The 72089-nt window shown below is 46.6% G+C and overlaps 2 long non-coding RNA genes across 2 annotated transcripts; one reads left to right on the top strand and one right to left on the bottom strand.

Moving 5' to 3' along the window:
- Positions 1 to 20060: 20060 nt before the first annotated feature.
- LOC118355084 (uncharacterized) lies at positions 20061 to 41074 on the bottom strand. Its single transcript, XR_004816793.2, has 5 exons — positions 40940 to 41074; positions 29287 to 29369; positions 23736 to 23893; positions 23207 to 23320; positions 20061 to 22603 (listed from the first exon to the last, which is right to left on the bottom strand). It is a non-coding gene; the product is annotated as an uncharacterized LOC118355084 (long non-coding RNA).
- A 23132-nt stretch (positions 41075 to 64206) lies between these two features.
- On the top strand, positions 64207 to 68427 carry LOC125755216 (uncharacterized). Its single transcript, XR_007411088.1, has 2 exons — positions 64207 to 64383; positions 66064 to 68427. It is a non-coding gene; the product is annotated as an uncharacterized LOC125755216 (long non-coding RNA).
- The last annotated feature ends 3662 nt before the right edge of the window (positions 68428 to 72089 follow it).

Here is a 72089-nt window from a genome sequence, read left to right on the forward strand (position 1 = left end):
GCATAAATGCCAAGTATTTAGTCATAGATTTAGTGGTAAATTGAAAATGAAGTCCATACGTTTCTCAGAGGTGGTATACATGAAATCCCCATGTGCTTGACGGTGGGTTCATCTCATGGTGGGGATTGTAGGCATGTGCATAGACACAGCCTCCATCTTCTTCCCTTTTTCCAGCCCTCTCTGTTCCCCTTCCACTTAGATGACAAGAGTTTTGGGGGCAAGAATACTCAGAACTATAAAAATTATCACCTAAGGCAGTTAGAGAAACTGATAACAGAGCCTCCAGGGAGGTTAATCTCTTTATTTATTTGTTTTTATTCTCCCTCAAGATTCTATATTTGATTTCCTCTGAACAGTTTAAATCTAGCAGTCCTTGGTTTATTGGCTTCTTTTTTCAAAATTTAAAGCCTACTCCTCAGAGTTGCTATAAATATCATCCTGGAGGTGAAAGGACCCTGGCTGGGACCTCTGTCATCCCACTGACCTCTAGGGATGAGGCTACTGATTGTTGCCCAGGGGAAGCAAGTCTCAGTTCTCAATCTTTTGAAGGCATCCCATCCAAAGCTGCCTCTTTGTGGAAAAGGATGGCCTTCCACACAAAGAAGAGTGTTCTCTAGGCCCAACAGTAGGAAGACAACTTCTCCCAACTCCAGATCCATAAGTAAGAGGATTTGGGTGACCAAGATGACAAGGGTGAAAGAACTGTTGAGGCTTGAAATCAGATCTTTCAAAAAAATAATAAGCCAAGGTGTTTAGAAGAGGGGGAAAAAAGACGGTGCAGGACCTCAGTAAGCAAAACCTTTGTAGTCACACTCCAGGAGAGGCAGATGGTTCTTTTACTTTTCTCTTGGCTGCCTGGAAAATGTAACTGATTATTGTCATATTATAGCTATGTCGTGTTAAACATCTGTTTGCTAGGAAAGGCACAGATAATTGAAAACAGGATTTGTTTAAATTCCACTACCCTGGAACAAAGTTTTGCTAGGGTGCTCTCCCCACCACCTAATCTTACCCTGAAGCGTAGGCCTTCCATCACAAAACCTTGCTGGGGCCACAGCTATGAGCAGGCTGCCCAGCGAGTGGGTTTTTCCCAAAGTTGCCAAAGACCAGATACTTGGCCTCATGGGCTCAGAATGTCTGAAAGTAGAGATATTCGTTTTTATCCAGATGTTTTGGCTGCCAAAGCAAAATTTAAAATAGCAACAAGAAATTTCTTACTTCCCCCAATCTTACATACGTACACTGATCTTAAGCTCTTTCTTATTAAGACAGACTTAATGGTTTTTAAACAAGAACAACTCCATTTTAGGTCACTTACATTATCAAGAACTCATTATCAGTTAGCTATAGGCAATGCAGAGTCAGGATTTTGCATGTATATATTAATAGCAATAATAGGTAACAACTACTGAGCATTTTTTATGACTCAGGACACAACGCTAAGTGCTTTAAATGCAATAATTCAATTAGTCTTTTGTAAGAGTTTTGTATAGTAACTGCCACTGTTCCATCTGTTTTGTGGACAAGAGTAAAGGAACACAGAGAAGCTAAACATCTTGCAGCAGATCTGAGGAACTGGGAGGATGGGGTCACCATTCTAAGATGAGGACTGGTAAGGGTAGAAGTATAGCCAGGGGAAATCATGACTTCTATTTTGGACATGTTAAAGTTGAAATGCCAGCTGGGCATCTCGCTGGAAATATCAAGAAAGCGTTTGGATCCAGGCACCAAGGGTTCAAGAACAAGAGACCAAGGTTGTATACTGGTAGACATTGGGGTATGGGTAGCATTTAAACCATAATACTGGGAAGGAAAGTCTAGGAAAGGAGTGTGGAGAAGTGTAGAGAAGAGGTTGGAGGTTGGAGTCAGGGTAGTCCACATAAGGCAGTCCAAAAGACAGATAAGGAGTGGCCAGTGGGTGGCCAGGAGAGATGGATACCGAGAGATTCTGGCTTTCAGCCGTCCCCAATGGATCTCTCCCTTTCACTCTGAATACATGCAATTTCTGAAATCTGAAACTCTAAGACTCTACACTATAACCTCATCTCCTTTCAGGGCTCCCCTCCCCCATCCCACTACACTCTTTAATTGGCTTTGTGGAGACTTCCAGTCTAAAATCTCTTGCCCCCACATCCTTTTTACCCCTGCCCCCCACCTCCAACAAAACGCACCCCTGGGTGAAGTCCACATTCTGGGTCCCAGATGACTGAGCACTACTAGAGAAACTTAGACCATCCCCAGATAGATGCCACTGCAAATGCATGATCTCCTATCCTGGTTGATCCTGCCACTCTTCCCACTACTGGCAGGCCATCCCCCTACTGGTTAGCAGTCAGATCTCACCTCAACTCTGCACAATAATTTTTCTTATGTCAAAGCTTTAACAATCTCCTCCTTAACTCACCTCTTTCCCCTTCCCAGCTGAAACATTTTTGCCAAGTTGGAAAATCATTTTAGAAAACAGATTCCAGAGCTTCTGGCCCAACTCAATGCTCTGGGGGTATACAATCAATTTAAAGGAGAAATGATTAATTCTGGATACCCAGGGATGGCCTGATTCATATTCCATGCCCGAGCCAGACAGAGAAAGCCCTGCCAGTGGGAAATGGATGGCCCAGGTAAAGGATGAATGCTGGCAGGGATGCAGACACTCTTCCAGACAGCTCGAGGGCTGCCTGTGCCCCACAACATCACACTGGGGGCCTCATTCTTACTTGGCAGCTCATGGCCTCCTCAGAGATGCCTGGGGCCGGGCAGGGCCATTCCACTCTTCAGCTACATAGGACTCTTAATATTTAGAGAAGAAAATAAATGCCCCTTGGGTATTTTAGTTCTGCCCTCTTTCTTGCCCTTGGACACACAAAATACAGTAGATTCTGGTAAGATACTTACAATGTAAAACTTTCCAGTAGTTCCCTAAAGAATTAAAGAAAAAAAAAAAAGAGGGACACTTGGGTGGCTCAGCAGTTGAGTGTCTCCTTTTGGCTTAGGGCATGATCCTGGGTCCAGGGATCAAGTCCCGCATTGGGCTCCCTGTGAGGAATCTGCTTCTCCCTCTGTCTATGTCTCTGCCTCTCTCTCAGAGTCTCTCATGAATAAGTAAATAAAATCTTTAAAAAAAAGAATCAAAAGGAATTATCATTTCTTGGCGTTTTTGACGTGCCAGGTATTAGCTAGTTGTTCCATTTGACATCATAGTTGTAACAGGGATTGTGCTAGGCTCTGGGTAGACAGTGGTGATAAAACTAACCCAGTTTTTGCCCTCAGGGACTAATAGGGGTGATATGCTTTAAACACACAAGCTCATAAAAAAAGTATAATTTTAAACAGTGAAAGTGCTATAAAAGAAAAAATACAGTGCTGTTATGGGTTGATCTGTGTCCCCCAAGAAGGTATGTTGAAGTGCTTGCTCCTAGTACTAGGGCTAGTACAAGACCTCAGAATGTACTTTGTTTGGAAATAAGGTCACTGTAAATGTAATTAGCCAAGTTACAATGAGGTCATACTGCTGCAGGATCAGCTCTTAATCCAGTATGACTGGTATCCTTATAAGAAAAGAAGAGAGATACAGACAGGAGAATGCCGTATGAAAATGGAGACACAGCGAGGGAAGATGGCCATGGGAGGATGGAGGCGGAGATAGGAATTGTCACCAGAAACCAAGGAACACCTGGAGTCAGGGGCCACCAAAAGCTAGAAAGAGGGAAGGAAGGATCCTCCAGTCAAGGCTCCAGAGGGAGCATGGCTCCAGCAACACCTTGCTTTTGGACTTCTGGCCTTCAGAACTGTGAGATAATAAGTTTCTGTTGTTTTAAGGCATCCAGGATGGGATACTTGGTTACAGCCACCCTATAAGATAAAATAGCAGGTGGGGGCTGAGTTTAGATTGGGAAGCATATCAATTCAGCTTCTTTGTGGATAAATGATAGAAAGAGGTGCTAACTTATGCAAAAATAGGGAATTTACCCAAAAGGAGAGAAGGTAGCCCAGAGAATCAAAGCAAACACTGAGCAAGTTCAGGGATCCGAGCGCAGGGACCAACTGGCAGACTTTTCCAGGTGTCACCCTTGAAGAAGTATGTTCCCACTATTTAACTCCCTTGGATCAACCTGAGCAAAACTCTACTTACTGGCTTAGCTGGGGTCATGTGACAACTCCTTGGAGGGCTGGTAAGAATGACCTGGGAAAATTGACTTCAGCTCAGGTCATGATCTCAGGGCTCCAAGCCAGGTGTGGTGCCTGGTTAAGATTCTCTCTCCCCATCTGCCCCACCCTATGCATGCTTTCTCTCTCTCTCTCTCTCAAACAATAATAATAATAATAATTTTTTAAAATAAAATAAATAAATTTTTAGAAAATTGAGTCAAATAAAAATGAGTATAAATGGGAAGACCACCGATTTGGATGTTAGGTAGAAGAACATGAGCCAGCCAAGGAATGGCCAGAGAGGCAGAGGAAAACTAAAATAGATCATCATGAAAACAATATTTAAGTGTTTCAATTAAAAAAAGATAATGATTACTATATCAAATATTAGTAAGTCATCTAGTAAAATGAGAAACAGAGAAGTCTTTTGGATTTGACAAAACAGTACACATTGGTACTCTGACAGAAGCAATTTCCATGGAGAGATGAGTTTAGAAGCCATACCAGAGGGCTGAAAAATAAACAGCCATGAAGTCATCTAACTGCATCAACCACCCTACAAGGTGGGAATTGTTACCATCATTTACAAATGAGGAGATGAGGCTAACACTGCAGGAGGAACAGTGAAAATTTAATACCAAACCCGCTCAGACTTACAATACCCAGATTCTTCCATTAAAGAAAGTGAATAGGTATAAAAATGTCATTAGGTAGAAGCAGGCCTAGGTTAAAATGGAAACAAGTGCTCATAAATAGTATGATGTTGGTTGCAGAGCTTTCTGGAAGAAAAGAAATCAGTCCTAAGCTGAGAGCAAAACACCACACCCTTAAGGGCCCCTAAGCAAAACTGCAGATTTACCCAGGCTCTAAAAGGGGATCTAAGTACTTTGAAGTTGTGTCTTAGGAGGGGATTGGGTTCTTAAGACAGCCCATAAGGAAAAATTGTGTGGAGCAAAATGGCCCTTGGAAAGTCAGCTCGGCTGAAGACTCAGTAAATCCAACTAGGGGGTTTTTCTTCCTGCTGGGACAGATCTTTGCTTTTCAAATGAGCACCAGATGAAGCAATTGACTTGAACCAAAGGAGCCATTTTGTAGGAAAAAATACGTCTTTTTAAACAACACCTGAACACCTAGCCCAGAGTAGCCTGAGGACCCTAAGACAAATCGAGGGAGCAGCAGATTCACACTGGGGCACTCGCTCATTCGCTCAAGAGTTCACAGAAAGATATAGCCCATGGTATTTAAATTTTCTCACTCTTATATAACAATGCTGGAGGAATAAGGGTTGGATTTCACCCCGTCATCGTCATAAACAAACAGAAAACTGGACACACTGTGTTCAGGCATTGGACTATGAGTCAGCTGTTCTTAGATTCCAGGGCCACTGGTAGCACAGGACCATGAACCCAGGGGAAGAGCAACAAATGAGGTAGCCCTACAATTGTTCAGCTTTATCTCAAGAGCACAGGAGTGGGGAAGGGTATCCATCAGGGCCACCTCTCTGAATTGAGGAGACAGAGCTTGAAACTTGGGGAGGCTGAGGCAGCTAGAAACTCAAGGCAGGGCTCTGGAAAGATGGAGCTATGCAAGAAAAGTGCATCGTAAATCTGCACAGGGGTCTCCTTGATTCTTTGCTGAGGGCTAGGCTATGTGCACATGAAGTAAACTCTAATACAACAAGCAAAAAATGACTCAGGTGTGGAAGCTGAACAATTCTCACACAGAATTGTGTTTTGGGTATTACAGGAATTAATAGTACATTTAAAGCCTATAACAATACTGAGAGCATGTTAATTGCTCATTGTTAGCCATCGTTATTGATATTATTATCTTATTTCATTATTATTATGTGCTCATCTGTCTAATGGGTGTATGGTAAGCTGCCTCTGATGCTTTACATAAGGACCAAGTAGAACATAAGCATAAAGCCTTTAGCAGATGGCCTAAAGTGTAAAAGGAACTAAAAAAAAAAATGTGTAACAGGTACATAATAAGTGATATTATTATTATTCAGGAAATAAGGAGGGATAGTAGGATAAATTTGAATATATAAAATGTTGAAATTACATATCAAAATCTCAGTAAGATTAAGAGATAAACAAAAATTTTGGCAATATGATTGTCCCACTACTAAAAAAAGAGTCCATACAAATGGATAGACAAGGTATAGAGAAAGAAGAAGTAAACAAGAGTTCACAGAAAGATACAGACATGGCTAATAAATATTTAAATTATCGCTCAAGCTCATTAATATTCAGAGAATGTAAATTAGGCAACAATGAGGCAGTAAAATACTATTTCTGGAGAGCTAGCTGGGAAAATGTATCCATGATCTTTAAAGGTGTCCATGTTCTTAGAGCCAATAATGCCTCTTCCAAGGATACATTCTTAGGAAATTACCAGAAAAGTGGACAAAGACTTAATACTGAAATATACTTGGCAGTATTATTAATGGCAATGGCGTTCAGATGAAGATATTATAAGCCAACTGTTTCCGTTTTCTGTAACCTTAATGTTCCTTGAGTATCACTTTAGTAATAAACACATACTGGGAAAAATAACGCTTTCACATGAAGCCATAATAAGACTTTCAAACTGCTTTTAACCAATAATTGCTGCTTCTCAGGCATTCAGCAAGATGCTCTAATGTTTCATGGTAGTTGCATGTTTAGGGAAAGGTTCATTTGTCTTCGGAGATGCCAGAAAGATGCCAGTGTTGGCGTGTGTATACAGGTGGCATCGCTGATGACTAGCTTGCCATGAGCTTTGTAAGTAATGTGACTCCATCCACAGCGGAGGCTGTCACCCTGTCTGCAAGCAGGAGCAGAGGCTTGAGAACTCTCTAGCATCATATTCTCAGCTGAACTGGGTCAACCAGCTAGGATGGAGTCCAGAGCCACCAGAAGTGGCTGGCAGTGTGTCCTTGAAAGAGAAACTTGTCGGCAACTTGCCACATCATCATTCCCTACCATTGGCAAGCTTGCATTCTTGAGAGACTGAAGAAATGTCAGAAAACTGAGAGCCTTTGCTTTTTTTGGTAAGGGATTTTTTTTTTTCCTAAAGAGCAATGGTGTTTAGAATAGTTACAGCCTGGAGACACTCTGCTATCCTAAAAGTTCCTGAAGCCATCACTTTTAACTACTTTGTTTTTGGAACCTCTTGCCAAGAAGTAAAGTCATATTTTGGAAAGAAGCCTCTAGTTGAGAGAGCAAATGGCACTTGCTACTTCCACTGCGCTTTCAAGTGCACAGAAAAAGAAAAACCCAATACGTTCTACTGAGTCTCAGACGCTCAGAATCACAGAGCAGGAGAAACTGGAAAGGTCTGATTTGGATGCCTCGGTGCGGATGTAAACCAGCCTTGCCTCCCCGTGATCCAGACTTGAGGTGGGGGAGAAGGAGATATTTTTCCATCCTTAATCCATCCTGGCCCCGCAGACTGCTCTGGTGCTGCGAAGTCATCTGGCCCCATTGAGCAGAGAAGCTGTGGATGCTTCTCCAGGGCCTGCTTTCTGTGTCTTTCCCAGGGGGAGTCTTTAGAGAGGGGAAAAAAAAAATCCCTGAATGCTCTCAGCCAGGGGCTTCTGCTCAGCCACAAGGAATTACTTTGTTCCTCTGACCCTGCGTCCTTTGTCACACTCAGTATTCTGTAGGTGAGCCTCATTGATCCAGTCCTGGGACTGCAGGGGATGTCACTGACACCCCCGGCCCCTGACAAACACTTCAGGCATTTGCAGCCTGCTGCAAGGACTATTGGCAGGCTTGGGGTGGGAGGGATAATCGATGGTGCAGGTGGGTGGGTGAGGCACTTTCGACTTCCTGTCAAGGCCTGGTGCTCAGGACCCTGCTCACCTTCCCCAGGCCACAAGACGGCCACGGTGCGTGGCGCCCAGAATCCCAACCAAGCCCTGAGTGTGGACCCCCTCAATAATCAGGAGTGGTCCGGAGCAGGCTTGGGAACAGGGAGTTTACCTGGCTTCCCAGCTGTGGCTGCGAGGTACGTCCTGATTCCCATCACCGTGATCTCAGAGGAATGCACAGGGGTGTTTCGCTTTCCAATGGGGTTAGCTAGTCACATTCTAGTTTAAAAGGAAAGAAAAAAGAACAGTGTACCCATCTAACATTTCACTAGGTACACTCCCAAAGCTGAGAGGATGGGAAGTGGGATGGGAGAAGGTGATATTAGTGGCTCCTGTGGCCCCTCGGGCTTGTCCCATGTCCCCTCTCCATCCCCAACTCTGTCTTCCATAGGGAGAAAAGCCTGGAAGCCTGGCCAGACATGTGCCTGGAGGACATGTGTGTGAATGGGGGAAGGAGGTACAGCAAAGAGAAATGGCTCCTCTACTGACCTCCTGCCTGGGTCTGCCGTGGGACTCCCGACATTACTCAGAATGCACTTTCTGGGACATTCTATAAGGCATCATGCCAAGTGGCAACTCCACTCCTCTTGTTTCCCTCACTGCCTTTTTTTTTTCCCCATCCCACCTAGAGTTCTAGTCATTCCTCCCAGCCTTCAGCCCTCCTCTGGCTTCATTGGCTTTCCTCCCCAGCCTAACCTTCCCAGGTAAACACTTCACAATGCAGCTGCCAGTACCTGGGTGGCTCCTCCGACCCCACCCCATCATCCTACCACCTCTGCCCAGAAATCCTCAGGTCGGAATCTATCCAACTGCCCATTTTTAAAAAGTATTTTACTTATTTATTCATGAGAGACACACACAGAGAGAGAGAGAGAGAGAGAGAGAGAGAGGCAGAGACACAAGCAGAGGGAGAAGCAGGCTCCATGCAGGGAGCTTGACATGGGGCTCGATCCCGGGTCTCCAGGATCACACCCTGGGCGGAAGGTGGCGTTAAACTGCTGAGCCACCCAGGCTGCCCTGCCCATTTTTTTAAATCTTCCTCCAAAATGGCCAAGTGTGAACTCTCCCCCATCTTCCTAGGGTAAACAGAAGGGACAACCCAGAAAGTCCTTTGACTTCACTTCTTTTCCTCCTTTCTGTCTCTGTGGAGACACCTACCTTTGAGAAGCATGTTCCTCACATCCTCCAAGGCACTGTCCTCTCTGTATGGTGGAGGTGTCAGTCCTGCCCCCCTGTTCCTCGTCTTGCTCTGCTTGCTAACCCATTTCAACTTTACCTCCATCTCCCAGCATCTCCATCCCCATCCCCTCAGCCCACCAATGCATTCGAGTCTTCCCACTTTATTCTTTCTCCAGTTATGACCACTTTGCTGAAACTTAGGACACTACTAACCAGTCAGTGGGCTATCCCTGGCCTCTTGCCCAATGGTCTATGAGGCATTTAACACTGTTAACCATGCTTAGGTCTCAAAGCCTTTCCTGGTATTCCCCTTACCTCTTTGACAATGTTCTTCCCAGTCTTCTTGTCCAGTTCCACCATCTTGATCTTCCCCCAGATTTTGTTCTTCCCCAGGGCTCCACCTTTTCTGTCTTTATCCTCTTGTTCTACGTGCCTACGTGCCTCCCTGGGTGACCTTATCAACTACTTTGGCTGGCTGTGACAACCCGCCCCCCCCCCCCCCCGTCTGTTGATGATGCCAAAGTGCATGCCTCCACCATCCTTATTATTCTTGATCTCTCCCTGGAAAGTACTGTAGGCCCCCAAATTCCACACTCCACAACTAGACCCATCTTCTTTTTCTGTGCATGATTTCAGTTAACATCACCAATCCACCAAACCTCCCAAGCTGGTAGCCTCAGAGTTATTCTTGACCATCCCTTCTGAAAACCCCCTGCTCCACAGTAGGGCACTTTCAGGACCTGGTCCCTGAGTCTTTCAGGCTTTACCACCTTCCTCCACCTTCCTACTCCTACCTCTAAACTCAGAGCAAATGTCAATGACCTCTTGCAAACTTCTGCCCTCTTCCCTGCAGAGTTAGTTGCATGTTCCTCTGTGCTCACATGTTTTGTGCTCTTCCTGCTGTGGCACTTAACATGTCACAGGCCAGTCTACCCAGTCTGTGTGTGCTGTCTTCCTCTTCTAGGCTCAGGGTTTCTGGAGGCAAGGACAATTTCTCTTCCATTTTTGTATAAATAGTATCTAGCACAGAGTTTCCCCCTATTAAATGCAGTTCATATCTGTTGTCAGAAGAGGGATTCCTAACCACCATCTTGGATCCCACTGATCTCCATACTGTGGGACATTGTGCGCCATGGAGTTGGAGAGTCAGGCTGTGGGGACTGGTAGCCTTGTGTTTCACTCTCAGCTCCCATACTTTCTAGCTACATGGCTTTGGACAAGTTATGTGAGCTCTCTAAGCTTTGGCAATATGTAGATATAATCACCCTAACCTCACAGTTACTGTGAGAATTCAGTGAAGTGAAGCCATGTAAAATACAGAGCAGAGTGCCTGGCCTTGAGTAAGAACTTTATAAATGTTAGCCATTGGTATCAATTATATGAGGCGTCCTCTGTAGGCATGTCGAGTAAAATCATAATCTTTCAAAAACTCTTGGGAATTAGAAGCTCTTAGGCAAGTTTGAATTAATAAGTTTCTGATGAATTTGGTTTTTCATATGAGATTGAAAAATCTATGATATTTTATGTTTGAGTATAATAGCAAGCTTCAATGTAAATTTTATATGTCCAGTGATATAAGAAATAAATCTTCATGCCTATTTAAAATAAGAAATCCAACAGGGAAAATATAAAGATATATATATTGGATATTCATGCTTCAAAAAATTTAGAAAGAACTCCAGCACTTTTCTTGATGGATGAGTCTTCCTTTGCCTTTTCAGAGGGCCTATGGGCAAAAGAACATGCCACATCACTTTCTTCTCTAAACCTCTTGAAACATTGACAGATCCACATTTGTACAGAAGTGCCCATAATGCATCACATTGAATTATTAGCTTTTTCTCCTAAAGACCATTAATATCTACCTCCTACTGGATCAAAAATGTAAAATCTAGCTAGGCTTCCAGGGAAAAAAAATCCAACAGTTTATCACTGTATATGACACTGCATGGATAATTAATTGGCAAAGTTTTGATAGATTTCATTCACAAATAATTCCTGTTTTGCTGAGAGCTATTAACTCAGGTTGTAATTTTAGGCAGAGCCTGGAAGGATACTGTGGGTCTGCCTTGGCCCTGAAAAAGTGATCAGAAGTCAAGAGAACAAACAATGGATGCTTTAGGGCTGGGTTATTTTCCTATTCAGTTATAATGGAATAATCAATTATGTTAAGGCCTGAGAATGAGCTGTATAAAGAGATCATGAGGAGATGTTGTGGACTACTCTGTGTTCCCCTCAAAATTCGTATGTTGAAGTTCTAACCCTGAGTACCTCAGAATGTGACTGCATTTGGAGATAAGATCTTCAAACAGGTATAATTAAGATGAAATGAGGTCATTAGGGTAGGGCCATCCAACATGACTGAGGTCCTTATGAGAAAAGATGAGACAACCATAGTGACTCAAAGGGGCACTTTCATCCCAATGTTTATAGCAGCAATGTCCACAATAGCAAACTACAGAAAGAGCCCACGTGTCCATTGACAGATGAATGGATAAAGAAGATGTGGTGTATATGTACAACAGAATATTACTCAGCCATCAAAAAGAATGGAATCTTGCCACTTGCAACAATATGGATGGAGCTAGAAAGTATTATGCTCAGCGAAATAAGTCAGAGGAAGATACCATATGATTTCACTGCTATGTGGAATTTAAGAAACAAAACAGATGAACAGAGGGGAAGGGAAGGAAAAATAAAATAAGATGAAAACAGAGAGGGAACTATACCATTAGAGACCCTTGACCACAGGAAACAGACTGAGGGTGGCTAGAGGGGATCTAGGGGGAGCTCAGTCCATTAAGCATCTGACTTTGGCTCGGATCATGATCTTGGCATCCTGGGATCGAGTCCCTCATTGGGCTCCCTGTCCAGCAGGGATTCTGCTTCTCTCTCTGCCTCTCTCTCTCAAATAAATAAATTAAATCTTTTTTTAAATAAATGAAAAATAAATTTTAAAAAAAGGAAGCGATGAGGACATAAAATCACACAGAGGGAAGGACACAGGGAGAAGACAAGCCAAGGAGAGAGGCCTCAGAAAGAAGCAACTGTGCCCACACCTTGATCTCAGACTTCTAGCCTCCAGAACTGTGAGAAAACTAATTTATCTTCTCTAAGCCTCCCCATCTGTGGTAATTTGTTATGGAAGCCTGAGTAAACTAGTCTGGGGGTTTATCAGAAATCCTATCTTTCTTATCACTGTCAGTTCACACATGCTTCTTGCCTTCCACAGTCTTGATCATTGCACCTTTTAGGGGGGGCGCGGGTACAAGGCTTCTTCCCACGGTCTCCTCTGGCCCCCTTGCCTGTCCCCACATGGTGGCTGGATTGAGGTCTCCTCTGGTCTGACACTTCCCACACCCATTATCAGGCATCTCTTCTTGTCTAGAGCACCTCCCGGGCTACAACCACACACTGCCCATCACATCTTCCTTCTCAACAGGATATATTGGCTGACCCCTGGAGAGTCCCCTGGCTGTCCCCAGCATGGCCCCTGAGGGGCTGGCATTTGACTCTGTGGTGTCCTTCTGTCTGAGGCTCATCACCCTTCCTGAAAAGCCCCTGTCTGAAGACATCTGTCACCTTCTCTCTTGGCCTCAAAACCCACAGACTGCTATTAATGCTAGTGCTGCTCTGGGCCAAAAAAACAAATACTGTGAGTCTTCTGTTGAATTACAAGCCTAACACACCTCTTATTCATTCTTTTAGCTAACTATTGTCTTCAAATATTTGTCTGGTAGAAGATAAACTTTCCAGGCTGCTCTGGAGGGCAGCATTAGAATCTGTGCATAGCAACTACACGAAGGCAGTTTGTGTCTTCCATAAAAGGGCAAGGTTGTTAGCAGTTATAGCCAACAGTGGAATGATGTCTTGCTGAGGAGTAACCTTCCCATTCTTAGGAGTCGATAGGGAGAGGTAGAATGGCTATCTCTCCTCCTCTTTTTCTCCTAACTCTTCATTTCCATTGTCCTCCAGGTGCCTTATGCTGGGAGCAGTACCACCACTGCCCCTCCTCTGTGGCTCACCCTTGCTTCCCACCTCCCTTTGTGCGCCACATCCCTGGGTGGTTAGGCCTCCAGGTTTCTTCATCTCGTCTCCACCTCCTCCTCCTGGCCTGACCCTGGGTGCCCACAGTATTCTCACCAGAGAAAGATGTCTTCCTCCTCACTGGATCCCCTATGCATTTAATTCCCTCCCCGCAATGTACCCAGAGTGTTGTGTTAATTCTTTAGCTCATAGCTCTCAGCTGCACACCCACATTCTATGCTCTATGTGGAATGCTCCAGTCTGAGTTCTGCAAACCATGTCACCTACTGGCCCCACTTAGGTTCTGGCCTGTCCCTTCCCCTGTGTCAGTTCCCCTGAAGCAGTGGCATTGCACCTGTGATTCTGTGATTTGTAATAAGAAATACATATTTGGTCTTTGTCCCTGTTGACACAGAGCTCCTAATATGTTTGGAATTTCCTATTATGAAAACGATAAAGGAGTCTCTTATTCTGCCAATGAGATTACTTTTGGATGGGTCTGGTCACCAGGATTGCCAGCCCTGTGATTAGAAGGTTGGAACTTTTGGTTCCAACTTCCAGGGAGGGAGAGAAGCTGGAGATTGAATCTGTCACCAATGGCCAGTGATCTAATCAATTGTGCCTATGCAATGAGGTCTCCATTAAAAAAAAGGGGGGTGGGTTTGGAGAGCTTCTGGTTGGTGATTTGATGAGCACATGGAAAGGGAGGAAGAGAGGCATTCTCAGAAAGAGCATGAAGATCTGTCCCCTTCCCCCATGCCTTGCCCTCTGCCTCTCTTCCATCTGCCTATTCCTTGGTTATATCCTTTCATAATCAACCAGTCATCCAGAAAGTAAAATATTTCTTCAAGCTTCTGTGATCCACTCTACCAAATGAAAGGAACTCAAGGAAGGGGTTTTTGGAATCTCCAATCTATGCTATAGCTGATCAGAAGCCCATGTGACAATCTGGATTGCAACTGGCACCTAAAGTAGGGGTGGGGGGCAATCTTGTGGCCTGGGCCCTTAACATATAGGATCAGATGCCATCTCTAGATAGTGTCAGAATGGAGCTGAATCATAGAACACCAGAGCACCGTGTTCTTGCTCTATGACCCCACCATATTCGTGTTCAATGCCCCATGGTGTTCTTACAGCTCAGCTTGAGCATCTCCTCTTCTAGGAAGCTTTGCTGACACTGGTCTCTTATTTATTGTGCAGTTGGATAAGGTGCCCCTTCTTTACACTCCCAGCATACTCTGTTTCTTCTCTTATAGCACTTATACACCACTTTGAAATTGTTGGCTAATATTTGTGTATCTCCCACTGGGGAGCCTGGAGTCTGTCTTCACTCCCCGTTTTCTTTGCCTGTAAGTTTTTTCTCCATCATATGTGCTTGAGAAGTATTTCCAGAAAGATGAGAGGAGTGGAGAGAAGGAGAGAGAGAGAGAGAGAGAAATTCTTTCTATGCACCCAGTACACCTTTCTGACTATAACATGTATTGTGGAATTTATTCTCTTCTGGAATAGAGGTATAGTTAGAAGTAAAGTCGTGTGTGTGTGTGTGTGTGTGTGTGTGTGTACTAATCTGGAGCTGAATAGCTTTTCACTTCTCTGGCTGTTCATTTCCTGGCTGAGATAGACTGGATGGGCTAGCTCTGTTGGCTTGGGCACTCAGCTCCTCACCAACGCACAGCTCTGAGAAATGAGGACAATGGAAGCAGCTTCTACAGGGCAGAAGATAACCTAGATGTGAGCTGGTGCTGGACACAGAAGACAGGGCAACCCAGGGAAAGATGTCACTGGGTCTGGCAATGTGCTACAGCAGCAGGATTCCTTTTTTTTTTTTTTTTTTAGGTTTTATTTATTTATTTGAGACGGGGGTAGAGAGAGAGAGAGAGAGAGAGAGAGGCAGAGGGAGAAGCAGGCCCTACGCAGGGAGCCTGACGTGGGACTCGATCCCGGGTCTCCAGGATCACGCCCTGGGCTGAAGGCGGCACTAAACCGCTGAGCCGCCAGGGCTGCCCAGCAGCAGGATTCCTGCTCAGAGTGAGAATAGTGCTCCTGATGAAAAGGAAAATGATTTTGGGGCTCAGGAAGCCAATCCAGCCTGATGCAAAAGGAGGGAAGTTTGAAGAGGTGCCGACAAAGACACGTCTAGCTCCTTTCATCATGTAAGAACCACCTCCCTTCCACACCATCACGAGGAAAGAGTTAACATTTTCAATGCAGGTGCTCTAGCAATTATAATTTCCACTTGGCCCTCCTGTCCATTTGCCTGCTGGCTTCTCTTGGATTGAAAGAATCACTTGAATTATTTTTCATCTGTTCAAAGTAACACTTGGGAGAAGGACTTTTCTCTCCACAGTATTTGCATGCGTGCGCGTGTGCATGCGTGCGTGTGCAATGCCTTTCAAACAATCTGCAGGTAGACTGACTTGTCAAAATGCTCAGTGTTTGTGAAGCAGATAACAAGAGGCCAGCGAAGGACAAGGAAAATACTTCCAAGATTTTGTAGCCTGAGCAGGCCACCACGCAGGGAAGACAGTGAGGCCCAGAGATGGGAAGGGGTTTGCCCAAAGCCACCCTGGGGGTTTGCAGCTCGGTAGCCAACCACAGGATAGGGACCCAGAAGTTCAGACTCTAGGTCCAGGGTCTTTGCTTTACAAGGTGACACTTCTCTTTGATTCACAAAAGCAGAATTTATTATGATCCCTGCTGGTCCTGCGGGCAGGCTCAATATCCCTTTACCTGGTAAATTATTTATATTGAAATGTATTCCCGGGAGGCCACAGTGAAGCCATATAAGCTGGAAGCATCATTTAATTTATTACTGCCTGGATGCCCAACTGCTGCTGGTTCTGCCATGGCAATTTTTAAATGCCACATTTCCAGTTCCAGTGAGACACTCCGCCTTGGCCGAGAGAGCAGCTCTTGCAGAACAATGTGTGGGGCCTCACAAGGCCCACAGGAGAGCACGATCACCTCAGTAGACCTGCAAGGCCCTGCCCCAACCTCCTGCCTGGTCCCCTCTGACCTGCTCGGTACATAACAATGTGTGTTTCACAGTTGGACTCCCTAATGCAGAGTGAACCCTACACTGTGCTGGGGGCTTTGCAGAGGTGACCTCGTTTCACCTCCACAGGCCGGCAGGGTGCGTGTTCCCCTGGTTGTCAGGTTCAAGGCTCTGATGGTGAAGCCGCCACCAGCCATCCTGCAGCAAACACACAGCAGCCCCAGATTCAGTCACTTGTCTGATTCGGAAGCTCCTGCCTTCTTGAGACACGGTGGAGCCTCCCGGTGAAGAGCAGAGGCATTCATTGGACCAGTCACCTAACCCCTGGGCTTCAAGTTTCTTGTTTGTAAACGTGGATGTTTGTGAGGATGAAGTGAATTAATAGAGGAAGGTGCTGAGAGCAGTTCATAGGACGTGGATTAAAATGCGACCCCATCAGTGAACCTTGGGGTCGGGTATGGATGTCACGGTGGAGATGTTGACCTCCTTCACTAAACGTACATTTAGGATTGCCCAAGAAAGAACCCACAAGCCCCTCATGTTCAGAGTTCAGAGCCCCAGGTTCCTAGCCCCCATTCTGTTGTTCCTCCACCAAGTCATTCAACCTCTCTGAGGCTCAGTTTCTGAATCTACCAAATGCGGACAATGATCCTTGTTCTGTGTCCTGCACAAGATTGAGAGATGGTGATATCATCGAAAGCTCAGCCGGTATGGTTCCTACCATGTGATAATGGTGATGATGAAGAGGGACCAAGAATCCCATGGGACTCGGATTGAACACTCCAGTTCCTGTGGGCGCTCCAGCTCCTAACTGGAAGGTCTGCCACTGCTTGCTCAGAGTCCCTGGGTGTCTTCAGTCACACCTGGACAAGGCTTCTGAGGAAGCACCAACCCCACCACACCCACCCACTGGCCTGAATCAGCCAATGTTCTGCACCCTTTACACTGAATCAAGAATATAGAAGTTTAGGAAGTGAAGTTTTTCTGTGCTTGGCCGAGAAGGCTCTCACCTCCTCCCATCCTGACCTCTATGATGTCCTATTCACCCTCCATGGCCCACCTCCAATGTTGCTTCCTCTGAAAACACTTCCTGAGCCTTCCTCAGGCCCTGCTTCTTCTCCGTGCTCCCTTGCTCGGAGCCAACACCTCAAGGAGCAGCCAAGAGTCAGGCCCAGAAAAGGCTGTCATTGCCAGTGGGCCCAGAAAGGGGGTCATCCCTCCTTGGAATAGATCAACAGTGCTGAGCTTGCCTCTTCAGCCTCCTGCATGCAAGGCCAACTCCTAAGACTTCATGCAGGACCAGGAAAAGGAATTTAGAGTCATTCTTTGTGGCTGCCATCAACCAAATCTCTCTTTGTTGTCCTGATGCAGATAAGATTTGTCCTTTCTTTTTTTTTTTTTAAGATTTTATTTATTTATTCATAGAGACACAGAGAGAGAGAGAGGCAGAGACACAGGCAGAGGGAGAAACAGGCTCCATGCAGGGAGCCCGATGTGGGACTCAATCCTGGGTCCCCAGGATCACACCCCGGGCTGCAGGTGGCACCAAACCGCTGCACCACCGGGGCTGCCCAAGATTTGTCCTTTCAAACTTTCCACAAACTAAGGCCCCATCTTGGCTATAGACTAATAACCAGTTCTCTTCAAATGACAGCAAACAGCATGCTGTCTGATTCCACCTGTGGGAAGCCAGGAACACAGCAGGATCCCTGCAGAGGAGAAGTTCAGGTATAAGCAGCCAGTGGCATTGCTGAGGAGAAATGGGGGTCCTAATGTCTACTGCCTGGCTCTCCAGGGATGCTTCCTTAACTGGTGACCACAGATAAAATGCATCAGAACTTAGCCCAGTGGTACTCAACTCTATCTGCATGGAACCACCTGGAGTGTCTAAAAGAAGCAACAATAACAGCCAATCAAAACCAGACCTCCGGGTGGGACCCGCACACATTGGTTTTTAAAGTCGTTTTAAGTTCTCTGGTGATTCTGATGCACAGTGAGGTGGACTCTCACTTGTGAGCATTGGAGTTCCTTTCTCGTCTCCCTGAGCTGGAGGCAGGAGGTACAACAAAGATTTTTCCCACCGCTGCAGAACATAGAAGGTCAGCGTGCATCCCACATGTCTGTAGCTGGTCAAAGAGTGGGTCAGGTTAGCTATTTCTGCGAGAGTACACACTGCAAAACCAGGCAGTTCAGTGGGAAAGCATTCTCCATGAAAATCAAACACCAAGAAATTGAAAGAGTGCCAGAGCAGAGGTGGAGTGTCCAGACCCTAGACCTCCTGACTACTTTCCCCAATCGGTAAGACAGGGATAACAACTGCGCATCCTGCCTGTCTCCTGGGGTGTTTACGAGCCCCAGATGAGGACGCAGATAGTAAAACACACCACCACTTATGAGGCTTTGTACGAAGATGAATTACTACGCTGGATTAAAGTTGTCACTGCTCTGCTGGTTGAGGGGGCATAAAATACTTTCGACATAAAAACAGTTGTGAGAGAAAACTCTTCTGATTAGCCTATTTTCACCTAGAAACCGGGTAGGTAAGCACCTATGAACCCAGCCTACAGGCACACTTAAATCCCTCCAGCTCAGCCCTTTACAAAGCAAACAACACCCATACTAGACCTCCAGCAGCCAGTGTTCAATGCAAGCGAGCCCTCTGCCCTAACAGAGCCCAGTCTGAACCAAGAAGGCAGGTGTGATACACGGGTGATGGGGCAAGTCTCTACCAACATCAGTTTGAGCAGCGAGTGAGTCTCCATTTTATCCATCTTATTTGGCTCCATCAAGAGCCAAGTGTGGAGGAAAAGCAGGTGCAGAGGCTGAGTCAGAGAAACACACAGCTCAGAACTCAGAGCAGGGTCAGCAGGGGATGAGCCATCACCCCCACAAGGCCCGCTCCCAACTGAGCAGTGAGAGGACTCTGTCTCGGGCAACATTCACAGCCACCCTCTGTCCCCTCTTCCCTAAACTCAAGGAAGCCACATAACAGTCACCCCATCTGGACCTCATACCCTGAGCCCAGCCCCACCCAGCTCTGACTCACCTGATTGGTGACCAGCAGCACTAGCACAAGAGCATCTTGTCCGCCCCTTAGAGCCGCTCAGGGTGGTTTAAACAACAGAAATTTATGTTCTCACCATTCTGGAGGCCAGAAGTCCAAGATCAAGGTGTCGGCAGGGTTGCTTCTCAGAAGCCTTCTCTCTTCTCTGGCCTGTTGACAGTTGTCTTTTCCATGATCTTCCATCTGTGTCTACATCCTAATCTCTTCTTATAAGGACACCAGTCATATAGGATTAGGGCCCACCCTAAGGACTTCATTTTAATTTAATGACATCTTTTAAAGCCCCACCTCTGAATACAATCACATTCTGAGGAAGAAGGGGTTACAACTATAGCATATGAGTTTTGAAGGGGTGCAATTCAGCTGGTTAAACCCCAATCTTTACTATTGCCCCCAGACACCCCTTTGCTTGAATTGCACTCCATTCCAATTGGCTATGCATTCTTGTGTCCTAGCCCATGGACTTGGCCTTTGGTATTGGTCACCAACCTTGCTGAGTGCCCTTCCCCATTTTCAGACTGGCTCTGTCTCTACAAATAACAGGATGGAATCCCACCTTCACTCTGACCTCTGGCCAGAGTCTCAGACTGAGTCCTCCTTGGTTCTTGTGAAAAGGAGTTTAGGCATTTTGCCAGGAACCAGTGGCTCCAAATGTGTGCTTCTTGCCACAGCTTCAGTGCCCCTCCAGTCTTTCTGCAAAAGTGCTACCTTTTGGGTGAGGGAGAACACCTGAGGGTCATTGGCAATGGGGTGATTTCCTACAGCTCCTTTTAAACTCTAGAAACCGTGGGGGATCCCTGGGTGGCGCAGCGGTTTGGCGCCTGCCTTTGGCCCAGGGCGCGATCCTGGAGACCCGGGATCGAGTCCCACGTCGGGCTCCCGGTGCATGGAGCCTGCTTCTCCCTCTGCCTGTGTCTCTGCCTCTCTCTCTCTCTCTCTCTGTGACTATCATAAATAAATAAAAATTTAAAAAAAAAGATTTATAAACTCTAGAAACCTAATCTCCATAAAATTGAAGAGCAATCCAAAGCAATGGCCAACATATGTATACACTTCACTACAAATGTTCCTGGATACACAAATAACCTATTTCTCAAGAGATGCCCATTATACTGACTAACAAGGGAAAGATGGTGTGCTTATGGAATCTGGAGGTTCCCTTGGGGTATTTGCAATGACCTCATGACATATCACACCAGACAGGTGTAGCAAAAGCCACTATTCCTAGGCAGGGTCAGCACCTGGGGCAGTGGGGTTGGGCAGGAAGATGAGTAATGAGAGAGCCAACATCCTGGCATTGATCCCAGCAGTGGTCTCAGCATAAAGTAGAAATCCTCCCGCTCAGGGAACCTGAGTGGCTCAGTGGTCAAGTGGCTGCCTTTGGCTCAGGTCGTGTTCCCCGGGGTCCTGGGGTTGAACTCCACATCGGGCTCCCTGGAAGGAGCCTGCTTTTTCCTCTGCCTATGTCTCTGTCTCTCTCTGTGGCTCATGAATAAATAAATAAAATCTTAAAGAAAAAAAAAAACAAAACAAAGAAATCTTCCGGCTTGTGATAAACTTGCTTCTTTGGCCATAGGACAGGACCAGGAATATTCATTCATTTATATAATAAATATGAATTATGTATCACCTTCTCAGCCTCGTGCTGGAGACTGGAGACAGAAGGAGAAAAAAAGCACTGTGTTCTCAAGAGGAAGCTGTAAGAGGCTCCCAAGAGAAGGGAGCAGTTGATGTGGAGAAGCCTGGAAAGCCCAGAAAGCTTACAAATACACTGCATGTATGTAGTGTGCAGGGTCAGCAGTGGTATTGAGCTTTGAGTGAGGTGGACCCTCCTGGCCAGCATGTCTAGAGGTCCAACATGGCTCAAGCTCCAGGACGCAAAGACGGGGACCTGAATCCCAAAGAGGCCTTTCCCAGGGGATACCTATGGCGGCATTGGTCCCACAGTCGCCCAGCAACTCTAGGATGTGGTGCCAAATCCTAGAGCCCCCTGAGGTCCTGGAGAGGCGGTGGACTCAGATGGCTTGAGGCTTCTCTTGGCTGAGTAAGCACACATAGGGCATTCAAAAGTCAAACCATTGTGCCTGGAGGGAATGCCATGTTCCATCTGCAAGATGGACTTCCCCAAGAGATGCTTCCATGCAGAGTCGCCCCAGCATAATCCAACCCATGAAATGTTTGGAGTGCCCTAAAGTGGAACGAGTTTCCACCCATCCACCCATGTAGAAGTCCATGTGCTTTGCCTCCAGAAGGGAGTATTAAACCAAATCCTTAGTCTATCAGAGGCGTATTAGGCAGGGTTCTCCAGACAAATGGAACCAATGGCATGGAGAGAGAGAAAAGGAGGGAGTGATTTATTTTTAAAAAATTGTCTCATACTATTTGTGGAGGTTGCAAGTCCAAAATCTGGAGGGTATGCTGGCAGCGGGAGACTCGGGGAAGAGTCTCTGTTCCCAAAGGCTGTCTGTTGGCAGAGCCCCTCTTGCCTGGGGAGGTCCATCTTTGATTTATTACAGCCTTTAACTAATTGGAGGACGCCACCCACATTAGGGAGAGTAATCTGCTTTACTCCAAGTCCACAGATTTTAATATGAATCTCATCCAACAAACAATTTCACAGAAATATCCCGAATAATGTTGGACCAAATATCTTGACCCATCCAAGTTGACACACAAAACTGACCATCATCAGAGTTCTATGCGCTGTACAAAGGTGGGGGGGTGGGTGACTTTCACTTCACAATAGATGCTATTTGAGTGAAGAAGGAATTGGTTCTTCGTATCAGTCAGAGACATAGCTCCTGGTCCCTGGTCAGAAACCAAGAAGACTCAGGACTGCCCGGCCCAGTGCGGTGGGGCCAAAGCCTCGTGTCTGCAGGGGGGTGCAACGGGGTGGAGCAGCCCCGTCGGGGTCGCAGGTCCCATGGGCCACGTTGCAGCATAAAAGAGTCTGTCAGTGAACCCAGGTACCAAGGGGAGCTTGAAGCAGAAGTTCTCAGGGCCTAGGAAGCAGGGTGCAGGGGAATGTCTCCCACACATGCAGGCAGCAGCGAGAGCTGGTGGACCTGGGGGTCTCGGAGGCAGAAGGGGTGTGGACTGATGGCAGAAGACCAGAGGGACTCAGGTCTGCGGCACACACAGCCGGACACAGCCAGGACCCACGTGCCCCCGTGGCATTTGGATGCCACCCCAGGCAGCGATAAAGTCAGACTTGAAAGAGGTGCTGATGCCTTCTGCCGTTGGTGGAATGGGAGTCTGACGTCGAAGTCACGCTCCGTTAGAAGAAAATAAGCTGCAGCTCCGAGCCGGGGGAATCTGCGGCTGGCCCTCATACCTGTCCGTGGGCAAAGCCGTGGAAACGTGTTGGGCTCTCCCGGGGCAGCCCCGGCTCTCGGCTCTCGGGCCGCAGCGGCTTTGCTGGCTGCCTCGCTCGTCAAGATGTCATGAGCTCAGGGCCTGGAAGCAGCTGCAGCGCGCAGGAGGGCGGCGGCGGAGCCGGAGCGGGTGCCTGCGCCCTCCCCGGGCCAGTGTGGCTTCCGGCCTGGCCTGGCGGCTTCCAACCCAGCCACCTGCTGCCAGGGGCGGAGTCTGACATTCTTCTGGAGCAAAGGGGCTGAGGGCCTCCCAGCTGCCAGTCCCCGGGCCTGGGGCTACTGCTGCACGCCAAACCGCTCTGCCTGGCAGCGTGGGAGCCGCAGGGTTGACTCTGGGAAGCACTTGGAGCCTCCGGTGCAGTTCCTCCCTGGTGATTCCCTGCTTCCTTCCTGCACCTTTTCCCTTCTTGGGCTCTCGAGCGGCCCCCTGCTGGCCCCAGGCTGCCCTCTGACACCACCCGCAGGCCCGCATCACTGATCTCTCTCCCCAGTGACCGCCCAGCTTAGGCCCACCGTCCCCACATGCAGACACGGCCTCCCAGACACACACAGTGCCCACTCACGGTCTCCCCCGGCTGGGGCACAAGCGAGCCTCAACTTCCCCTTCAGTCAGTACCCAGGCTGGCAGTGCAGGAGTCCGCTCTGACTCTTCGCCCATGTCCGACCTGCAACTCTGCCTGCAAAACATATCCCAGGCCATCCACTTCCCGCTCGCTCCTCGGCCACGGCCCAAATTCAAGGCACCGTCATCTCTCGCTGGAGCAAGAGGCTCCTGCCTGGTCTCACTGCTTCTGATCCTGCACCCACAGTCCCTTCTTGCAGAGTAGCCAGTGAGAATATTTCAAATGCACCAATGACCACTGGGCGATCCTGCTGGCAACCCTCTACGGGCTTCCCGTGGTGTCAGAACTAAACCCGCACTCCCAGCGCTGCCGGAGGGCCTCCAGAATCCCGCCTGTGCTCTCTTCGCAGACCACCTTCTGGCCATTCTGCTCTCCATCCCCTCTGCTCCAGACACCCTGACCCTCTGTCTCTTCCTCAGAACACCAAGCCCACTGCATCCTCTGGGCCTGGTAGCTGCTGGCCCCTTACCTGGAAGGCTCTCTCCCCATGTCTCTTGGCATCTCCTCCTCATTGGTCAGATCTTGAGGCAAACGACCCCTCCTCAGAGAAGTCTTCCTGGACATCCTGTCTGGGGCAAGCCCCTTACCTTTTCTTGTCTCCAGGGTCCTGAGAGCAGGACACACACTCTGGGGGGCCAGAGACGATACAGTGATACAAGAAGCAGCAGAATTTCCGTTCCTACTATTGTTTATTCCATTTTATGATATTTTTATTTTATGTACATTTTATAATGCATTGGTATAACGGTGCTTGCATGTTATTTGCAAACAATTTTATATGCATATGTCTGTGTGTGTGTGTATGTATGAAGTGCTTGGTATTTTTTGATAGATGTGCAATCAAAAAAGTTGAGAACGGCTGCTCTATGTGACCCCTTGTCAACTGAGCAAAATAGTTCTCTTTTTTTTGTTTGTTGGATCTTTCTCTCCCATAGACTGTACACTCCACACAAGCCCCATTTCCCCTGTTCACACTGTGAACACGCTGTGTTATCTGCATCCAGCCCTTATAATAAGTGTGCAATGAACATTCACTGTGGATTGAACATAGCAATAATCCCAGGACTTAGCGGAAGGACATCCAATGAATCCCAATACCTCTCGACACTCAGGACGATAGCAAATAATGTCCTAGTAGGATCCTGGCAAGGTAGGACTACTCAGAAAAATGGGCCAGGTCGGCCAGGTCCTGGGCCTTCAGCCTCCTTTCCAGACCATTCCCCTGTGCCCACCCACAGAGTCACACTGCTTTCAGGATCAGGAGAATAGCCCAGGAAGCAGTTCAACACCTTAGCCCAAGCCGGTTAGATGTACTACAACTTCCTGTGGGTATTTGCACATCAAAGCACATCCTGGAACTCAGCAGCCCGGGGCTCCACCTTAGGCTCAGCTGCAGACAGGTTTGGAGGCTTTGTGCAAGCTCCCCATCATCTCCACACTGCTGCTCCCAGAGCGTTTTCTTACAGCCGGCTTGTTTAACCTTGTTCTTTGGAAATCATTCCAAAATTTATAGGAGTTGCAACAGCACTAAGAACATGTATAGATACTCTCACTGAGATTTAGCTACTGTGCACATTTGCCCTATTGCTTTATCATCTGCTCTTTTCACGCACACACGTGCACACACACACAATTTTTTTCTGACTCATTGAAGAATAAGTTCCACACACCATATTAAATGCTTCTGGGTGCATTTCCTAAGAAGAAAGATTTTCTCCCACAACCAAAATGTGGTTATCAACGTGAGTGAATGCAATCTGGGGAACGATACTCATCCACCCTCCATCGCTGTGTTTTTAGACGGCCTTGGCAGTTCTCCTTCTCCGTGGAATAAAATCAAACTTGAAACCCCAACAGGCATCACAGATGCAGAGCGAAGGCTTGAAGGAAGAAGGCCGCCTCTGCAGCGAATCACACACATGGTGGCTCATGGCAACACAAATTAATTATTTTCCAGTTCTGAGGTCAGAAGTCCAAAATCAGGCTCAGTTGGTTAAAATCAAGGTGACACAGCATCAGTTCCTTTAGGAGACTTAAGGAGAATTCATTTCTTTGCCTCTGGTACTTCTGGGAGCCCCTGCATTCCCTCACACAGGACCCTTCCTTGAATGGCATTCCGGGGAGCACCTCCTGCTTCCTCCTTTGAACTCCCTGCCTCCCTCTCCTCACCGGGACCTTTGTGATGACATTTTGGGCCCACCCAGACAATCCAGAATAATCTCCCCATCTCAGGGTCCTTAACTTAATCACATCTGCAAGTTCTCTTTACAGGGAAGGTTAACATTTATCCCCATCTCCTTGATTGAGATGGGGATATATATATATTTTTTTTGGGGGGGGAGGGCCATTATTCAGCCTACCACAGGCTGTATATGAGGAGGTTGTAGACTGCACAAAGGCACCAAAAATACAGCCTGTGCTTTATTTGCCAAACCCCGTATCTTTGCACAAAGACCCTCTCTGATGCCAGACACGTGCCCTGAGGGATACATCTGCCCAAAGGGGGCTGCTTTTAATAATTTGCACAGAAACTCCATGCAGACCAGCTGGTGGCAAACCTGTTGCCCCTTCTTTCTCTCTTTCCTGGGTTCCCGGAGACTCCTTCTGAGAAAGCTTTTAAGTTCTAGGGCCTGTTTAAAGCTCCAGGACCCCACTATTAAGACGGCTTCTGGCTCTGATGTGCCACACGTTGATACAGCATTGAAATGGCCCCCAGGCACCTGAAGAACAGCTGTCTGTGAGCTGTGACCCCAGATGCAGACGGAGTCCCCGCGAGGCAACCTAGTCCTTCCCCAATGAGAAGCCCCAAAGATTCACAAGCTCAGAAGCTCCCTTTGGCTCCTGCCCTGTGCTTGCTCTCTCAGCTCCATGGTTTCCCCAGGCTAAGCTCTTAGCACACATCATCTGCTTACCCCATTGCGGACCCAAGACTCCATCGTGACTCCTTCTATGTAGCTAGTTGGAGACAAGCCAAGGTCCCCAGGGCCCTGAAATGGCTCTAGGAAAGGCCTCCTTTTGTCACATACACTTCACTCTGAAGTCCCCACACTGCAGCCTAAGTACACACACACCCCTGTGGTGCACTGGGGAAGCGTCAGGTCCCATGGGACATCTGGTAACCTCAGGTTTATTGACACAGGGGGACCCATGTGAGAAGGCAGGTGTAGTATCACACCTAGAAGATATCTGCTCTCTGCCAATCGACGCTCGCTCTGTGGCTGTGTCAGCAGAAGCTGTTGGTGATCTGTCCCCTCTCAAAGCCACCAAGTCATCTCTATCCTCCTAGAGGTGGCCCTAGGAAGGCCTCTGTTCTCCAGGTACCACAAGTGTGGGTAGATTGATGATAATTCTTCTTCTTCTTCTTCTTCTTCTTCTTCTTCTTCTTCTTCTTCTTCTTCTTCTCCTTCTCCTCCTCCTCACCCTCCTCCTCCCCTTCCTCCTCTTGCTCCTCTCCCTTCCCCCTCCTCCCTTCCTCCTCTGCCTCCTTCTTATTCCTTCTAAGAAATCATCAGATTTTGTAATCTCCTGGCCCAGAAAATTTCTATTGCTGATTTCTTGTCCATTTCTCATTTTGGTTGGGTCTACATTGACATTTTCTAATTCAGGATTCCTCATAGCTACAGTGTTATGACTCCTGTGAGCAGGACAGCTGGGCCACCTCGGCCCTTCCGTATCACTCTGCAGTCATGAGGCCCATGATTCAGTACAGAATGCTCTGTTCCATCATAGCTCCTGCACACGGCTCCTGGTACTTTCTCCCACAGATATCCACCGCTTGAGGTCCCATCAGAACGTGTTCTTTCTTCACGCCCCCAAGATCATTCAAGGTTCCCACCAATAGGCAGAGAACTCAAGGGTCCCCTTCTCCAAGCCATCACCATTCCACCTGGCCTCTAAGATAACACCCTTCCCAGATGCCACCACTGTCAAACCCAGAGCCTCCTATGTGCAGCCCCAACACCCATGGGCCACCCTGTGGTGTCTCCCCTTCCTTCTCCCTTGCTACCTCCTCCATGGCTAGGCAACCCCTGACCAGCACCAGGAAGACACAGCAGAGTCCCCAGGGCAGCAGGCAGGCTGTTCTCTGCTGCCATTGGGAACAAGGCTGGAGACTGCCTGGAAGTCTTTGGGGCTTAAAAAACAAATGTTTTGGGGATCCCTGGGTGGCACAGCGGTTTGGCGCCTGCCTTTGGCCCAGGGTGCGATCCTGGAGACCCGGGATTGAATCCCACATCGGGCTCCCGGTGCATGGAGCCTGCTTCTCCCTCTGACTATGTCTCTGCCTCTCTCTCTCTCTCTCTGTGACTATCATAAATAAATAAAAATTTAAAAAAAAAATTAAAAAAAAAATGTTTTGGGAACCAACTATATGTGGGCAACGTGCCTGATTTGGGGTCAAGGCCACATTTCCATCAACTTTTGATCATCCCAGCCATAGAATAAAGAAGTATGGGTCCTTGATGTGCCAACAATCTTTCCCCCTAGAGCCAGAATTCATATTTTGCCCATTTCATAGGCAAGGTAATTAACACCTTTCAAGTTTTACCTTTTCTTCCTTGAGGAATCAAAAGGTTCATTTCTTGAATAAGACTTACATAAAAGGCTTTAAAAATTACCCTGCAAATGAATTTCCTCTCCAGCAGAGCAACAGAGACCTATGGAACCTGTTAAATTGCTCCCTGGCCAGTGTTAAATTGATTCAAAGGCTGGGGTGCAAGGCCATGCCAGGGATGATGGCAGCAGGAGTGTCCAGAGAAAATACTGCACCTGCTTCTCCCATTGGGCAAGCTCTGGTGACTTAGGTCGCAAAGCTTGTGGCCTGGAGAGGAAAGCCCACCTTAGAGAAGCCACCCTGAGCGAGGCCCTATAAGCCCTGGGGGCAACCCCAGGCCAGAAGGAGGTTTGGCCAGCCTTTCCCCACAGTGACCACTGTCAGACCAGCCAGTCCTTGCTGTCTAGATCGCCAGTGCATGCAGCTGGCCTTGGGTCTCCCCTGTTTTCTGGCTTCCTATTTTCTTTTAAAAATGCATCATGAGCAGTATTCATAATAGCCAAAAATAGAAACAACCTACAAGTTCATCAACTGATGAATGGATAAACAAAATGTGGTCTATCCACAGTATGGAATATTATTCGGCCATAAAAGGGCACAGAGATCTGATATATTCTACACTATAAGTGAACCTTGAAAACATCATACAAAATGAAAACAGCCAGTCACCAAAGACCACATACTGTGTTATTCCACTTGTGTGAAATTTCCAGAATAGGCAAATCAATAGAGATAAGAAGTAGATTAGTGCTTGCCCCTGGGCCCAGGAGTACAGGGGTGGAGAGGTGACAGTTCAAGGCTGTGGGGTTTCCCTATGGGTAATGAAAATATTCTAAAATGTATTATGGAAATAATTGCACACTTCCATAAGTATATTAAAGACCATTGAATTGTGCACATTAGATGGGTGTATTGTATATATGAATTACATCTCAATATGGCTGGTTTTCTAAAAATGCATTATGAGCAGAGGTGGCAGGGAGGGATTATAGCACAGAGACGAGTGGCTATGGGCTTGCCATTGAACTCCTCTGGGCCCCCACAGCCTCATCTGTAGAGTTGGGCAAATTCTGCCAACCTCCAAAGGTGGGATTAAAGAAGATGCTCTGTCTAGACCCCCTGGCCCAGACTCTGACACAAAACGGGGACATAATCGTTACATTAGGTAGGCAACTGACTTTGAGTAGAAGAGCTAGGGCCTCATCCCAACCCTAACATCGCTTCGTTCACACTTGGCTTCTCCCAGTCTCCGGGTCACTGGGAGTAAAATGGGGTGAGAGGCATGACCTCACAAAATCAGAAAGGTCAGTAAGATAACGAGTCCTGCATGTTACCTGCACCACAGCAGGGGCCCAGTACAAGTGTGTTGAACAAGTGAATGTATGATTGGATGCTCATTCTACACACACACACACACACACACACACTCCTTCAGGGTACCAAAACTGAACAAACCCACGGCTCCTACCTTGCAGGTTGACATTCTCAGCACTAGATTTCCAACCCCCAGGAAGAGGCCAGCGCTCAGGGATCCCGGGAGAGGCCAGTTCTCTGCAGGGCAAAGGTATGAGGTGGTTTCTCCAGGTCAGATCTGGGGCAGAGGCACATCCTAATTTCTTCTCAGAAAGTACGGGTGCCACGTGTCTCTGGTGGCCTCCCTGAGCAGCGGGCTCTCAGATGGATGCACTTAGATCCACTAGGTGCCAGGCCCCAACTCTACCTGCCCCCATGCCCTCCCCAACCTGTCTTTGGGCCACCAGTCACCCACCCGTGAGGGACTCCTGGTTCTTCTGCCTCATCAACTCACTCAGATGGAAGAGGACCAACCCACCTCCCTCTGACCTAGAGATTCCAAAAAAAAGGAGAAACAAGAAAGGTCTGGGGCCACTCAAGAAGGCCAGAGGGACTTCTCCAGATATTCCTCTTGAACTTCAGCTCCAAGTCCAAGGGGAAGGGAGGCCTTGACATGGGCTTTGGTCTCCTTTGAGCAGGTCATGGATTAGGTTTCAGGAGAAAGGGAGCTGAGGCGAATTCTTGCCATCACCAAAGATTCTCAGATTAGGTACCATCCACGCTAGAGTGGAAAGGGCAGTTAGCAGAGCAGTGACTGTCCATCACCGTGTGGATGATCACACCAGCCTTGTCAGATGAGCAGGTGCAGGGTCCTGCTGCCCCATTTCACAGATGAAAACAGGGTCTCAGGCTCACTCACACTCCCGAAGGAGAAGAGCCACTTGTGCTCAAAGACCCAGGAATTCTTTGTGGCCTTCCTCCAAAGATCTGCAAAGTGTGCAAAACAAACTCATTTGGAAATGCAGAGAATGGCACTCTGGCGCCGGCAAATTGGAACCTCCGTGTGTTTGGCATTAATTATTTCTTCCCCAGTGGATGCTGCAGGAGGTCGCTAGTCACTCAGCTTGGCGAAAACAATCCCCTTGCCAAAAAGGGAAGAGAAGTGGAGAGGAGCAGCTCTGCTGGGCCGAGATCCAGTCCCAAGGCCCCTCTGGGAGGGAGAACTGGAAAGGGCTGCAGGATACTTGGGGGGCGGGCAGCTCAGCCCTTCCTGGTAATCTCTCCAGCCTGCGGACCCCGCTGGGACTGTCAGGCCTCCACGCACCCAGGGCCCCAGGGAACAAGGAGAGTGGAATGAGGAGAAAACACCAAAGATAAGGAATGGGTCCTGGGGACGACACCCTGATTTCTGAAGAGGCTGGGAGTGCTAGACCTCCAGAGGAGCTCGGCAGAGAGACCAGGCATTCACCTACTCCCCGGCTTGTTCTTTTTACTGTTGGTTTGTTTCTTTTGCCCCTCTCTGCTCTCCTTCTGCAGATGGTCAGGTGTTTCCTGCCACCTGCCTTCCTCCAGACAACTTCTAGTACAAGGCGTGCTGTGGACGAGAGGGGTACCTACTTGCAGCATGGGACACATCTACACAGCCTTGATCTCCTGGACTTGACATTCTTCTGGGGAACTCATGATGGGCAAGCAAACTAATCATGACTGTGTTCCAGCAGGAATGAGGGCTATGGAGGAAGGAGAGCTGGGCAGTGGGACAGGGTGGCCAGAAGGTAGGGAGAGGAGGCCTTTCAGCGGAGACCTTTGAGCACAGACGTGAATGTGACAAGGAGGCAATCATGAGACAGAGGATGCCTTGATGCTTGCCAGTGCAAGTTCCTGGAGGTGGGAACAAGGCTGCTGAACTCAAGAAGCAGGGTGAAGGTGAAGGTGAAGGTGAATGTGGCTGGAACCTGGAAGAGTGTGGGAGGTGATGGTAGGGTTGGAGAGGTGACCAGGAGGCACAGCATGCAGCACCCTCCAGGCCAGACAGGCGGTTTGGATTTCACTCCCAGGATTACGTGTGGGCCTTGGACAGGTGCACACACAGGAGAATGTGACCAGACACATCCTTCAGAAAGGTCACTAGGCTGCTGTGCAGGTGGCCAGAATGGGAGGAGGCAAACATGGAAAAAGAGAGAACAATCAGGAGCCTCTGTGGTTGTCTAGATGAGATGAGGGTGGCTCAGCCCAGCGTGTCAGTGGCAGAGGATGAGAAGAGGTCAGATTCAGGGTTTATTCCAAAGATAAAGCCACTGGGACCTACAGATGGGTGGTGGGGGAGGGGAGGACAGAACAGAAGAAAAGACTTAGGGAGCAGTCAGGGCTTTTCTGCCTGAGCAGAGGAGGCATTCACTGACACAGGAAGGAGGTGAGGCGGATGTGTTAAATTTGAAATCCTAGACATGCAGTCCCGGCTGTACTAGAGGTTGAGTGAGTGTAGCTGTAACTGAGAACACTTTCCCCAGGACTGCTACACACCAGAGCCAGCCAGGAGCTCTGCACCGCCTCTTCTGTCTAGGGACAGGATCTCCAGCACTGGCTTGGGCACACAGAGATGAATCCCCTCGGTGGAAGGTCCTTGACTTAAATTCAGAGCAAGCCTGATGGACTGGAAGCTGCCATCCCTCTCCCCCGATGGAATCATGGCCTGGAAACACACATACACACGCACACACACACACACACACACACACCTAGCCATCACAGCCATCTCGCCTGGGTCACCTCTCAGACATATGCGTAATTCGGTAATTATTATTAGTGTTCAGAACTTCCCCTAGGCTTGATCATGTGCTAGGAAATGGAAGTTGAAGATGAGTTTAACAGTCTTGTGGGGGAAGACAGACCCTTAAATAAGCGACTTCACAGACAGCAGAGGGGAAAACATGCTAACTGGACACGTAAGCAAGATGCAGAGAGATTGTAAGGGAGGAGAATTCATTCTGCCGAGAAGGATCAGGGAAGCTTCACCCAGGAAATGTTATTTGAGTTAGCCTTGAAGAGTGATGAAGTGGGTAAGGATATTTCTGTTCGATGGCACAGCGGGAACAAGAAATAAGGTTGTGAAAACATGTGGCCAGTGGGTGGACAAGTGGGTGAAGCCCAGGATGCTTGGAGAAATGTGAAGAGCCCGAGCGGCAGATTGTATCTTCCAAAGATGGCTGCACCAATATACATTCCATCCTACTGGCTGTTCTTACAATATGACATTGACGTTCCTCTGCCAAGAGATGGGAGACTTTGTTTCCTCTCCTTGAACCCGGGTGAACTCTTGTGACCCCCTTGACCGACGAGGTAGGGCAGAAGCTGTAAGTGCGCAGCTCCCAAGGCTAAATCATGAAAGGCACTGAAGCTTCCACTTGGCCTCTTGGATCATTCATTCCGGGAGAAGCCCACTACCATGCCGTGAAGACGCTCAAGCAGCCCCATGAATAGAAACCGAGGCCCCTAGGTGACAGTCAGCACCAGCTGGCCAGCCCTGTGAGGAAGCCACCTTGGAAATGGATCTGCCAGCCCGGGTCAGCTTTCAGAAGATTCCAACAGTCATCTGACTGCAACATAACAGACCCCAAGCACAAATTACTCTGCCAAGCTGTTTTTGAATTCCTGACTCACACGATCCAGGAGCATAATAAATGCTGTTGTTTTCAGCCAGTGCGTTTTGGGGTGGTTGGTTTTGCAGCCATAGTAACTAGAAGAGCCTGAAGAATTATTGAGAACACTGAATGTCCTGCTGGGGAGTTTGTTTTATTCTTCACAAAACCAAGCATCACTACTATTTTCTGGGTGGAGAGTTGTGTTATTCAGCCTATATATCTTAGAAAGACCATTCTGATTTAAAAGATAGAAGAGAAAGAAGAGAAAAACAGAAAAGAACAGTCCATGAGGACAGGGAGGCCATTGTAAGAATCTAAGGGAAAAATCAAAGTTTCTGCTAGCCACAACAAAGGAAAGGGGCAAATACATTGGTGTTTGGGAGGCCAGTAGAGCAGTGATGATGACAAGTGTGGAAGGAAAGGTGAAGCTGGAAGAAGGATGATGTTGACAGGCGATTCTGAGCTTCTAGCTTGCTAGACTGGGACAGTGCTATCCTTAATGGGACAAGGTATGGTGGTTTGTTAATGTAAAAATTGGGAGGGCTCCCTATAAAGCAAAGCTCAAGCCTTGGCATCTTCTCAGGGCTGGCCACATATCCACGCCTTGGCTCTTCATCCCATGTCCCCCAGGCCATGGTCAACCCACCAAAGCCCTGTGCATCTCCAGAGCCACTTGACTAGATGCCCTAGCTCTGGCACTCAGCCTCATGAACCAGAGGAGGTGGCCCACCTGATTTTCCTCTGTAATCTTCCTTCCCCAAATGCTTTCAGTCCCTTAATAAGTCCTCCCAGCTCTACCTACAAAATCTAACTATATATACTCTTTGTGTCTCCACTAAAGGCCTTTCCCCAAGCCACCACCACATCTCATCCAGAAAACTGCTATATTCTCCTGCTTGTTTTTATTTTGTTTGGCTTTATGGTGCTTAAAAGAAATCAAATCATGTCCCACCTGTACCTAAAATCCTCCTCTTGGCTCTCCATTGTGCTTAAAATAAAACCCTGAACCCCACCCAAGGCCTCCAAGGCCATACATCTAGCTCCATGTCTCTGATTCTTCTTTGACACTCTGCTCATTGACCACCCTGTTCTGGCTCCATTCACTCCTTTTTTGGTCTTGAAAGGTGCTTCATTTCATGCTGTCCCAGAACTTTTGAACTTTCTCTTTTCTTCATCTGAAGCCTCCTTCCCCAAAGTTGAGGTCTGGGGACGGGCACAATAAAAGTACTCCTTTTTTTAAACTTGAGTCTGAACAAACAGAGAAATAAGACAAAGCTATGGCAAAAGAAGATCAATATGTCCCTTTTACGACTAAGAAAGTTGAGGGTGGAGAGGGTAGCTTAATGTGAATGCTGAATGGCCTACAAACAGTACTCCAGACCCAGTGCAACCTCTCCACCGTCTGACCCAAGCCTCACCAGTGTTAAGACCCAGGACATGCAGGAACAAAGGCAAAGTCCTACCCCCGAGGGCAGCTGCTCCCCAGACAGAAAGGGGAGGAGAAAAAGTAGAAGGCAGGAGACAGAAGAGTTAGGGGTGCCTGGTTGGTTCTTCCCAACTGCTATCCAGATCAGAGTTGAGGTGCGGTGAGGAAAGGGGGAGAGAGAAGCCAGGTCGTGATGCTCCACCAAGAAGAGAGAAGGTGCATCTACTAGTATTCAAGGGCTTCAAATGCCTACGTCATTCTCATGTCTCAGGTCTCAAAGAGGCCTTTGCTAGCTACTCAATATAAAGCATGTCTCCCCACCTCATCTCTACTTGATCTTCACTAAACGAAGTTAGTTCTTTGCCTCATATGGAAGGTCCATCATCACCACTAGAACATAAGGCTCTCATCTGTCTTTTTCACTACTGCAATTCCAGTGCCTAGATCAGTACCTGGCACATAGTAAGTGCTCAATACAAATTTGTTAATGAACCAAAGAGACAAGAACAGGAATGCTAGAGCTTAAATCCCTTCAGTTGTGGTCTGTTGCTGGGGGCTTCTGGTTCACTAGGTCCCCAAAGGAAATTCTAGCACAGCAGGGTGATGCAGTGGCCCTTGTGAGAGTGTGTGTACGTGCCTGGTGAATGCGTGTATTTCCTACCAGTCTGGAAGCATTAAGCCCCTTCTTACCAAGCACAGATACTATTTTAGGAGACAATTTGCGACTAGCTACCATGACGACAATGTCTCACCTATTTCTTTTGCTCTGAGACTCAGAGCACTAAAAATGCTGTGCAATGTAATTGGTTTCTTCAGCGTGGGGTCTAAGCTTTCTGGGGTGTATTATGTTCCAAATGAAAAGGAACAGCAAGATAAACCATTGCCCCTGCTTCCTCTCCTAGAAAAAAGCCAGTTCTTCCTTGCTCTTCCAACCCATACGGGGTTTAAATGATGGAGAAGCTGTCACCCTGGGCCGCTCTGTGAAATGCCTCTTCTTTAGCTATGAGAAAGGAAAAGGGGGCAGGCAGGAAGCCAAACACCTGCGTAGCAGCTAGCCTTTCAGGGCAACAGTGATGTGGTCTGAGAGGGTCTGACAGGCCACTGACCTCCGGAGGGCTCCCCTGGCTCACTCCACAGAAGGCAGTCCTTGCTGTTGACCTTGTTCCCCATGTGCATGTTGAATATCTGCTCCATAGAAGAGTGTGGATAGACATCACAAGACAACATCCACCCCCTACCAGGGGCACACAGTCTCAAAGAAGCAGGGAGCAGAAGACGGCTCTGGAGTGTTTTGGAACAAGGGGTGAATGGCTTCTTTTTCACAATAAATACAAGACAGGGCAAGTCCATTTGCAGCACCTTCCCACACACACACAAGCACCAAAATCTCCCCAAACCTGTCACTTCAGCCTCTCAAATACGGGCTCTTGTTTTCAATCTGTGGAGAAGAGAGGTTAAAGAATTCTCTTTCATTTCACTCCATTAATAACTAAGCAGCATGGCCTGAAATATTTATGGGCACGAACACAGAGAATATTCTAGTCAGGACAAGGCAGATTGTGGTGGTTTTCAGGGCTGCTGTCTCAGGCCTTCGCAGAAAAGATAACTAAATGGCTTTGGTGGTCAGGAGGGGCCAGTGGTGACAAAGGCAGCCTCCAGGTGTGTGTGATCTCTCTGGAGAGGCCCAGGAGCCAAAGCATCTCTCCTAGGAGGTGTGGCCAGTGTTTGCTGCTGACAGTGCTCCCTTCTACTTTCCAAGGCAGCAGTAGGTCCCAAGGAGAATGCATGTGCAGAGCTACAAGTCCCCTGGTCCCAAGTAGGTTGTGTTGAGCAACTGATTTATGGCCAGAGGAGAATATCTCAACCTCCAGTTGGGCAACTGTGACCCAGGAGACTGTGAGTAGGTCACATGGCTTCTATGAGTCTCCCTTCCCTCACACCGAAAACAAAGAGCTTAAGTGAGATCAACTCTAAAGTTGCTTCCAATTCTATGTCTCTGCTATGAGAAAGTATCTTAAAGCTTCACTTTCAGAAGAAATGAAAGAAAGAAGAAGAAAGAAAGAAAGAAAGAAAGAAAGAAAGAAAGAAAGAAAGAAAGAAAGAAAGGGAGGGAAAGAAATAGGGAGGAAGTGAGAGGTAAAGGAAGGAAGGAAGGAAAGAAGAAAAAAAGACAAAAGAATGGTAGAGATGTAATAAAAAAAAGTCAGCACTCTAATTCCAAGAAAATAAAATAATAATAATAGTAAGACATATTGCATTTACCATGGGCTGGGCAGTTTTCTAAGCCCTACATGATAGATACCTTTATTATGCCCATTTTAGAGATAAGGGGGACTGAAGCACAAAGAGATTTAGTCATTTGCTACACTTCAGTGTCTACAATGGTAAAGTCATGGTTCCAATCCAGGCAATCTGACTCCCAACCTATGCTGGTAATCATAATGTTATACTGTCTAGTCTATGACATTTCATTCACTTGGTCATTCATCAGAACAGAGTGTGTAAAGCCCCTGCCATATGCCAGGCACTGCCCTGGGTGATGACTTAGAAATCTTATAAAGCACACGAATGAATTTGTATACAAGTGGTTCACACGAGAGTAGAGACATGTTCATCCTAGAAGTCTTCTGGCCCAGGTGTCCAGACTTCTGAAACCACCTTATCCTTTAGGATTTTTTAAAAAGATTTTATTTATTTATTCATGAGAGACACACAGAGAGAGAGAAAGGCAGAGATACAGGCAGAGGGAGAAGCAGGCTCCATGCAGGGAGCCTGACGTTGGACTCGATCCCGGGTCTCCAGGATCAGGCCCTGGGCTGAAGGTGGCGCTAAACCTCTGAGCCACCCGGGCTGCCCCCTCTAGGATTTTGATAAAAAGAGTTGAACCTCATCCCACATATAGGTCCAATATCTTCCCAATATATCAGAGTTCTTCAGTGGAGGCGCAAGCTTGTATTTCTCATAGCCACTTCTAACTCAGTACTTCTGCTAAATTCTCCTTCCTATCATTCCTTATTCTCCCTTCCATATCTGCTCAAATCCACCCAAACACTGGTTAGAGTAGAGTTGAAAAAAGAAAAACATATGGACATATTAATCAACGCAGAAAAAACAGTTGACAAAATGCTATAGTCATTCAGGATTTAAAAAAATAATTCAACTTTGTCAACCTAAGAAGGCTATCTATTTAAAACAAAAAAAACAAAAACCCTACAGTTAACATAACACGGACTAGGAAAAGATTCAATGTTCTCCCCCCTAAAATCAGGAACAAGGTGAGGATATCCATTCTTACTATTTCTATTCAACATTGTACTGGAAATCACAGTCGGTGAAATAAGGAAAGAAAAAAGAAATAAAAGACATACAAAAAAAAGCCCTTCCTATTTATAAACCACATAGAAATGCCAAGGAATCCACAAAAAGAACTTCTAGAACTAACAAGAGAATTTAACAAGGTCACAGGATGGAGATTGGCCACAAACATCAATTGTATTTCTATATACCCAGCAATGAACCAGAATTTAAAAATCAATGAAATTTACAATAACTCCCCCAAAATGAAATGCTTAGGCTTATAGCTGACAAAATACATACAGCATCTGACCATGAAACATCAATGGAGGAAATCAACAAAACCCAAACAAATTGTAAGACATGACATGTTCATGGATTGGAAGACTCAACACAGTAAAAATGTTCCCAAGTTAATCTCTACAGTTAGCATAATTCTAATCAATCAAAATCATATCAATTTTAGGGACGCCTGGGTAGCTCAGCGGTTAAGTGTCTGCCTTTGGCTCAGGGCGTGATCCTGGGGTCCCAGGATGGAGTCCTGCATTGGGTTCCCAGCATGGAGCCTGCTTCTCCCTCTGCCTGTGTCTCTGCCTCTCTATGTGTCTTTCATGAATAAATAAATAATCTAAAAAAAATCATATTAATTTATATATATTTTTGTATGGGAAAGTTAAGGAGCTACAACAATAGATCACAGATCTGAATATAAAATGTGGAATTGTAAAACTTAGAAATACAACAGAAAATCTACATGAATTCTTAGACAAGCTAACCCAAAGCATGATGGGTATAAGAAAAAAGACTTTACAAAATTTAAAATCTTTGCTCTGCAAAAGACATTGTTAAGAGAATGAAATGACAAGTTAGAGACTGGAATAAAAGATTTGCAACTCACATATCCAACAAACGACTTGGATACAAATTATAAAGAACTCTCACAACTCAATGGTAAGAAACTAACAGCCTAATTAAAGATGGACAAAAGGATTTAACAGACCCTTCCCCAAAGAGGATGTAGGGAAGTCAGATTAGCATATGAAAAGATGCTCAGCATCTTCGATGTTAGGGAAATGCACATTAAAACCATGATGAGACACTGCACCTACTAGAATGGCTAACAACAACAATAATGAAAAGGAGCTGTATCTTGCTTGTGGGAATGGAAAACAGTATGGCCATTCTGGAAATCCATTTGGCAGTGTCTTATAAAGAAACCATACTACAACTGAGAATGTTTCTAGGAGAAGAGAAACCATGTTTACAAGAAGCCATACATGAATGTCAATGGCAGCCCCATTCATTACCACCAAAGACTGGAGACAACCCAAATGTCCTTCAACAGGTGAATAAAAGATTAATAGATGAACAAATGTGGTACTTCTAGGTGCAGGAATACTACTCAGCAATAAAGAAGAATGAGCTATTGACACAGTGACAGCTTGGATAAACCTCAAAGCCTAAATAGAAGAAGCCAGTCTTCTTCCAGTTATGGGATGCATAAGTCACAGGAATAAAAGTCAGGGCATAAGAAATACAGTCGGTGAGAGTGTAATAATGACATAATAGGACAGATGGTAGCTATACTTGTGGTGAACATAGCATAATGTGTAAACATGTCAAATCACTAAGTTGTACAGCTGAAACTAATGTAACATGGTATGTCAACTATACTAAAAAAAAAAAGATAAAAAAGAAGCCAGTCTTAAAAGATTCACTTACACACAGAGTGAAAGAAGCCAAAACAAAAGACATTGTATGATCCCATTTACAGGACATTCTTGAAAAGACAAAGCTACAGTGATGGAAAATAATCTGTAGTGGTGAAGGGGTTGAGGTGGGAGCAAGCTGACAACCAACAGGTAGCATGAGAGAATTTTCTGGATTGACGGAACAGTCCTGTATCCTGACTGCATTTGGTTACGTGAATCTAAACACATGCTAAAGCTCAAAAAACTTTACACTGGGATGTGGGGAGGAGCAATTTTACAACACGTTAACTTTTAAAATAGAATGTTAAAAATATCCCCCCAAATAATAGCCACAGTCAGCTCACTGTCTACCTTTCGCTTGTGCTCCCTGGCGGGAAGGACTTCTCCCACTAAAGAGAACACTGCTAATGCAGGCAGAGGCAAAAGAGCAGGTGTGGCGCACCTGTGTTCCCACAATCCCCCAGTTAGCACATCTGTGCCCACCGAGGGCTCTACCTTCCAGGCTCGGAGCACTCTGTGAAGGTCAGACCTGGAAGCCTCCTCTCACCAGGCTCTGCATAGAATCCCATTCTGAGAATTGTGTGTGTAGTCCCAGAGTTTTGACAAAGCAACTCTCCTCAAAATAAATAAATGAGCAATTCTCATCTCTCGCCAGCGTCTCTTGAGAAACGTTGAAGAGGATGCAAACACTGACCTCAGCTATACTTGTTGCATGCTCTTTTCTCTCTCCTGGAGAGTTCTCTTGTACTCCACAGTGCTCCAGAGCCTCTTACTGCCAACTCTCCTGTGCTCGGCATGCTCAGAGGAACCCCCCTCCTTCCTCTAGCCAGGTGGCTCTCTCTCCCATCTCATGCACCCTTTCAGCTCCTGAGCTCAGACTCAGACTTAACACCATCAGCCTCCCTGGTCCTCAGGCATTTGGACTCGAGCTAAACTACACCACCAGCTTTCCTGGGTTCTCCAGCTTGTAGATGACGGATCTTAGGACTTGTCAGCCTCCATAATTATGTAAGCCAATTCCTCATTATAAATACCTTTATGTGTGTGTGTGTGTGTGTGTGTGTGTGTGTGTGTGTGTGTTGATTCTGCTTCTCTGGAGTGCTCTGACTAATACACCACCCACTTGCTTTGGATGAAGGCTTATAAGGAGGCCATAGTTATTCATCTGCTCCCTGGCGGTAACATTGAGAATCTAATAGGGCCACTGTAGGCAAAGTTAATGGCCCAGCCAACCGCGGTTCCCCTTCCTCCTTTGCTAAACATGATTCATTTGGACAGCATTGTATCAGTCTCAGGGGAGCAAATCCCGAAAGGCAAAGAGTCATAGAGATAATGTTGAGTTATCTGTATTTCCACCTGCCCCTGGAGCTAAAGGTGACCTGCAAATACGGTTCTAGCCAATGCGGAAGTAAGCTAGGGGTTGTGGGGAAGAGTCTCATAGAAAGGAGGAGGCTCATGAGAACAATTCTTACTTTTGGCATCTTAGCGACCACCTATTTTTTCTTGTGTCTGGTAAGTGATGCTCAGAGCCACAGCCACCATCATGCGATCATGAAAATCTGTGTGAGAATCCCAGAGGTTCAGATCCAGCACCACAACTACCTACTTCCAGACTTTTGTGGTGGGAGATCAGGTCAAATACCTTTGTCTTCTGTTACTCTCCGGTGAGGAGTTCCCTAACTGACACAGACACAAGGCTCCTTTATCCTTTGCGCCGCCCCTCCCCCCCATAGGCTGCTCCTGGTGAGAACTCACGGTGCTGGCCAGAACCAGTGTCTCCTCTGTTTGGTGCTCCAGGAGCAAGGAGGGGGCAATATGGTTCCTGTGCCCTCCGTGTGTGGCATGTGTTCTAGAGCTCAGCACAGCCCTCTGCAGTCTGCAGGTTCACATCTTTGCAACCCCTGTTGCAGCAGAGCTAAAGCCTGGCTAAGCAGTACAAAAATAGAGCTCTTTTGGAAAGATACCAGGGCAGCTCATGCCATGGAAGCGTGTGCAGAACAACAAAGTCTTGGCAAACATGGCAACCAGAACAGCTCTGGGAATCTCAGCAGCAGAAATCCATGGACCCTCTCTCTAGGATGCCATCATGAAAGGACTCCTACTCCCTCTTTCCATTAATTTATGTCTCTGTTCAAATTTCAGATTTCCAGGAGAGAGATTCAGACTGGTGGAGCTTGGTTGGGTACCTTCCTTTACAAAATTCAGTGTAGCCAGTAGCTGAGAGGATTTTTTGGTCATGCCTCACTCACTTCCTATCACTATAACCAGAGATAGACCACAAGACCCCAGGGAGAGGGATCTGCCTCCAGGAAAGCATGAAGCAAGTGGTGCTGGTAGAGAAAAATCCTGGCTAACAGAGTTCTGCCCTTCTTCTTGAAACGCGGTCATGTTTGTGAGTCTGGGACCACTCGACTGTGTCCTCATTAGCCTTTGTCAGAACCCAGACCCAAAGGGCTACATCTTGTCTTCACATCTTATTCCTGCTCCAAAGGCAGATGACTCATTTTCATTAGATGGGAAAATCATCGAGGGTTTAAAACAAGGGACCACATGTCCTACTCTCTATTTTGAAATCACCCTGGCTTCTGTGCAGAACGAGAAATGGACAGTTAAAAGAGGGCTCAGGGAGACCAGCTTGGAGATAGACACAGGATCCAGGTAAGGGAGGAAGATGGTGGTCAGGAGGGTGGACAGATGGTCAGGGGTGAGGAAGAGCAATAAAATGGAGTTCTAGCATGAGCCTCTGGGTAGATAATGTTGCCCTCCATGGAGAAGGGAAAGCAAGGGACAGAGGGAGTGAGTCTGGGTGGGTGCCAAGATCTCCACTTGACACTTATTAAATTAGATGCCTGTCCGAGGAGACGTCAAGTAGGAAGCCCAGAGCTCTGGGTACACCCAGAAATACGTATTTGAGCATCATCAGCCCATCAGTCGTATTCAGCCCAGGGAAAAGATGTCATCTCCAGGGAAAGAGGCAAAGACAAGAATGGCCAGTCTGAGCACAGAGCCTCCCGTACCTGGAGGTCCATCCATGCAGGAGAAGCCATTTGCCTGGCCAAGGAGGAGAAGCCAGGGAGGTGGAAGGGAACCAGGAGACTGTGGGGTCTGAAAGCCAGAGGAGGGCAGCCCTGTGGATGGTAATTCTGCTGTGATTTCAGAGGCCTCTGAGGGTTGACACTCTATGTCTCTCCATGCAAATGCTCCTATGCAGCCTCAGCACCCACATCAGCTTCCTCTGGAGAAAGAGCCCTCAGACATGATTCTCCTGCTGGCCTCTTCCCATACCCCTAGCCTCTCAGTGGGGAAGGAACCAAGCTTTCAGACCACTGAAGAAAGACACCGCCACCCTATCCCCCACCATCCCAGTCTACACCTCTCTTATCCACTTTGCCTCAAGGGTCCACTACAATTTTTTTAGCAACTAAAAAAAAGAAGAGCAATTTGAGGCGAGACTGTTGAGCTACTTTCCCTACTTAGGGGTCCCTTGGTTCACCCCCATCCTTTAGGGAAATTCAAGATACAGATCCAACAGCACTGCTGGCCTCCTTACTGCACTGAGCATGCACATGACACGCAGGCCCAGGCCGGCTGTGAAGCTCTAAGGGGAGAACGTCCAGATGGTCTTTGGCTCAAGGATATGCTGATCTCAGCAGCCACATCACTTGGGGCGTTGAACAAGAAATTGGGGCCAAGTAATAGCATCTTGTCTTGGCTGACCCTCAGAGTTGCTCTGGTAGCTTAATTTTAAATTTTAATATAGAAAATGTTTAACATAAGAGACACCAAGAAGAGGGGGTGTATCTCCTTTCTCTTTATGACATTCTGCTGCTGAACTCTACCTTGGGAGGATGGAGAGCCTGTGACCTTTGGAAGGAGAAGTAACTCTCATGCAAATCAGCTGTCTCGGGAGTCCTTGACCTTCTCACAAGAGCAGAGGAGGAGAGCCAACCAGGGCCATTGCAGTGCATGACTCACAACGGAAATGATCTGATGAAGCCCTGACTTCTGAGGTCTTTGTCTATCTTGCTACAAGAACTTCTCCACGAAGACTCGAGTGGCGCCACCAGTACTTTCTCTACCCTCATTAACCAAGCCACACGAAAAGCCTAAAGTGCCTAGAAAGCATGGCCTTTCCGAGCCAGACAGCATAAAGCTCAAGGTCCCACCTTCTCCTTTCCAGACGCCCAGGGGTCAACGACTGTTCCTAAGGCACAGAGAAAGATAAAAACAAATCCCATCGTGGATCTTGGCACCTGAAGGCCTGAGTCCTCACCAGGCAGCCCTGGCTCTTGTCAGTTCTCAGAGCTGACTGGTAAGGTTGAGTGTAAGCAAAAGCTACCAGCACGCCTCTGCGATAGCTTAAGTTCTCTCTCCTCACCTCAGATGTGCCTGGCGAATGCTCCAGATTCCTCAAGGGCAAATCAAAGAGACCAGAGTTGGAGCATTTGCAAGAACAGATACTGGCTGCCATAGGAAGAGAGGTAGGGAGGTGGGTGCCACTGCCCCTACTACAGCCAGAACCTATCTTGTCATTTGGTGCCATCACAAAGAAGCAGATGTCCTGTTTCTACACTATGGAAGCTGTAGGTATGATCAATAACAATGTATGTATTTTAAGGAAAGTCTTGTGCCTCAGTTTGCTTTGGGAAGAAATAATTTTTGTTACAAAAGAACACCTTTGTCAGAAAGAGAATACTTTTGTACTTATCTATACTGTGCAATTCACATTATACCCTCACTCATTCATACATCAAACATTTGAGCCCCAACTTCGTCTCAGGCTCGAGGGATCCAGAGATGAACAGGTGTCAGGCTCGAGGGATCCAGAGGTGAACAGCTGTTCTGTCATTGAATGATGTCGGCGGGGGGGGGGGGGGGGGACCCCTCCCACAGGGTGTGAACTGGATAGTAGAAGTTGGCTATGATAAAATTAATTACAAGAAGCACACTTAAAACATAAGCACACAGAATAAAATTCAAAAGATCAGACAAAAAGATATATCAGGCAAATACTAACCCGAGGCTAAGTGAAAGGAACCACATTAATATCATTTAAAACAGGATTTGAGGCAAAATCATTAATAGAGATAAAAGGGTCACTAAGGAACAAAGAAAGGTTCAATTCACTAACAAGATATGGCAATTTTAAACTTTCATAGACCAAAGAGCCTCAAATTACTTCAAGGAAAAAAAAACTCTGTAAGGAGAAATTGACAAATCCACAATATCGGAGTATTTTAACACAATTCTGTCAGGAATTGATAAAACATCAGCAATTTGAACAATTTTAACATATTGACAAGATAAACATTTCATACCAACCAGACTGCATAAAAGTTCAACTGAAATAATACCAAGCGTTGGTAATGGTGTGCAGCGTTGCTGAGTTACTTTGCTGCTGGTGAGTGTACATTCCTACAACCACCCTGGATCAAAGCCCACGCTAGTTAGTAAGCTGAGCGTGTGTACGCTCTGTATGACCCAGCAGTGCCACCCCCAGGGACACACATCATAGGGACACTTTATACATGTGCATAAGGAGACCCGTGGAAGAAAGTTCACAGCGGCATTAATCTTAACAGCCAAAAGTTGGAAAACACCCAAATGCCCATCAGCCATAAGTGGATGGTCCACGGTGGTGTGTTTGTGCGCTGTGATGCTCTACAACGCTGGATGAATGAACTGCCCTTTCCTTCTCAGCATACACAAGTCAATCACAAAAACATAATGTCAAATCAAAGAAGCAAATGTCAGAAATTAAGATGAAAAATGGCCAAAGCTACACAGTGGATTGTTTAATGGTAGATAGCTAGAGAGCAAAACCATGAGGACACCGAAGGAAATGATGAACACAGAGTTAGGATTGTGATTGCCTCCAGCCAGCAGGGGTAGGAATGGGGCTCTCCTTCTTGGAGAAGGAGAATCCGGGGGCTTCTCAGGTGTGGTTAGGACTTTCTTTCCTCACCTGGGTGATGGATATATATACACCTGAGGGATGCTGCTATGCACATGCATGACAAGACGTGCATCAGAAACCCCGTAGCAGCATTGTTCATCACACATGGCTGTTGGTTTAATTGATACCTTTTTAAAAAATAATAATAATTGATAGCTACATTCAAGAGTGGGATACATTCTATGCCTACTCTTTTATATATAAATATATATAATATATTTTAATATATTTCACTAGAAAAAAAGATTTTCGAGAAGTGATAAAGGAAGTCACAAAAGGACACATTTGGGTTTGAGCATGTAAAAATATAAAACCATTGCATGCCTAAAACTGAATAAGATCAAAAGGTAAATACAACAATGAAAATAATTTGCTCTATATGGAACTTGTAGCAAGAAGTTTAAAAAAGGCATGTGGATAAAAGGCACAAGCAAAGAACTCACATAAAAGGAAATATAAGGGATCCCTGGGTGGCGCAGTGGTTTAGCGCCTGCCTTTGGCCCAGGGCGCGATCCTGGAGACCCGGGATCGAATCCCACGTCGGGCTCCCGGTGCATGGAGCCTGCTTCTCCCTCTGCCTATGTCTCTGCCTCTCTCTCTCTCTCTCTCTGTGTGACTATCATAAATAAATAAAAAATAAATAAATAAATAAATAAATAAATAAATAAAAGGAAATATAATTGTCTAAAAACATATGGGAAAATATTAAATCTCAATTAGCAGTCCCTCCAAAAATGTACCATAAACCAACACGGGAGGCAAGAAAAGATAATGAAATTGTCACAGGCCTTCACAACTAGATAACCCGATTTGAACTCTAGCTCTGCCAGCTTACTAGCTGTGTATTTTCAGAGTCTCCACTCACATATAAAATAAAGGAAATAATACCTTTCAGAGTCGTTCCAAGGACTCGAAATAATGCATTCAGTAATGCACAGGGCTTGGCACATGCCAGTGTCTAATAAATGAATTTTCTTTTCCAAACAATGAGAGAGAAGCAAGAGAATGAGCCAGCATGTAGGGATAGTCTAGTGGGAAAGACAGAAATCACATGATCGCTCAGAGTGGGACAAGTATCCTAATAGGGCAAGTACAGGGTGTCAAGATAGCCCACAAAAAGATGACCCAATCCTTTTTAGGTGAGATCACAGACCTCCCTGAGAAAGAGATGTTTAAGCTGAATTCTCATGGCCAGTATGAGTCACAGAATCTAGAGAAAGAAGCTGGAGATTTTATTTTCCAAAAAACGGCTGCATTACCTCCCGTCCTACACATGTTTCTTGTAATGCAGCTCTGACACTCATACTTCCTGGAGATCTGGTCTGCACCCCTCCCCTTAAATCTAGTAGGCTTGCAACTAGAGTTTAAGTAATGCTAGGTGACTTTGGAGTGTAAGCCATGAAACAAATACAGCTTCTGCCCAGTGCTCTGGGAACTATTGCTCTGAGAACTCAGCCACCATGTTGAGAAACAACCCGAGCAGCCCAGAGAATGAGGCCCTGGCCCTTAGCCCTGAGTGAGTGGCCACAGCCTGCCAGCCACGTGAGTGCACCGTCTTGAAAGTGATTCCTCCGGCCCCAACCGAGCCACCCCAGGGCATACCACACAGAGCAAAGATGAGCCATCCACTGCTGAGCTCTCCCCAGATTGCAGGTTCTTGAGCAAAGTAAATGACTACTGTGGCTTTAAGCCACTTAGCATTGGGATGGTTGCCTTGATAGTAGATGATCAGAATGGGGAAGAAGGGAGAAGGTGATCCAGGTGTTGAGAGAAGCATGCGCAAAGGTCCGGAGTCCAGGGCCAAGGTGTGGGCAACTCCTGTTCAGCTGGGCTGAAAAGCTGGTTGTTAGCAGGAGTAGTGAGAGTGTGGGCTACAGAGGCAGCCAGCAGCCAAACCTTCCTCCCTGTGTAGGAGCTGGGACTGGGCCTCCAGGAAATGGGGACAACTGCAGAGTTTTAGACATGCCCTCTATAGAGTTGTGCTTTTCAAAGACCACTCAAGAGGTAGCCTGGTGAAACGGTGGACAAGAGACAGAAGCAGTGGACAGATTAAATAGCCAGAATCAGACAACTAGTAGTCCCTCACACAGAGAGAGTAATGCGTTCCAATTGTGCCATCCAGGGAGAAGGTTTTGAGTTGAGATGGGTGGTTTTCCTTCCCACCACCTTTCTAAATGTCTGTGGGCCTACCCACCCCCTCCAGGCTCCCAGGGCAGGGGGAGAGGGTGTCCCAGCTGGAGGAAAAGCCAGGCCAGCGGTCCACAGGTGAGGTGCTACGTCGGCATGCTGACTCTCATCCCGAGCCCATCTTCCCCACCCCCGTCACACCCCCACTTTCCACCCTCACTCTCTCTCTCTTCTGACTTAGAGGAAAACTGGCTGCATATGCTTCTAAATCTACATGTCTCACACCAAGCTCATTTGCTGTCTTCTGCTGGGACTCCTGTCTAGTTCTCTAAACGGTGCAGGTCACAGAAGAATAGGAAACCAAAATCCCACCAAGCTGATGGTAGCTTGGCCTGGGGAAGGGGGGATAGAAGCCCCACAGGAGCAGAGAGGGAGACTGGGGGTACCCTGAAGGCCGCCTGCCATGCAGTGGCGGGGGCCATTCCCTGGCAGCCTCCCTGGGAGGCAGCTGGCCGGCATTTTTCTGAATTTGTTTTCCCTCCTAAAGGTTCTCTCTGGTGACTCTCAGTCTGTCACTAGGAATCAAGTCTTAGTCTGGGTTATCTGTTTGCTGTCAAATTCCTGTTACCCAATTCACTGCCATGAGCTGCCATTAGGAAGCCTGTCAGCACGTGTTAGAAAATCTGGGCTCACACGAAGAAAACATTCACAACTATCACCTGGAGAGCTCTGTGTCACGAACACTGCAAAGACTCCACCTCGTGCCCACATTAAAGGATGCATCTGTGACATGTTCACCTCTCCCCTTCCTGTGGCACAGACTTCTCTCCCTCTTCCTCCTCCATCTTTTTCTTCCCTCTGTGTACTCCTTCACGTGGAATGAGGTCTCCACAAATGGATAAATGAAGGCAAAAACTGACCTGAGACTGCATTAACAAAAGCATAGATTCTAGAACGAAGGAGGTGAGAATCCTGTTGTCTGCAATTTTTTTGCCCATCACAGAGTATTGGACTAAATTCTGTTCCCATAGGAATCTTGCCCTGGGGTAATGGAGGCCTTGGATGTAACTATGTTACTAAAAAAAGGAAGTAAGTCAATCAAGGACAATCATCATACGGTCTCACTCATATGGGGAGTATAAGAAATAGTGAAAGGGATTATAAGGGAAAGGAGGGAAAATAAGTGGGAAAAATTAGAGAGGGAGACAAACCATGAGAGACTCCTAACTCTGGGAAATGAACAAAAGATAGTGGAAGGGCAGGGGATAAGGTAGCTGGGTGATGGGCACTGAGGAGGGCACTTGGGATGAGCACTGGGTGTTATATTATATGTTGGCAAATCAAACTTCAATAAAAAATAATAATAAATAAATAAAAGAAAAAAGAAAAGGTCATAGGAATAAAGGAAATACTGGGGGAGGGGAGGGAAGTCTATAGCAAAATTATATCCCACAGTAAACTGATGATGACTTGCACTGGGATGGGAGCGGTGGCAAAAGTGAGCGTCATTTTAAGATGGATATAGACAAAGAAAAGCACGTTCAGGAATGAAAAATTCTCATGGTGTTAAACCATGGATGTTTGGGTTAGAAAGGCATGGAAAATGTAAAACCCAGAGAAAAGAACTAGGACCAAAGAGGAGAAATTAGTGTCCAAGTTTTCATCTTACTATAAGGATGAACTACTTAAAAGCAAGGAACCTTCTGAAGACAGCAGAACTGTCGTATCAGGTGGTGAGCTCCTTGTCACTAAAACACAGACTATTGTGGAGAAGCCCCCAAGCATTTGCTAGGTGGTTGAATTTTTGTATTTTGATTTTTAAGGCTTATTCCCAGAGCTTGAAGCACAACTAGCGCAGGATGATGTGCTATTATAAATAGTTCAGCCTTGACTGCAGAGCTTGCTGTGGACTCTGTGAATGAGTTGGGAGCTAAGTCAGGTGCTGGAAATAGAGACAATGGAGCTGGGCCAGCCTCAGGAGGAAAGTCAATCAGTTGATTCTAATAGCAGAAGTCCAAGGTGTGTGAGGCAAACTCAGGTCTAGTTCGCCTCTTCAGTCATTCACTCACTCACTCATTCATTCAAAAACATTTAATGAGTGTCTGTGCACACCAGCCCCTGATCTCCAGGAATTCCCAATCTGGCCAGAAGGACACACAAGGGAATAAGGGATGTACACTACGATGGGGATGTATTAGTCAGAACTTTTCCTATTCCAAGAGACCAAATCATGCCTCAACCTAGTTTAAGCCCCAAGGACAATCTACTGGTTCACAACCTTGAAGGGCAGGGTTAAGGCCAATACCAGGCAGTACTGGCTATGAGGCCAGTCATAATATCCGGAGACTCTCTCGTTCCATCTCTGGCTCTGCTTCTCTGCCTCATTTTCCCCTGCAGCAGGTGAGCCACACTCTCTGCTCTCGTCTTAGAATAAAAATGACTAGGAGGGCTCTGATTGGCCTGACAGGGAAGAACTCTAGACTAGGTACTGGTTCCTCCAGAACCACATGACTGGAGAGGCAGGGAGGGCAATGCACTTTCCCAGTAGAAGAGGTGAGGCTCTGACCAGAGAGGTATCTTCCTCTGGAAGGTAAGCACATGAAAGAGGCTCAAACCTGACCCGGGAGACCCAGGGAAAATTTGGGGAGGAGGTGATGCTCACACAGAGCCTTGAAGGATGAGTGTGTCAGGTACATGTGTCATGCACAAGGTGGAGGAGCTGAGGACAGGGAGGCACATGGGAAGGGGTAGTAGAGGCCAGGAAGCAGCATGTTGGTGAAGAGTTAAGAAGTAGGTAACTATGGCTCAAGTGTAGACAGGGCAGGAAGGTGGATAAAGGGGGTCAGGAGAAGGTGGGGAGATAGGTAGGGGCCCCAGCTGAGGACACAATTCAAAGTTGGATTAAATATGGACACATGAATCGTCTTATCTGAGGCATGGGCAGTGGGGATTTCCCAGCCATACTCCCCACCCCGCCGCCTCCTTGAGGAAGGACCAGAACTGCAGCCCGTCTCAGGGAAGGGCTGGCAGGAATCACTTGGGGTCAGTCAGAGTCTACCAAGAGTGGATGAATGCTCTGGCTCCTCTCATATGCTTGGTCTGCCCTGCCCCAGGCCTGGGCAGTCAGAGGCTGCAGAGTCCAATGGTCAGGTGTAGGATGATCGAAGCAGATCCCATCAGACTGGAGCAGTCTGTGGGAGGGCAGGCCCCCTCATGCATGCATTAATGAATCAGTTAGGAATGCCTTCAGCTGCAAGTAATACAATACAAGATGGAGGCTTAAGCCATAGTATAATTGTTTAATTCGCAAAAAGTCTACAGAGAGGAGGCTTCAGAGATGGCTAAGCAGCTTTACAATGCCAGAGTACTGAGTCAAACATCTCTGCATTCTCTAGACTTTCTCCTTGTGGTAGCCAAATAGCTGCTGCAGCTTCAGGCATCACATCCTTGCATAACCATCCAAAAGACAGATGTAAGGAAAAAAGCTCTGCTCACACGTCTCTCTTCCTGTCAAGAAAAGATATCCTACTTGGAAGTCTGCTGAAAGATTTTATATTGTGTTGCATTGGTCAAAATAAGGGCGGCTGGCCAAACTTTCTGCAAGAGAGACCTGATCGGGGGAAGCAGACAAGGAAGTTGGCTGTTGGATAGGTACCAGTAGTGACCACTACAACTAAAAGCAGTAGTATTTTATCCTTTCCCTTAGCGTCCTGGGTTGAGTAGGTGATGTGATTTGAGATAGGCCCCACCTATCAGCACAAAGCTGAGACACAACCAGAACTCCAAGTAAACATCGGCACCTCCTCCTCATCACTTTGCAGTAGAACAAGCTTGTGGTTGTAGATAAAATGTGAAGTGAAGCCTCATGCATAACAGGACTCCCTTCTTCTGCTCTCTTGTTAGGGTGAATGACTGTCCCAGTTTGCCCAGGAAAGTCCCACACCCTAGGACACCCTCCAGTCCTGGGAAAACTGGGATGGTTGATCACCCTACTTGAACCACCCTGGCCAGGTCCTGGTCCTCAGAGATTGTCCTCGCCTTCCTAATCTGCAACGTTCCTCTGGTTGAATTATTCCTTCCTTTGCATTCCTCAAGCTACTTTTTGTGAACAACTATTATATCCACACCTAAGCTATCTGACACAGTTCTTACAACAACCTTGTGAAATAGGCATTTGATTCCCATTTTAAATATGAGAAAACTGAGACTTGTAGATGCAGGTGATTTCCCCAAGGTCATAAAGCCAGTGAGTGGAAACGGGGAGTGTCATTATCAACGCTTGGAGTCAGACACCTTTCTCTTAGCCACTATGCCAGTGAATCTCATACTTCCTGTACATATGAATCACCTTAGTAAATTAATCATCTTATTAACAATCAGATTCCTGGACCTAGAGATCCTGACTCAGTAAGTTTGGGACGGGGCCAAGGATGTGTGCATCTAACGAGCATCTCCAATGTTCCTAATATCAGTGGCTGTGAGGCCTCACCCCTTCCAAAGATGGGTCCTGCTGCCTTTACAAAACCTTCTGAACCAGTCCTCCTCTGCCCTCTAGCATTTTTTGTCTGCACCAGCCTTCTAGATAGTTATTGCAAGACACACTGCCCATCTCAGATACATATAAGGGCCTTGAGAACCACATTTGTTTTATATGCTGTCCTTTGTCCCAAGAGTCCTGTTGCAGTGCCAGCCATGCAGAAGTTGGATAAATATCTTCAGTTTGCATTGATTTCATGGCATTTCAAGGTGCCCAGATGATGGGCCCCTCACTAAAACCATGGCCTTTGAACAGTAGGCATTGTCTGATTAATGAAATCATCACAAACATATTGAGTTTACTTGATAATAAGTAATCACAATCAATTGATAATGAAGTGAAATACACAATCACTTAATTGAGAATAATTGGATTGAATGACAAACCTAGGCTCCTGATTAAAATTAATTGTATTACTGAGACAACCTTGGAATTCCAAGTTCAAGTAATTAAACTTTTCTCAGGTAAGGAATGATAAATTCTTCTCTTCTGCTGCCTAGGAGAAAGGGATTTGTTTATAGTCAATTTTTAAACCAGAGGAAGAAAAGCAATGATGGCATTGCCTTTGGACATACTCTTTGATGGAAAGCTATAGCTGGATTAGTTTAAATGGGCAATATTGGATGTTTCTCAAAAGAGAACCTTTTAATCTGGCAGCACTGGGGAGATTTTACCAATAACTAAAGATTGGAATGGAAGAAAAATACAAACTGAGCAGTGTGGAACATTTATGGTGGGTGGGTAAGTTATCAGTCCAAGTCCCAGTTGAAACTGTTTTCATGCACTGCTTGGCCACCACCAGGGCTACTGGATGTAACTGGGCCATCTGTCAGTTCTATCAGGCTTTTCAATCTGCAATGTGAAGGATTATCAGCAATCTTGTTAAAATGTAGATGCCGTAAATCTAGAAGGGGTGTAAGATTCTGCATTTCCAACAAGCTTCTAGGTGATGGACCACACTTTGAGTAGCAAAGGTCTCTAGCAGTCAGATCTGTTCCTAGAACCTCCAGCAGCATTCTATGGAGGCAGAGCACCAATCTGCAGAGACTTTCTTGGCCAGAATTGTGTGAGTATTGAAGATTACCCAATAACTATGCACAGTTCCCAAACAAGCCATACTTTTTCATATACCGTTTTCTCTACCTGCAATGTTTTGACCTCCACAAAAGAGCCAGAGACCAAAGTTCAAGCCACAGAACCAGATTCTGGCTACCTGAGAGACAGGTTTCTATCTTACCTCACTCAGAGCTCTAATGAAACTAGAAGTTTTGAATACCTAAAAGCCACTGAGAGGAAGGGAAAGCAGAGGGGGCTTACTATAGTGCAAGGCCAACAGTACCACAGGGGACTGCATGGCTCAGTGCAATCAGGAGAAACTCATGAATTCTCTGTTAGAGGGAACATATGGAAGCATGTGTCTGGTATTCTAACTTTTTGAAGGACTACTAGGGGACTGGTATCTGCCTCACCTGACTTGGAGCACTGTTGGAATCCAGCACACTTTAGAGCTGGGAACTCCAGAGAATTTGCAGCCCTCCAAAATGGTTTTTGCAGGTCTGTAGCATCTCTAGCCAAGCTGAAGGGTGAACGCCTTCCCTGTACAAAGACTATCTATACAGACAGGGAGAGGTGGCTGTTTTTGAAATATATAAAATGCAGCAAGAAAGAAAGGAAAGAAGGAAGGAGGGAAGGAAGGAAGAAAAGGGGGAGAAAAGAAAGAAGGGAGGGAAAAGAAAGAAAAAGAAAGAAAAAGAAAAATCATGAGGCACATGAACAAATAAGGTAACATGGCCCAATCAAAGGAGCAAAAATAAATCTTGAGAAATCAACCCAAAGAAAGGCAGATCATGAATTACATGACAAATAATTCAAAATAATTTTATTAAAGAAGCTTAATACTCTACAAAAGAACAAAGATAGACAACAAAATGAAATCAGGAAAATAATGTATAAACAAATGAGAATATCAATAAAGATACAGAAACTTAAAAAAGAAAACAAGTTCCAGAAACTCTGGAACTGAAGAACACAACTGATTTGAAAAATACACTAGAACCATTCAACATCAGACTTTTTTTTTAAGATTTTATTTATTTATTCATGAGAGACACAAAGAGACAGAGACATAGGCAGAGGGAGAAGCAGGCTCCCCACAGGGATGTAGGACTCGATCCCAGGACCCTGGGATCACAACCTGAGGCAAAGGCAGACACTCAACCACTGAGCTGCCCAGGAGCCCCCAACATCAGACTTGATCAATCAGAAGAAACAATCAGCAAACTCAGAGACAAGTCATTTGAAATTATTGAGGCAGAGGAACAAAAAGAAAAAAAAAAATTAAACAGAGTGAAGAAACCGAAAGGAGCTAATGGGATGCCATCAAGTAGACCAATAAACATATTATGGGAATTGCAGAAGAAGAGAGAAAGGAACAGAAAGCTTAGTTAAAGAAAAATAGCTAAAAGTTTCTCAAATCTGAGGAAGGAAATGGTTATCTAAATTTAAGGGTTAAATTTAAGGTTATCTAAGTTTAAGGGAACTTGAACACACAGTCAAATTGTCAAAATCCAAAGACCTTGGTCTTTGAGAGAGAATATCGAAAGCAGCAAGAGAAAAGCAGCTCATCATGTATACAGGAGCTCCTATAAGATTTTCAGTGGATTTCTTAGCAAAAACATTATAGGCCAGTAGGTAATGGAATGATATATTCAAAGTACTGAAAGAAAAAAAATCTGCCACCAAGATTACAATATCCAACAAAACTATATTACAGAAATGAAGCAGATGTAGATTTTTCTAGATAAGCAAAAGCTGAGGGAATTGATCATCATGAAATCTACCTCACAAGAAATGTTAAACACATTCCCGCAAATTTGAATTAAAAGATTCTAGACAAAGACATGAAACATACAAAAATATAGTTCACTGGTAAAAATAAATATACAGACAAATACAGAATAATGCAATATTATAATGCTGGTATATAAAGCACCTTTAAATTTGGTATAGAGTTTAAAGGATAAAAGCATAAAAATAACTATAAAACTTACATTAATGGAGGGGCTCCTGGGTGGCTCAGTCAGTTAAGTATATGCCTTAGCTCAGGTTGTGATCCTGGGGCCCTTGGATCTAGCCCCAAGTTGGGCTCCTTGATCAGTGGGGAGCCTGCCTCTCCTTCTCCCACTGCTGCTGCTCCACACCCCCTTGTGCTCTCTCTAGTATGTGCTTGCTCTCTTTCTCTCATAAATAAATTTTTTTAAAAATGGATACAAAATATATAAAGAGGTAACTTCTAACATCAATAACATAAAATGGGGGGATGTAGGGTAATGTACAAGAGTGGAGGTTTGTATACAATTGAGTTAACTTGTCCCTAGTTTAAAGTAAATTGCTATAATTATAAGATGCTTTAAGGTAACAGCAAAGAACATGCCTAAAGATGATATAAAAAGAAAAAGAAAAAGAAAAAAACAAAGCATGTCAATCGATGAAACACAAAGGAAGACAGCAAGAGAAAAAAAGTCACAAAAAAGCTAAAAGACAGCAAACAATTGACAGATGACAACAGTAAGTCCTTCTCTATCAGTAATTACATTAAATGTAAATAGACTAAACCATGCAATCAAAAGACACTCGGTGAATTTTGAAAGAAGAGAAAAAAGACAGAGTGGGAACATTTAAGATCTACTCTTTTAACAAATGTCAAATATACAACTGAGTAGCATTAACTATTTTCACCAGCTGTATGAGAGGTCCTCAGAACTCATTTATCTTATAACTGAAAATTTGTATTTTTTAAAAATTAATTTATTTTTTGTATATTTTTTATTGGAGTTCAATTTGCCAACATATAGTATATCACCCAGAGTTCATCCTGTCAGGTGCCCCTCTCAGTGCCCGTCACCCAGTCACCCCGTCCCCCTGCTCACCTCCCCCTCCACTATCCCTTGTTTGTTTCCCAGAGTTAGGAGTCTCTCGTGTTCTGTCACCGTCTCTGATATTTCCCTCTCATTTTCTCTCCTTTCCCCTATAATCCCTTTCACCTTTTCTTATATTCCCCATATGAGTGAAACCATATGATGATTGTCTTTCTCCGATTGACTTACTTCACTCAGCATAATACCCTCCAGTTCCATCCATGTGGAAGCTAATGGTGGGTATTCGTCCTTTCTGGTGGCTGAGTAATATTCCCTTGTATACATAGACCACATCTTCTTTATCCATTCATCTGTCGATGGACAACGAGGCTCCTTCCACAGTTTGGCTATTGTGGACATTGCTGCTATGAACATTGGGGTGCAGGTGTCTTGGCTTTTCACTGCATCTGTATCTTTGGGGTAAATCCCCAGCAGTGCAATTGCTGGGTCATAGGGTAGCTCTATTTTTAACTCTTTGAGGAACCTCCACACAGTTTTCCAGAGTGGCTGCACCAGTTCACATTCCCACCAACAGTACAAGAGGGTTCCCCTTTCTCCACAGCCTCACCAACATTTGTTGTTTCCTATCTTGTTAATTTTCCCCATTCTCACTGGTGTGAGGTGATATCTCATTGTGGGATCGATTCGTAGTTCCCTGATGGCAAGTGATACGGAGCATTTTCTCATGTGCTTGTTGGCCATGTGTATATCTTCTTTGGTCAAATTTCTGTTCGTGTCTTTTGCCCATTTCATGATTGGATTGTTTGTTTCTTTGTTGTTGAGTTTAATAAGTTCTTTATAGATCTTAGATACTAGCCCTTTATCTGATAGGTCATTTGTAAATATCTTCTCCCATTCTATAGGTTGTCTTTTAGTTTTGTTCACTGCTTCTTTTGCTGTGCAGAAGCTTCTTATCTTGATGAAGTCCCAATGGTTCATTTTTGCTTTTGTTTCCCTTGCCTTCAAAGATGTGTTTTGCAAGAAGTTGCTGTGGCCAAGTTCAAAGAGGGAGTTGCCTGTGTTCTCCTCTAGGATGACAATTTGTACTTTTTTGACCAATCTTTCCCCATTTCTCCTGCCCTCCAGCCCCCAGAAACCACCATTTTACACTCAATTTCTGTGAGTTCAACTGTTTGTTTATTCCACATGTAAGTGGCATCATAGAGCTTTTATCTTTGGCTTAGTTCTCTCACACAAAAAAGTAACTATGTGAGATGATGTATGTGTTAATTATCTTGATTGTGGGAATCATTTTACAATGTATATGCATACCAAATCATCATATTGCACACTTTAATAAAAATTTTATTTGTCAGCTATATATACCTCAGTAAAGTTGGAAAAAATAAAGAAATTTGTAATGCATGCACATACAAAAAATGCATGGTTCAATGGATTTTTAAAAATAAGATGCCATTATTGCTGTCTGTAACAGACTCGCCTTAGATGTAAAGATACAGATCGGCTGAAAGTGGAAGGATAAAAAATTTTTTTTTCCGTGGAAATGGCAACCAAAAAAGAACAGAGGTAACCATATTCATATCAGACAAAATTGACTATAAGCCAAAAAAGAATCCACCACAAGAGACAAAAAAGGACGATATGTAATGATCAAAGGCTCAATTTATCAGGAAAATATAATCCTGAAGCTATATGTACCTAACATCAGAGCACCCAAATATCTGAAACAAACAATGACAATTTTGAAAAGGAAAAATAAAGTGGGAGGAATCAATCTATCTGATCTAGAGGCCTATTATACAGCTACAGTAATCAAGACTGTGATAGTGGCTAGACATATAGATTAATTGATCAGAACAGAAAACCTAGAAATAGCTCCACACAATATATTAAACGATTTTTGACAAACATGGAAAGCCAATTCAATGAAGGAAAGATCAACTCAACAAGTGGTGTTGGAGCAAGTAGACATCCATAGTTAAAATGGATGCCAGAGTCTCACATCTGGTACAAAATTTAACTGAAAATGGATCACAAACTTAAATGTAAAACTTAAAACTACAAAGGTTCTAGAAAAGCATGCAGAGAAAGTCTTCAGGATCTGGGGTTAGGAAGAAAATTTCTTAGACTCAATACCAAAGGTACAATTCCTAAAAGGAGAAATTGACCAACTGACCCTGAACAACAACAAAAAAACTTTTGCTCTGTGCAAGACCATATTAAGAAGATACAGAGTTTTCCCATATACCTTTTGCCCTCATGAATGTACAACTTCCCTATTATCAACATTCCCCCACCAGTATGGTATATTTGTTATGATTGATGAACCTGCATGGGTGCACCATCACCACCCAAAGTCCACAGTGTACATTATTGTTCACTCTTGGTGTGGTAGTCTATGGGTTTGGATAAATGTATAATGACATATATTTATCATGATGATATCACAGAGTATTTTCACTGCCTTAAAAAATCCTCTGTGCTACTCTGTATCATTTTTACAACTGCATGTGAATCTATAATTACTGTCAAATAGAAAGTTTAATAAAAAATAAGAGACAGGTCACCTGGGTGGCTCAGTCAGTTAAGCATCCAACTCTTGATTTCGGCTCAGGTCATGCTCTCAGAATTGTGATATGAAGCCCCACATTGGTCTCCAAGCTCAGCTCAGAGTCTGCATGAGATTCTCTCTCTCCTTCTCCCTCTGCCCCTCCCCACCACTCTCTAAAAAAAATAAATAAATAAATAAAATAAAAAGATAATAGAAAGCTCATACACTGTCCAGTATTTCTTTTAAAGATTTTATTGGTTTATTAGAGAGAGAGTGAGCATGAGCAGGGGTAAGGGCAAAGGAAGAAGCAGACTCTCCACTGAGCAGGGAACCTGATGTGGGGTTCGATCCCAAGACCCCAGGATCATGACATGAGTTGAAGGCAGACGCTCAACCACTGAGCCACCCAGGTGCCCCATACACACTTCGGGTATTTGAGAACCAGACCTGAAGTTTCCAGGATTGGGATGAGGTCTAAAGTCAAAGGGGAAAGTAACCATTGTGAAGGCATCACTGCTGCCACTGCAGGGCCAGAGCCCTGAGCTTGTACTTCAGACACCACTTATGCCAAACCCTCGATGCTGCTAATTGTGACACTACTGCTTCTGGGCACTGAAATGTCCATCCCCCTCACAGAACAGACCTTGCACAGACCTGTTTCTTTACATCACCAGCTCCCAAGTCAAAGATGATGCAGGTGCACAGATTGGTAGAACCAGTCACATGCCTGAAAGGGAGCTGAGAATGACATATTTTGGCTTCCAAAATGGCAGTCTTGCCTCTAACCAAGACTCACAAGAGGGGAGCTCCCTAGACATAAAGAAGACCTTGCTGTGTGGCCTTGAACAATGGCTGATGTCAACCCTATCTGCCCTTTCTCTCTCTCTTCCCTCTCCCAATCCCTACACTTCCTACATTTCCTTTACCCAAATCAACTCTCCTGTGCTTCAGAACACAGGTTAGAAGCCAGGTCCTAAAGAAAGGCTTCCCTGACTCATCCTCCCACCAGCCTGAGTTCAGTTCATTTCTAGAGTTGTTTCCAAATGCTGGCTTCATGTCATGTTAGCCCCACAAGACTGTGGATCTTGAGGACAGAAATCTCATCAGACCCTGCACAGGACCAGAGCTTAGATCAAGGGAAACGAAGGGAGGGGAGGTCACCTTTCCCATAAAGCGATCAACAAACCCCACTGAGCAGTCTACCGGAAGCAAGAATAAGACAAGGCAAATGGACAGCTTTGAACCACCTGGGACATGGCAAACATGGTTGGGGCCCATGGTCAGAAACCGATATCACTGTGGGGGGCTAAGGGGTTGGGGGGTTGGGAGGGGGCTTCCTCCCAGACAGAAAAACCTGTAATCACTGTAAATATGCTAGAGCTGTCAAAAGCCCATACCTTCTACATAAATTATGAAACATGTCACATTTCTATTTGCTATACGTCAATGTAAAAAAATCTGTATTTTTCCAAAGATAGAAATTGAAATGTATCTCGAGGGTGCCTACCTATTCTTTCCTTGCCACCCTCCACCATCCTTCCACCAAAAACAAAACAAAAACCCTTCTCATTCTACATCAAAGCTCAGGTCCAGTTCAAACAAAACCGTGGTGAAGTCAGTCTAGTGCGAGGGAGGGTGCCAAAGGGGGTACTTCTCCAGAAGTTGCAGCAGTGGGGTAGTTTCAGCGCTGAGTCATCCAAAAAAACTCTTAAAATGGTCCTAGAAGTGAGGCCGAGGGACAAGCAGGCCCCACAGGCTAGGAGAAGACAGACCCAGAAGAGGCTCAAAGGTCTGTGGCCTGAGCACAGCAAGGACCCTCGGTGGGTTAGGTTCTCGGGGTTCCAACCCCCTCAGACAGTTGGCAGAAGGCTATAGCTCTCATGTCTGTCTTTCTACCTTGTTCTGGTCCCAAGACAGGAGCAAATGGCCAGGCTCAGAGTCAGTTCCCTGCTTGCTCTGCTACCCAACAGGCCCCGAGGGTGGGAAGGGTGTGAGGACCACTGCTGAAAGGCAGCCAGGGCTCACCACTCTGAATTTCCCTACTGATGGGAGAGACCAGACTCCAGGTGGATCTGTTCTCACCTGGATTTTGAAGCCCACACCCCACTTAAATTCCCTTTGATGGTCATTTGAATAACAATGCATTCTTTTAAGCCAGGCTAATGGGAAAGTAATCTTTCTCTTCCAGAGCTATTGCTCTATGAAGTGCTTACCAAATAGGGTTTTTAAGTAGCAAGAGAGCCAAACTCAGTTTGGGAATTAATGTGTTTAAACCTAGCTGGAAATATTCCTCTTCAATCCCAAGGCAGAAACTGGAATTTGAAATCCCAAGGAGCTCCAGCCTCCATGGGCTGAGAAGCCAGAAGTCACCATGGTGTGGCTCAGCAGTTAGGTTCCAGCAAGGCCACCCGATGACGGCCCTGCCCCACAGCTCTTCCTTCCTGGGCCCAAGAGCTCTCCCCTTCAACTCCCCGAAGTCCCCGATGGGCTCCATCACCGCTGATCAGGTCAAAGAGAAAAACCGACTTGTGACACCCGAGTTTATAAGGACATGGCCTTAGAAGCAGCCGAGTAGATGTAAAACCACCCTCTGGCTCCTCATGGACCAGTGGCCACTGTGGCTATTGGCATCATGTTTTTATCCCCAAGACATGTCCAGGCCTTTGGATTCAGGGCTAGAGACTCCAGTTGGCCATCTGGAAGCAGAGGCTGCTCCTAACCCCTGAGGCTGGCAGCCTGGGCCACACCAGGACAACATCTGTGCACCTGCCAAGTCTTCCAGCCAGCCAAGAAGGGCTCCAGCCAGAGGGAGGGTGTCTGACTCAGTTTCCCCACACCCAGCTTCCTTGCAGGACCCCAGACTTCCACAGCCGCTTGCCTGTTACAGACATGTGGGAGATGCTGACCAGTACGTCTATGGCCGACCGTTCAGAAATGCCAGAGCTGCAGCAGCAGTTTCCAGCCTGGCTCTTTCCTCTCCATCTGCAGCATTTTTCTGTCCCTCTCAGAATTTCAATCCTCTCTCCATCCAGCCCCCAACCACCTTAACCTCTGCAGACTGGAGCTAGGCCTCAGGAAGCCCTGAGCATCCGGCTGAGCCAGGCCTGCCTCAGCTTCAAGGGAGAGCTTCACACTGGGTGTGTTGGAATGAGAACAGCAGTGTCCATGTCCTCGGGGAGAGTAGAGATTTATCAGGCAGAAAAATGATTGAATTCTTTTGTGCGTGCCTTTTAAAACTGGACAAAATCACCTCCAAATTATGATGGCTTTCAGGAGCTGGAGGGAAGGGGAAATTGAATATGTGCTCTTCCAAGTTCTGAGGTATTGATTGGGGACTAATGGAGGGAAATGGATAATTGGCTAATTGATCGGACAATTTATATACTCAAACCACCCCCAGGTTGCGGGTGCCCCCAGCTGGATACGGCCTGTTCCCTCATTAGATCTGTCAAGATGCAGAAGGCTGGAGACCTCAGTGTGTGTGCCATGTGGTACCGGGGTCCCCAAGACCACCGTCGAGTTTGATGATTCTCTAGACAGATTTAACAAAACTCAGAAGAGCTGTTGTACTCTGGTTCCAGTTTGATGCAGCAAAAGGAGGCAGATTCGAACCAGCAAAGAAAAATGGGACATAGGGCAGAGTCCAGGCAGGAGCTTTCCATTGTTTCCTTCCAGCGAAGTCATAGACATAGCACTTTATGCACCCAGCAAAGATGTGTGACAGCAGGGACGAGAGCCTGCCGGGGAAGCTCGCACGAGACTCGGTGTCCAGTGTCTTTACTGGGGGTCCTGTAGGCATAAAGCACCCACATGACTGACCTTGGCTCTTCACACTGAACCCTGCTCCCCTCGGAAGTCAAACTACTGAGATTGTGGCCCAGGCTCCCAGGCAAACACGTCTGTGCCCTGTCTAGGGCATTCCCCAGGAGTCGCCTTGTTGGCTATGCTCTCCAGCCTGGCCCTGGGCCCCAGGCCTGCAAAGACACTGATCAAGCAGGATATTCCAGTGGCTTAGAAGTTACCTGTCTGGTAAATGGCAAGTCCTGAGATGGGGATGCATAGGTTTTGGACAACATGAGCCTCCTGAGTTAATCCTTTTCTGCCCAAGGGCCATGACAGCTGCATCTACTGCAAGGCTGGGGTAGAGGAGGAGATTCGTGATGATGATGATAATGATTATTCCCTGTCTCATCTTTATTATAAATCTTCTATCAATCCTGCCTTGCTCTACAGAACCATTCTGCTGGCCACACCGAATCATTTCTGCGAAGTTGCCAGCCCTTGGGGCTATAATTATTTTTTAAACACAAACTTCATTTCAAAATAGTTTAGATTTAACAAAAAATTGCTGAGACAGTTCCCAAATGCCCCTTCCCCCAGGTTCCCTACCATTTACCTCTAATTTTAGAATGGTACATGCATGATAATTAAGGAAGCACTATTAACATGTCATTATTAACCAAAGTTCATACTTTTATTCAGATTTCCTTAGTTTTTACCTCACATTTTTTTCTGTCCCAGGATCACATTACATCTGACTCATCACGTATCCTTAGGCTCTTGGCCATGACGGTTTTTCAGACTTTCCTTGTTTTTGATGACCTTGATGGTTTTAAAGAATACCAGTCAATAGTAGATTTTATTTATTTATTCATGAAAGACACAGAGAGAGAGAGAGAGTCAGAGACACAGGCAGAGGGAGAAGCAGGCTCCCCATGGGGAGCCTGATTTGGACTCGATCCCAGAACTCTGGGATCACGACCTGAGCCGAAGGCAGACAGACGCTCAACTGCTGAGCCACCCAGGTGCCCCTATTTGTATTTCTGCGTGGAAGGTTTGACTCGGCTCTCCCATTTATTTTTAGTTTAATTGTTTATTTATATCAGTATGGGCTCATAGATATTTATTTTACGTTTGTGTTATAATCCCATACTCTTTTATTTATTTTCTTACTCAAATTCTTCCAGCTTTGGACTTTGGGAACTCTTTTAGTTACTCTCTGTGTCCATTTGACATACCTCATTGTTAGGGGATTTGTGTTTGTAGCATTTCTTTCCTTTCTGATAGAATAAGATGCTCCAGGTTCATCTTATATATTTCATTACCCCATCGAATCAGCCAATTCTCCAAGAGGTTATAATTGTTTTTTATAAAGATTTTATTTATTTATTCATGAGAGACACACAGAGAGAGGCAGAGACACAGGCAGAGGGAGAAGCAGGCTCCATGCAGGGATCCCGATGTGGGACTCGATCCTGGGACTCCAGGACCACGCCCTGGGCCGAAGGCGGGCACTAAACCCCTGCGCCATCCAGGGATCCCCAAGAGGTTATCATTTTTAACGCTGCACCTGACATCCTGAAATTGCAGGATGTCCTATAAAAAGATGCCTTAAGACCACGTAATCCATTCCCTCATGTTATGGATGAGAGCCTGAGGCTGAAAGGGAGTGGGTGAGGTAGACATTGGCCACCATCATGCATCTCCAAGTGGCTTGGTCTCCCACCGTTCCACAGTAACGTCCTTCCCTCATTTTTATTTGCAGAAGTAAAACAAGAAAAGATAGGGTTGCACTCCAAGATAGCTCCTGGAAATTGCTTTCTGGAATAAAATTTTATTAGAACTTGCTTTCACATTATTTTCCCTGTCTCCAAAAAAGTCGAGGACTGAAATAAAACTTCTGGTTAGTAAAGACATCTAGCTGACGCTGCTTCTGCTTAATGAAAGTCCTGCTGGATACGCTCAAAGCGAGAGCCCTCTTATTAGCCAATTTAATACTGTGCCTTCTTCTATAGAGGCATTTGGTTACATTTTCTTTTTATAAAGCCATTAAGTGTTTGATGATAATCGTTCCCATGGATACAGTAAATTTCATTTTCTTGGGAAAACACAGGTTCTTGCATTTAATTCTATATTTACTGCATAACTTATTTTAATGCTAAGGGATTGGGGGCAAACAGCACACAGGATTCTAGAAGGAAGTAATCCCATGGTCAGGACAGCATGAGACAATGGAAGACACCGACCTAGATTCCAGGACACGAAGAATATTAAAGGAGTAACAGTCTTCCAACCTGGGCCACTTACCTGTTTCAGCAGGGAGCCAGCCAAGGATCCTCTATGGGTCGTTCCAGAAAAACAAGACCCCAGGTAATATGGCCAATATCATTGTGAGTCGTTTATTAACAAGTCTCAGCTCTTTGGGGGATGAACATGAAAAGGTTTCATTTTCCCAGAAACTGTGCTCTGGAGATTCTCCTTATCTGTGAGATTCCTGTAATGGCGGTGTGATTCTACAAGGTACTGAAGTTATTGAAAGAGCTTCATTTTGGTGTTTAAGACTTGGTCTTGTTCATTTTACGATTGTAATTTCATATTCTATTCCAAAGCCTGAAAGAGCTGCTCCCCTCGCCCCTCCTCCTTCCCAACACAGTCTCTAGCAACTGTGTGTCTTCTCTTTTCCTTTCTCTCTCCCTCTCTCTCCCTCCTTCCTCCTTCCCCTCCTCTTCATCTCTCCCCTCCCCTGCTCTCTTGCTCTTTTTCTTCTCTCCCTCCTTCCTCCTTTCCTCCCCTCCTCTTCTCCTTTCTCTCTCCCTCCCTCTCTCTCTGCCTCTGCCTGCCCCCCAGAATCACTCCGTGATCCCCTCTCCTCATCCACACTTCCAGTGGTGGTGCTATCTATGCTTCAGAGGATGATTACCACCAGAACCTTCCACAAAGTCCCTTCTCCCCAGCATAAACTCTGGCCCTTTGGGTGGTGGGAACACAGGTAGCCGCCCACCTCCACCTTGTAGTCACCACTTCCTTCTCTCACTCCAGCCCCTTTGTCTCTGCCCCGGCAACAAACAGCTTTCAGACCAGACACCACAGTGGAGCCAGTGTGGGAGAATCAGGTGCCCCCAGTCATGAAACAGGTTCCCCACATGAAACTCCCATCCTTTCACAGAAAAGGAAGGGCAGGGACGTAGCCCTCCCTCCATCAGCCTCCTCGACCTTGCCTGGGATGATGGAGTGACTCCACTCTCCGTGGCACAGGGACCCCCTGGCACATCACTCTGGGCAGGAAGAGTTCTGCATCATTCTCTCCCCACCCTGGGTCTGGGGCCATCTCCTTAGACATTGAGGACATGTGGGGACAAAGGTCAGCACAGTGGTTCTCAAAGTGTGACCCCAGGACTCACAGCATCAGCATCACCAGGGAATCTGATGGAAATGCCAATTTTCAGGTCCCACCCCAGAGCTCCGGAGTCAGAAATCCCGGGGGTGGGGCCAGCGACCTGTGGTTTCACAAGCCTTCCAGGTGATTCTAACCAGCCATGCTAAGCATAAGAACCATTGCTTCCAGATGCCAAGGATCTTCCACCCTTTTTTTCTTTTTTGTCTTTTTTTTTTTTTTTTTTTACAGCCATGCCTCCGCATTTAACTTCTTTAATCTCAGTTTCTAAGGAGTTGAAGTGATTTTAAGTTCCCACAGCTACTTAGCAGCAGTGTTTAGAAAGGTGGTGTCTACACTGGCAGTTAGTGATCTCTAGCGTCTCTAGGGGAGCTACAGCCAACAGGGCAAGGGTGGATCAGCTCTGAGCCATCTTCAGGGGCTTCCTAAAAGCCACCTCATTAAGATAAAAGATGTGGTTGCAAAGGGCTTGCTGTGCAAACAAAAGAGTCTCCCTTTAATCACTCCAGACAGGTTTCAGGAGTGGACAGAGACCAACTATTATAATGGAAGACGCTCTCATTGTTCCTATCAGTTAGGAAATTACAAGAGTTTTAGGAGCCATGGCCAGGACCCAGGGACAAAGACCAAAATAATGTATTCCTTTTTATACAGAGTATCACAACACAGGGTGGGCGTTCAGCCGCTGAGGGCCAACAGAAGCCCCCTGCCGCGGCTCCAGCGCCTCCAGCAGGGGCCACCCCAACAACAGCACCTGAGAGCGCTTCCCTGAGGACGGGCGGGGCTCAACCCCTGCGGAGGCGAAGCCAGGTGTCCAGGTGTCCAGGTGCTATTTTAAGGGCGAGAAAAAGAAACCTTGGTGTGATATGAAAATTAGGTCACATTGAACCTTAACACTGAGTGGGCTTTACAGTCACGTTAGAGGAAAGCAAGAGACTGCCCAGAGTTTAAGTGACTTGTTCAGGGTCACCTGGCCAGAGGTTTGCTTATGAAGATCCTGGGGTTCTTGGGGTTTCAAGAACCATCTCCAACAAACGGTGAAGGCCTTTTAAGAGAAACAAAGCAAAACCTGTTTCTAAACTGTTTCCCCGTACATGAACCGTCCAGGTGAACACAGCAGGTACACAAATCTTGGGGGGTTACAAGGCAGCTGCCAGCAGAGAAGCTGCTTCTGAAGACTTGTGTTGCGCCGAGCAGCCTGGCCGGCCCTGCCCTTCCCGAGGCTGGGCGGGCTCGCTGCTCCGGGGCTGCGGTAAGAGGACCACAGCGGGGGCAAGGGGCAGCTTAAACAACACGAATGAATTTTCTCACAGTTCGGGAGGCTGGGAGTCCCAGGTCAGGGTGTGGGCAGGGTTGGTCCCCACACCCCCAGGCCTCTCTCCTCGCCTTGCCGACGGCTGCGCCCCCTGTGTCCTCACATGGTCCTCCTCTACATGTACCCCCCACTCCGCCGGGTCTCCTCCTCTTACAGGGACAGCAGTCCCATCAGATCAACCCTCCCTTACGACCTCATTGCACTTTAATTACATCTTTGAAGTCTATATATGCAAATACACTTCCGTTGGGGAGTGGGGCTTCAACCTGTGAATTTGGGGAAGGATGTGATCCAGTCCATAGACAATAAAGACAAGTTCAACCCCCTCTGGCCAACCCCACCCCACCCTGTAGGCCCAGCTCACCGTCCCTTTATCCTGGTGCCTCCCTCCCCCACTCTGTGAGACGCCCCCATCCTTTTCCTCCACGGCACTTAGCATACTTATAATCACATCTTTATGTGTATGAGGCTTCATTCATGGTCTACTCCTTGCGTTGGATGACAGACCTCAAGGACCCTGTCTGCCTTGTTTCCTTGTGTTTCTGGCACCTGGCAAAGTGCCTTGCACACAGTAGGCATTCAAATACTTTTGGAATTAATGAATTAATCAGTGCTTATATGGTAAAAAAAAAAAAAAGTTCTAGAGAGTCTGTCTTGGCAACACTTCGGTTAGGTCAAACTAAAAAGCATGAAGAATTTTTTTTTTAATCAACAAGCATCATTTTCCAATAGCTTAGCAGGTCCAGCATCCAGCCGGCCCCAGCCCCTGTCTGACAAATGCCTGAGTGATGGATAGTTCGAGAGAGAGGACAGTGAGTGTGAGATCAATGATTCTATAATTTGATGTTGCAGACAGAACATCAAAGGACAGTCTCCGTTGGGGCCAGGGAGGCAGTGAGAGTCACAGAGTTACAGAAAGCCAAGACGGGGATACGGCTGACGGGAGGTCTGAGTATGATGTTGGGGCCATGCCCCCTCCCCGATGCGCAGCCCTGCTATGTCCACCTGGATGCCCAACTCCTAGGTGGGGTCAGGCGTGTTCAGCTGTCCACACACCTGGACAGATAGATAGCAGATGACAAGCCTTCTTCGGTTTGCTCTTGGGTTTTGTTCTTTTGCTATGACCCCACTGAATGCCTCTCTTGAATATAATTCAGGGTAATCGCTGTCATGGACATTTTGGCCAATCCTAACCTCAGCACACCCCCGGTATAGTTTTACTGTGCAGAGCAGTACTTTCCAACTTCTAGCACAAGCAATCCTCCTACACTCTACTCAGTGTGGTTGGAGAACCAGCACCATCAGCCTCCCCTGGGCCTTGGTTAGAAGTGCAGGATCCCAGGCCCCACCCCAGAGCGACAGAATCAGAATCTCTATTTTTGACAATATCTGCAGGAGACTCATAGGCAGATTAAAGTTTGAGAAGCATTTAACAGAGAGCAGCCCGGGTGGCTCAGCAGCTTAGCACCACCTTCAGCCCAGGGCGCGATCCTGGAGTCCCGGGATCCAGTCCCACATCGGGCTCCCGGTGCATGGAGACTGCTTCTCCCTCTGCCTGTGTCTCTGCCTCTCCCTCTGTGTGTGCTTCTCATTAATAAATAAACAAATTCTTTAGGGAAAAAAAAAAAAGAGAGAGAGAAGCGCTTAACCAGAGTTCCCCAAACGTAGTTTCTTCTGATGACAGTGTCACAGAATGAGAGTGTCATGGGATCCCACCACTGCCCTTCAGGGGAGGCCTAGGACACCGGATTTTACGTACCACACCTAATATAATGATATAATATGACCAGAAATTATATATCCAGGATCTCTCAAGTTTCTCTAAACATTAAAGAATCCTGGGGAGCTATTTCACCAAAAAATAGTAAGTTTAGATATCATTTAAATCTCCCATTTTGGAGTTGAAGTAACAGTTTGACTCCTGATCAGATAAAATGTGTCCATGCCTGGGAGCACCTGGGTGGCTCATTAGGTTAAGTGTCTGCCTTCAGCTCAAGTCATGATCTCGGGTCCTGGGATGGAGCCCCATGTGGGGCTCTTTGCTCAAGGGGGAACCTGCTTCTCCCTCTCCCTCTACCTGCTGCTCCCCCTGCTTGTGCTCTCTCGCGCGCTCGCTCTCTCCCTCTCTTCTCTCTCTGTCAAATAAATAAATAGTTTTTTTTTAAATGTGTCTGTGCCTGAATTAGGAAACCGTGGTCACTGTCATCAACACAGGGTCCAAGTGTAAACCCCAAGGAGGCTCCAATGACAGAGGAAGCACGGAGGCATCCCTTAGGGACACACGAGGTCATGTGGGCTTGTGCCGCATTGTTTGAGTCCTTTGTCAAGTTTGCCAAATCAATACTCATCTTCCAAGATCACAAGATTACATGAAAACAAAGCTGAGGTTGTGGCATGGTGTTGACTGTGCAGTAGTCACTGGGCTATTTCTCAGAAACACCTTTCCATGTCTTTATCCCATTGAGATCGTCAGGAAGCCCCTCGGAGCGAGCTGGTGAGCACCAGTGACAGTGGTCGAGGGGAGCTTGAAGGAGTGTGGGCGGATGTCCCCAGAGAACATCTGAGGAAACTGTCTGAGTGAGACCCTGCCGATCCCGTTGGCCCAGTGCCCTGGGGTGAGGCCTGGAGCCGGGCCCTCAGGGGATGGTCTAGGTCAAGGTCCCCCAGCAGACTGCAGGCCTCAGATCCCAGCTCCACCACTTCCTGTGTGAACTCGGGAAAGTTCCTGCCAGGCTCTAAGCCTCAGTTTCCTCCTCTATAAAGTAGCACAAGCATCAGAGAGTTGTCAGAGAATTTCATTCATTCATTTGCTGATTCATTCATTCATGAAGACAATGCCATGTGCTTAGAAGATATCATTTAGTTTTTATCATTATTACTGTTTCACTAAGAACTTTATTTACTAGACTTTAAGCCCTGAGGGTAGCAGCTCATTTGCCTCCGTCCCTGTGGCCCCAGGGGCTGGCTGGGGTCAGGGTGGGGGCTGCACTTGCCGGGGGGCTTGAGGACTGAAGGAAACCACGTTCTCCTCCAACCAGGGCCGCGTGCTCACAGGTGACTCTGGTGACTGTCCCCATGGTTAACTTCTAAACACCAGCCAAAGGAGGCCCCGTGGATACCACCATGAAGAATATCGTGTATCCGGCGAGGCAGAGGACTTTGCAGAAAGGCTTGGAAATCATGAGTCCAAAGAGGAGCTAAAGACAGAAGGGGTGGGGGGTGGACACAGACGGAGGGGTCCATGTGCAGAGCCCCCACTCCGTGCAGGAGAAAGGGCAGAGAGCAGCGGGGGGGCCTGCACCCCAGCCTGCCGCCTGGGCCCGAGCTGCATGCAGGCACACAGACGGGTGGCCCCGCGCCGGGACCCGCAACCCCAGATTGGACCCCAGGCCCCAGACAGCGTTAGCGGAGTCGTGAAGTCGGTGGGGTGACTGGTGCCAGGAGTCCCTCGACAAGGCTGTGGCCTTGGGGGCCTGTGAGGCTCCACAGAAGAGGAAGAGCCACCTGGCGGCGGCAGCCCCAAAGACGGTGTTGCCCTGGGGTGGCCGCCGCCTGCCCTTCAGTCCTCTGCCACCCCCCCCCCCAGATGCTTGTGTGGACCCAGGAGGGAGGTGCTTGAGGTCAGAGGGACCCAGTGACTTCCCCAAGTATGCGATGTCACAGAAGGCCGGGCTGAGGCCCCAGAATCCCTGATTTCCTCTTGCTGGGTGAATATGCTCAAGCAAGAAGCATCCAGGGGCGGGCACCCCCCACCAGTCCGCCCCCTCCTGCCCCCCCACCACTCTGGGTCTGTTCCTGCCTCTCTGGCCTCCCACTCCCAGCTTTCTGCCTCCCCTCTGTCAGAACTCGGGGTGCTTCACAGCGAGCCCCCCAAATGCAGAGCAGGTGTTCCCAGGTGTGAGAGCAGCAGGGTGAGGCCCCTGTCGCTCCCTGAGGCTGGGGGCATCAGAAGGGCAGGGGGCTCCTAGGGGGGGACGGTGCGTTGAGGAGACCCCTTCTGAGCCTCCACTCCTGATTTTCTCCGAAGTGTGTGCGTGCCTTTCCCCCAGGCCGGAGAGGTGCCCACCTGTAGCAGAGCTCAGACGGCCGGGAAGGAGGGCACCATCAGTGCTTCTGTTCATTTCTTTTCTTTCTTCCTTTTTTTTTTTTTTTTAGTTCTGAGAAAGTACATAACATAGAATTTGCCATTTGTGGCATTTGGTGCAGTCACGGTTTTGTGCAGCCACCACCACTAACTACTCCCAGGACATTCCACTTGCTCCAAAGGAAAACCCTGTTCCCATTAAGCAGCCACTCCCCCATCCCCCATCAGCTGCTTCCTGGCTCTGTGGATCTACTCCTTCTGGACAGTTCCCGTGCCTGGACTCCTGGACTCCTACAGCATGTGACACGCATGTCTGGCTTCTCTCATGCAGATAATGTTTTCTAGTTCACCCGTGTTGTAGCACAGATGAGGTCTCCACTCTTGTGTGTGGCCCAATAGCCCAATATTTTGTGTTTAGACACCGTATTTTATCGACTCATCAGTCCATGCAGATTTCGGTTGTTTCTACCTTTTGCTCTTGTGAATGATGCTACTGTGAGTATCTGTATGCAAGATTTGTTTAGACATCTGTCTCAAGTCTGGGGTATATATGCCCAGGAGAGCAATTGCTGGCTCGTCTGGTAATTCTAGGTTTCAATTTTCGAGGGACCACAGGCTTTCCACAGAGGTTTCTGCTTTTGGGTTTTTTTTTTTTTTTTTCTTTAAGACTGCATTTATTTATTCATGAGAGACACAGAGAGAGAGGCAGAGATGTAGGCAGAGAGAGAAGCAAAATGTGGAACTTGATCCCAGGACCCCGGGATCATGCCCTGAGCCAAAGGCAGATGCTCAACCGCTGAGCCACCCAGGTGCCCCCCACAGAGTTGTTTTTCAATTATTATTTCTTTCTTAAAACTCACAATTGTGTTCTGCTCCCTGGCAGCAAGGTGCCAGACACCATGCCTGCCCTGTGTGTCATATTCCTATGGGAACCTCTAAGGCAGGTATGATCATCCTCATTATGTGGATGGAGGGAGACAGGCACAGAGTCACACAGCTGGTGGTGGCAGCCCCAAGATTTACACTCCGAGTTTTCTGCTTAGAGAACTCAGTCCTGCCTGCTTGTCACCCATCATTGCACTTATCCTTCTCAATGTCTACATGACCTTCGAGAGGGACTGAGTGGAGGGAGACAGGGAAGAGTTGTGGGCAGCTGTTGTGATAGGGAAAGACCCAGGTGGGGGGTGGATGGCCCAACTGACATGGTGGTTTCTCTGTGATGACCAAAATACATTTTAAAGGCAATGGTGCAGATGTCCATTGACACATGAATGGATAAAGAA

This window comes from Canis lupus, chromosome 6 (genome assembly GCF_003254725.2).
Source record: "Canis lupus dingo isolate Sandy chromosome 6, ASM325472v2, whole genome shotgun sequence".
NCBI lineage: Eukaryota > Metazoa > Chordata > Mammalia > Carnivora > Canidae > Canis > Canis lupus.